Raw genomic sequence first — 72089 nt, 5'->3', positions numbered from 1 at the left:
GTCTTTTAGCCATTTGTTTGACTAATTGTCCTAGTTGTATCTCCAGGTTCTTGATGGAGGCTTTCGTGCTCCTATAGTTGGACATGGACATCTACATGAACTGATTTAGCGTCTCCTCAAGCTTGTTGGTCTTCTCATAAAGATCTACCCCTTGGTTGGAATTCTAGGCCGGTTAACTTCTCTGCTCCTTGTTGAATTGGTTCTTCGGATGATTCCTCCAACTTAAGCCTTGTATGAAATTCCTCCCTTGGTTGAATCCCGACGGTCCTCCTTGGTTGTATCCTTCGAATCCGTGGCGATTCTGAGCTCCCATGTAGTTTACTTCCCTGGAAGAATCTTCTTGTGCTATGCATTGCCCTGGCTCGTGTGCTCCTCCACAGATGTGGCATCCCCCTATTTGCATGGCTGAAGAATAAGAGGGACTTACCGCTTATAGTTGTTGTAGAAGCTTACTGAGTGTCTCCGTTAGGGACTCTATCTGTCGTGCTAATAGCTTGCTTTGGGCCAATGTTGCATCTTGGACTGTGAGTTCTAGAAGAATGGCATGATCATTGGTCACCATGTTCTCTATCAGCTCCATTTCCTCCTCTGGTGTCTTCAGCTTGATTTTTCCTCCTATGGATGCGTCAAGGAGTTGCTTTGACTGCGGTCATAGGCCATCTATGAAGATGTTTAGTTGCACCGACTCATTATACCCATGTGTAGGCGTCTTTTTGAGTAGGCTGTGGAAACGGTCGAGTGTCTCGCTGAGTGATTCATCGGGGAATTGATGGAATTAGGATATTTCCATTTTCCCCTCAGTAGTTTTTGACTCTGGGAAATATTTCTTTAGGAAATTTTCTACAACTTCTTCCTATGTCTGCAAGCTATTACCCTTAAAGGAATGTAGCCACCTTTTTGCTTCCCCTGCCAAAGAAAAAGAAAAGAGATTGAGGCGTATGGCATTCTCAGGGACACCGACTATCTTTACGATGTTACATATTTCTATGTAGGTGGCGAGATGAGTGTAAGGATCCTCATTTGGTAGCCCGTGGAAAAGGTTTCCTTGTATCAGTTTTATGAGAGAGTGAGGGCAAGAGATGTTGGCCTCTTGAACCTCTAGCCTTGCAATACTCGTGAAGAATATTGGGGTAGTTGTACTAGAGTAGTCCTCTAGTGTCACTCGTCGTGCATGCTCCTCTTCCATTTGATAGTAGCTTTGTGGAGAGGATGGTGGTGAGGGTTGATTGCTTCCTTGTATTTCTTGCTCTCTTCTTTTTCTTGCAGCGTTGTTATGCTTGCAAGTGACTTCAATTTCTGGATTAAGTGGAGCTAAATCTTTGGCTACAGTTCTACCTTACATACACAAAAACAAGTACTACAGTGCAAATTATGGAAGAAAAAGAATAGAGAAGAAAAAATAATGAATAAAATTAAAATTGTAAAGAACAAAAGAATAAACAAATTATTACTTACAAATTGAAAATGTATGGCAACCAAGTATGAAGAACAAGGTCTCTGGCAACGGCGCCAAAAACTTGTTAACCGTTTGGCAAGTGTACCAAATGTCCAAGTAGTAAAAATTCGGAAGCCCGAGTGTCGATTTCCACAGGGACTTTGTTTTGTACTTGTGTTGTATAATTTTCAATTTATAAGAGCATAAATAAGATGAGGTAAAGGATAAGTAGCAAGAATAGTAAATAATAACATATATTAGTAGACAAAGAAAATAATAGGAAACAAATGAATTAATAGGGAATTCAATAAAATGAAAATGTTAGGACCTAGCATGTCTTGTTTGCCTAAGATGTATTATTTTTTATTTTTCTATATCAATCAGGTGAATTTATCCTACCCACATCTATTAGATTACTTGCCCCTGATGTCTCATGATGACAAGCCTATTTTACCTATCTATCTTTCAAATGTCTTTGCAAAGATTCATGGGCATAATGCAATCACTCTATGTCTAGCAATGTTTTTTTAAGATATCCCTTCCTTCTCGTTCTATTAGAAATTACCCACTGTCGAGCGATTAATTCCTAAAACTGATGCATGCAAAACCTTCCTTGTATTCCTATTAAGGATTACCCTTTATCGAGCACCTAACCCCACAAATAATGCAAGGATGATTGATGCAAGAAATTGAAAGTAAGAAAGGATAATAAGAAAGAAAACACCTGATGCATTGATAAATATGAAGTATATAATACATCTCTTGGCTTTTTAGGCCTGTCAGGCCCTAACTAAGGGTTTAGCCTCTCATAGCCATAAGGGGCCTTACACTGAAAAAGGGGTATAAGAACTGGTGGAGGAGAAAGGATGGAAGAAGGGAATAGAAAATTATGAGAGAGAAGAAAGAATTCCCTAAGGGAGAGTTCTCAGGCTTTGGGTGTGTATTAGAGTGCTCTGAGACTTGGTATGTCCTTTCTCCTTGGCTTGACTATCTTCTTATAGCTGTTGGAGTGGACTTGGGCCTGCGTGCTCTCGCTTAGAATGCTCTTCTCGCTTAGCGCGGATGCTTGTATTCGCGCTTAGTGTGTTCTGCTTGCTTAGTGTGGGTGCTTGAATTCGCGCTTAGCGCGCCTCTCCTTCGCTTAGCGCCCGTGCTTGTTTTTGCGCTAAGCGCGTCCTGCGCACTGAGCGCGCTGTGGGCTAGGCCTTATTCAATTTTTTGCTCATTTTCTTTAGCTTTTAGGCTTTTAATCCATCCTTTTCATTTCTGCAAGCCATGAATAGGAAGAACATTAGCTCTCAACAATTAAGCTTGAATAACTGCTAAATAATCATTTTAGTGATATTTCCATTATATTTTTATTGTCGAAACCGCTCATATTTAGTAGTTATCAATAAAGATGGGCATGCTCAAGAGAGTTTTTTTTTATCCTATTCATGTTGCTGACACTTCTTCTTTAACATTGAAGAAAGAAATTTCTAGTGTTCTTTCTCGCCATTGTCTTGATATTCAAAATCTTCGTGGCCAAGGGTATGATGGAGCCAGCAACATGCGTGGTGAATGGAATAGGTTACATGCTTTATTCTTGAAGGATGGTCTTTATGTATAATATATCCATTGTCTTTCTCATCGCCTACAACTTGCTCTAGTTGTAGTTGCAAGAGAAGTTAGCCATCATGTTCAAGAATTTTTTTTCAAGTTTATCATTGATTGTGAATGTTGTGATTGCTTCTCCTAAGCAACATGACCAATTGCCAGCTGCACATGCGACAATAATAGCAAATTTGATTGCTAGTGATGATATTGCAATGGGTAGTGGATTAAATCAAATTGGAACATAACAAAGAGCCATAGATACTCGATAGGTATCTCACTTAAATTTTTTTTAAGCCTATTATGCATGTTTGATGCTACTTGTGAAGTTCTTCAAAATGCTATTGAAGATGGTAATTATTCCCTCCGTGATGATGCTAATAGTGCTTATGATATTCTCACATCCTAAGTTTATTCTTTTTGTCTTGTGAGAGATATATTAGTAGTTACACATGATCTTTGCCATGTTTTGCAATGCAAGAATCAATATATTTTGAATGCAATGTATTTGGTTTCCACCACTAAAATTTTGCTCCAAAAAATGAGAGAATCGGGTTGGGATAGATTTTTCAAGGAAGTCACGTCATTTTGTGAGAAGCATGAAATTATTATTCCTAATATGACTACTTTGTATATTCCTAGAAGAGTTTGAGCTCGCCGCAATGTTGATCATATTACAGTTGAACATTATTATCATATAAATTTATTCATTGCTACCCTTGACACCTAATTACATGAACTTAATAATAGATTTTGTGACAATATGGTGGAATTGCTTACTTTGAGTTCAACTTTAGATTCTAAAGATCTTTACAAATCACTTGATGTGGAGAAAATTTGTAATTTGGCAAAAAAGTTTTATCCTGATTATTTTATTGAATAAGAGAAGTTGCATCTTAAGATACAAGCTCAACATTATGAACTTGATGTTCCTTTTCATTCTGAATTAAGAAATCTATCAATAATTTCTGAGTTATGTTAAGGATTGGTGAAAACAAGAAAATATTTGACTTATCCTTTGATTGATTAGTTAATTCGTTTGGTGTTGACTCTTCCTGTTTCAACTGTCACGACTGAGAGATCATTTTCTACTATGAAGATTGTGAAAAACAGACTCAGAAACCAAATAGAGGATGAATTTTTGGCTGATTGTTTGATTACCTACATTGAGAGAAAGATTGATGAAAAGTTTGATACAGATTCTATCATTGATGAATTTTATGATATAAAAGAAGGTCGTGCACGATTTAGATAAAAGGTACCACATATTTTATTTATTATAATTTACTATTTATTTAACATTTAGCATTTGACTTTTTCGCCTCCCTAAGTTAAATCCTGGATCCATCCCTGGTCACCTCATTATTAAATAGTCAATATCTCATTGATTTGTTGATAAGGAAGGGAGGCTCTTCAGGCTTTTTGTTTTTTTTTTAGGAAAAGGCTCTTCAGGTTTTTTGTGTGAAGAAACCAAATTTGAAGGCAATGATGAATTAGTTGTGAAATGTAAACCCAACATAGTCCATCTAATTAACTTCATAACACCCTGAAGTTAGATTCAATTGTCTTGTGAAGTTGTGATTTACATTTTTGACGATGATGAATGACCAAACTAATTGAAAAATAAGGTTGTTTTACTAGCATTGCAATTAACCTCCAATACATTCCTTCCATTTTTATATATAAAATATAATTATCTAATTCATTAAAATTAAGAAAAATAATTAATTTAGTTAATAATAATAAATTTATCTTATATTTATAACTTTTTTTTAAACTATCTTTATGATTAATACTTCTTTCTCTTCTATTGATTTATCAATATATTTTCTTTCTTCTTTTAATGAAGAGTATTTCTAATCTAATATAATTAATACAATGAACATTATAAATTAATTCTTATAAAAATATATAAATATCATTTTAAACTTACATCTTATAAATATAAACCTAGAGAATAAAACTTTTCTCTAATAGTGTAACATATATGTCAAACAATCTTTTTCCACTAATCATGTTGGATAATCAATGGTCCCACGAACAAAATTACTCACCCCATAAAGGATCGTGAGAACACGACAAAAATTATACCATAAGAAAAATAATAACAAATACAAGAATTTAACATGATTTAACACATCTTGCCTACATACACGAAACTATCTCAAAAAGTATTTCACTATCACAAAAATGATTACAAGATTGTAACTCACTCCAAATAGTATATCACTCTACAAACCTGAGTACCTCACTTAATAGTTACAAGAAATGATAACACTTTCACACTAAGATATTTTTCTCTCAACAAATTGACTTTGTTTCAATCTCTCTTCTCACACACTCTCTCTTCATGTGTTGTTTCTCTACTAATTTTCTTCTCTATTTATAGTGAAGATTACCATCAACTATAATAAATAAGTTATCTTGAAAATTAAAACAAAAATAACTTCTAATGCATCCATTCAATTAAGGTTCATATAGTAAAATGTAATCTTTCACTTTGTATTTAAGTCACCTAAATCTTAGTGATGAAAATTCAATTTTCAATACGCATGCACCTTATCTTTTGCCTTAAAACTCTACAATTCTCCCCCTTAAGCCAAAAGAGAAATATTCTTCGATCAATTTGAAAGTGAACAAACTCTCCTTTCAACGGAAGTATCTTCCAACACTTCTACAACATTAGGAAACTTCACTTTCTTCTTCACTTTACTTTCATGATTCTATAAAAATTTATTTGGTTACTGATAGAATCTTTCTAACAACATTTTTTATATCTAGACACACTTTAATTATGTATATTACTAAACTTACAACAAGAATAATAAATTGGTACTATAAGGTCTAAGATCTTTGTTTTAAAAAATAAAATAAAAAAGGGGGTATGTGCTATTGGGTGCAAAATTACTATTTAGTAATGCAAATGATTGTATGATAGATGAATTCTTTGATGACTCGTTGCACAAGGGTGACCCCATTCCTTAGTCACCCCATAGCATGGTAAGATAAGACTAGAGTCACTATACATATGAATATTCTTTGGTGATTTAGACATTCCTACTCAGATACACCTACACCTAATAAGTAATAACTAAATTTGACCTTTAACTAAGAGTATCAGGCTCAACAACATTCACTGGATTCCATCGTCATCGTTATCTCCTTTCATGTCGGTCCAACATCAACATTCATATATGTTCTTTTCACTTTTCTTAGATAATCCTCTAGAAAAAGAAAGAAAAAGGATCTTAGGGGATATACACGACACAACACAAGGCCCCCCCTCCCCATCTTTTACCTTTGTTCAAGTTTGTGGTGAATGGCAATTGAACTATCATTGTATTGTGGCAAAGGCATTAGCATTGCATGTTGACTAATGGAATGGAAACACCCATGATGATGTGGGTACGACAAGATTAGGATTCTGTTTGTGTCAATCTAGGTTCTAAATGCTAAGGTCTATGCTAGGAAGAAAACGAATAAGGAAACAAGAATATTGCACAAGGTGGGAGAGATTCTTGATTGATTCGATTTTCCTTTGCTCTATTCTATAAAGGTGGAGATCCCCCACCACATTATTACTCCTTTGTTGATTAAGAATATGCCTGATTCGCATATTTGCTTACCAATGATGCATTTCATGTTGACTACATGTCCCGTCTAATTACTCGTGCTCATGTAACATATTATTATTAATTACACTATAATACATCACTTTAATTATCAGTACACCATAGATATAATTGACCAAATGATTTAAATAGTAATAAGTGTTAGTAATTTTAGTTGGTTCATTAATTAGTTAACTATCACCATTCCAAAATATTGGTCCTTTAATGTTGTAGTACACAGATTAAGAAATACTCAATTCATATATATTTAGATTAAAATATCCTAATTTTTTCGACCATTCTTGTAATAAATTATTCTACAAACTCTCATAGTTTTTTAACAACCCACAATAATAAATAAGAGTAAGAATTTATTAAAATAATGTTTTCTCTTGTTTCTATTATAAGAAAAAAAATTGATTTACACTTATTAAGAAATTGGTTAATTTCATTAAATTGTGTTAATCTTAAAAGAAAAATAAACTTTTATTATAAACTACCATTCACTGGAATTTGATATTAAATATATATAAAAAAAATCTTTGACCCTATTAAATGAAAGACATTAAAAAGATAGTCTCATTAAATTAAAAAAATTAGTTAATTTTTTCTTATATTTAAGACAAAAAAATAAGTGATTTTTGTTGGTTGTAATAGAGACTTGAGTGAGTACTTCTTCTAAACTCATATATAATATAAACAAAAATAAACTACATTTCTTAAAGTACACTTCATAATATGTAATGGAGATAGTAGTCACATTAAATTATCTTGATGTATACTATCTTCTTCTCATATCTTTTGATGTTTTAACTTTTTATTTTTTCCAAAATAATTGATGTTTTAGTATTTCAAAATCTAATTAATATTTTTCTCTCTCTCAAATATATCCTTATTTAATACCCACTACTACTGGTGGTGCAGGTATCAAAATTAAATTAAAAATATTCAATAAGGACATTTTAGTTCAAATATATCATTTTTTAGTTTTATTAAATATTTCTTAATTTATGTGAAATAAAACATTAAAAGATATGGAAAAGAGGTAATAACTAATAATAGTTCATCTAAGTGACCCTTTCACATCTCATTTAATGACCCTTTCTCATGATTTTATAGTTTTCAATAAATTTCAACTAATAAAAGAGTACTATATATTAAGGTGGTGTATTGGATTAGGATTTTAAAATATTTTTCTTATAAAAATTCTTGTGATATCCAATAAGGATTTTTAAATAGTATAAATAAGTATTACGATATTCAATTAAAACGTTTAAGATATTTTAAGAAAGACAACAAAATCCAGTAGTATTCAATTGAGATTTTTTTATAACTTATAAAAAGTCTTTTGGTATTAAAAAATATACAAATTTCGATGGATTTCATAAGACTTTTTAGAATAAAACTTCTATTAAACAATCTCACCCAAATTCTTGAGATTTTGTTAGACTTTTTTTCTTTTTTTATTAGTTACCAGACTTTATTTTCTTTCATCACACATACCTGATTCTCTCTTTAATATTCTTCAAGATGCATGTGTCATATATATTTATCTTATTCTTTTAGAATAAAACAATATCAAATATACTTCTCCCCTCTACACTTTTTCCTCTGTTTTCTAAATTAAATTAATGTTTGTCTTATGTGCTAAGACTAACCATGTTTTTCTTATAGTGACTATGCCCATCACCTTCTCGTCACAATATTTTTGTAAGTATCACCCTTAATTTTGTCATCACATAACTTAGTAATCCTCCTACCAATTTTTCACCCTCACTACTCCCTTATAATATATGCTTATTATTACATCCCATTTAAACATGTCATTAAATTTATCATGAAATAATTTTAGTACTTAAAAAAAAATTAGAAAACCAACGTTTAATTTTAAATCTATTGTTCAAATCCAAAAGTGAGAATGAGAAGATATTATTGTAAAAAAGGTTAGTATAAGAAGACATAAAGCTAGAATCAATATAGTTATTAAAATATTAAAAAACTTATATTGGTTTTACTTTTTTTTATTCAAACATCATCGTTTCTTATTATTTTTTTCACCAACTCTTATAATTTTGAATGTGTTTTTAAAAATTTACATAATCTTTCCAAATATTATAAATCTATAAAGTCTTTTCAAATTCTTTAAATTCCTATGTTATAAATCCATTAAAATCCAAACTATCTTAAAAGTCTTGTAAAGAAATATGATAAGTCATAATATTTCTACTTAATCTTTAAAATCCCAAGACTTTTTATGCTATAATAGTATTTTAAAATCCTAATCTAATACACCCCTAAGTGGAGTGTGTTATAGATTATATTCCTAAACTCTTCATATTTGTAAACAATTTTTTATTTGAAGTTTGCAGGAGAGGCAAAGAGGCCTTTTATACTATTATCAATATTTTGTTTAGCGTGCCATTCTCCTCAAAATAGGGATGCCAACGGGGCGAATCGGGTATTGAATTGGTTTTCTCTATTTCTGTCCTCACAAAAGACGGGGTGGGTACGGATACAAATATAAAAGAGGAGTTTAAAATTTTAATGTCCGTCCCTATTTTTGTTGGATTTTATCACATTTGGATATACCCACAAATAATCCATTATACTCTTTTTATAATTTTACTTTATTTATATGTTTTAAATAAATTATATATATTAAGTTTTTAATTGTATTTTAATTCATACAATATATAAATATAATGAATAACAAACAAATGAAAGTTAAAAAAAATTAAGAATTCAATTATATTTTTAGTTAAATGTATATTTTTAAGTTTTTTTATTTAATTATTTAACCATTAAGCTAATTTGACACACATCCTCATTTTCATCCGTGCTTAAATAATTTAGATAATACTCATATCCGTACACATATCCGATCAAAACAAGTATTTTGCATCAAAGTTAGGCAAGTTTAAGACAATACTCACGAGTATGAGATTATTTATCATGCTTACCTGGAAACTTGTTTATTGCTAGCATCCATTCTCTTGGAAAATAAAACTTGAATGAATTTTAAAGGTATTTTTGTAATAATAATATTAAATAAAATTAAGTTAGTTAAAATTTATTTATTTTTATCTCAAATATAAGTAAAAAAAATTATATATAAACAAATTTCCAACTACTTATATCTTATTTCAGGTAAGCGATCAATACATCACATCAACACTTTCATTAAAGATAATGAATTTTACTTAAGAGAGGAACTAAATTGATCGACAAATTACAATTTCAGGAACTTTTGTAAACTTTGTTAATTCCACAAACTAAAGTGACGAGTAATAGTTTCAAGAAGAACTATTTGGACTGTTTTTTTTAAAAAAAAATGGAATTGACTATTTACTTCTTTTTAAAAAGAAACATTTATGTAAATTAAAATAATATAAGATATATGTAAATATAAAATTATTTTAATATATATCAATATTCATAACTATTTTAATATATTTTTGAAAAATTCATATATATATATATATATATATATATATATATATATATATATATATACACACACACACACAATTTTAATGCTGTAATATTTTTTTAAAATAATTTAAAAAATATATTAAAAATATAAATTATAAATTTAATATTCATAAGACACTAATTATTATACTGGTTCAGAGTATTATATTATCACTTATATATCAAAACTAACTTCCTTCACAATTAATTTGGTAAGAAAATAAACAGAGTATATTGGAATATACATTTTTTATTTTATTCTCTAAAGTAATAAAACAAAAAAGACAAAAATCATTTGATTGAACCAACAAGTCTTAGTTTAAGTAAAATGGTGGACTTCTTAAGTAAAGCTGTTGCGGTTGGAAAGAAAAACTTGATTAAAAGTGATCGATTATATTTTTCAATAAAGATTAATCATTACTAAAATTTTGTTTCGCATCAATAACAAAGTTGAAAATCTTTCTATTGAAACGACATTTGTTAATAGGCTTCGCCAAGTAGAGCCGGACCAGCCGGTTGAGCAGACCCAGTTCTGAATTCTGATTCTTCAAGGATCAAAATCATTTAACGGAAACGGCAATATTCGTCACTGACCTTCATCTTGTAAAGCCCGTTGTGTAGACTCTGTTTTGATTGTTCTGGTAATATTCCAAGTTTCCAACTAGTCAATTCCACTATTGGTCGATGTTATTGCCGCCTTAAATTTAAACTACCATTTCTTATGTATAGTGGATGTACCAATCCTTGAATGGAACCTTCTTCGTATTTGTGCATTATTCTTGAGTCCTTGGCCTTTTAGGATTGAATGGAACTTTTGCCTTTTGGTCCACTTAAATAGAAACCTCCGCTACCATGTTAATATGTTAATAATATTTGGTCAGAGAAAATCACGATTTTAAGGCTTCTTTGCCCTGATTTTAAGGTTCAAAACTAATAATGTTGAAGAATTTGCATATTTTCTGGGATGCAGAGTTGAAGTGATCAAACATTCCCAGTTAATACATGAGATAACATGTTATGCAGTGTAAAATAATCTTGTATAATTATAAATTATTATATATGAAAAATTTATTGATTTTTATAATAATTATATTAAAAATTATATTAATAATGATTTATTATTGAATATTGATGTAAAATTATTTTATATTTAGTGTATAATTATTAAACTCTTAATACTATAGTAGCTATAAAATATAACTTAGATGCAATTCATTGCATTTTTTAGTGTTATTCTTTCATTAGAATTAGAATTTCACTCTAATAAAGTGGATAATGAAGATTCGAACTAATTAAAGATCAAGATAAGTTATCCTAGGAAAATTTCAATTTTAATTAAAAAATAATACTTAAAAATATCTATAAAAAATTAACGATTTATTTCCTAATGTATATCCATTTTAACGAATGGATTCAATCAACTACCTTTTATATGACTTTTCCAGTTCTTGGATTCATGAGTCTAACCGTTTTCTAAATTACATAATGATAAAAACTTAAAAAAAAAAAGCGAATTAGCTCACTTTTTAAGTTTTAGAATTTAATTCCTTCAAAAAAAGCTTTAGAATTTAATTCATTCAAAATGAAAAAAAAATCATGTATTTTAATTTTAATTTTAATATTTTTTTGCTATGCAATTTTAATTTTAATTTTAATATCTCATCAACTTAAATTAAATATTTGAATAATATTATGTAAATAAAACTTATAATATTTTTTATTTCTCATAATCACATTCACTATTTTTTTATATATATATATATATATATATATATATATATATATATATATATATATATATATATATATATATATATACTTCTCTTAATTATGAAAAAATTATACAAATAATGTAATGGATATAATTTCTTTTTAAGTAATGATATGTGAACATGTATACACTTCAAACTCTTCATTAAAACTCATCATTCTTCTATTTGGTGAAGGAGAAATAATATGAAGAGATAAAAAAAAATTGATAGGTGAAAAATAAAAAAACATGAGTATGTCTGGTAGAAGGAAAATGAGAAATGAAAGAAATAAAAATATGTGAGCTAAAAACCACTAATTTTTTTATTTAATTTCTCACTTATTTTCATTTACAAATTTATCTCTTTCCTATATCTAACTTAAATTAAAATCTTTATATATTTTTACTTTATTTCTCAAATGCTTCATTCACCTTCCTTATTTTTGATCCATCGATCCTACTTCTCATCTATTTTGATCATTTCACCTTTCTTATTTTCATTCACTCTATTTCTTCTCACCAATTTTCTTTGTTTTTACTAAACAATTTTGGTTGTCCACTAATAATCAATTTTGTTTTATCTTTTCACCTAATTAATTTATGACCTTAATTTATTAGGTTGATTATAGTGGGCAAAAGTTTTAATGCTGGACTTTGACAGTTCCACACCAGAGTGGTACCAAGATACAAAAACCCTCCATTCTCCTACGTACCCCACTACTAACAAAGTCACCAACGTAGCGCCATATTCTGGTATCTTTTCGCCTCTTATGTGTTTGTATTTATAGCCCCTCATCACTCTCACTTTCCCTCACCACTAAGGTGTGTTTGGTTTATAACGTAACCAAAACAACGTTTTTTTTTCTCTAAAATGGCTTTCCCTCCCCACGTAGTAGAGGACTGCATGGGCCTCCTCAAACTCCTGAGTGACGGCACCGTTTTGCGCTCCAATATCAACTTCCAAGAACAACCTCAACCTACCCAACACGACAACCTCGTACAATTCAAAGACTTTGTCTTCCTCAAAAAATTCAACCTCCACCTCCGTTTCTACAAACCCAAATTTGAGGACAATGATGATGACGACAACGAAAACAACAACAAGAAGTTGTTGCCCGTGGTGATGTTTCTCCACGGCGGCGGCTTCTGCTTTGGCTCGCGCGCGTGGCCACACATGCATTCGTGCTGTGTGCGTCTTGCCACGAGCCTCCGTGCCGCCGTGGTGGCCCCGGACTACCGTCTCGCCCCAGAACACCGCCTTCCTGCCGCGGTGGACGACGGGGTGGAGGCCGTGCGGTGGCTCCAGCGGCAGAAGGGTCACCACGGCGGGGACGAGTGGGTGACCCGGGGTGTTGACTTTGACCGTGTTTTCATCCTTGGTGACTCCTCTGGCGGGAACATTGCTCACCACTTGGCGGTTCAGCTCGGACCCGGTTCGAGGGAGATGGACCCGGTTCGCGTACGAGGTTACGTTCTGCTGGGCCCCTTTTTCGGTGGGGTGGTTCGGACTAGGTCGGAGGTGGGTCCACCGGAACAAATGCTGACCCTTGAGTTGCTCGACAGGTAAGAGCTGAAAATTCAACTACATTTTTACTAACCCTTTGAGAGAAAAAATTATGCTTATCTCACGACCATATATAGAAGTGTCACTCATTGGTGGCAAGATATTTGTTATTTGATTCTAGTCCACAATTAGAATAGTGAAGTTTTTACTTTTCAACGGTATCTTTTTTCTTTTAAAAGTGTTTTTTTATTCACTATCTTTTTGTAATTAGATAATTACAAAATAACGTATAAAATACATATATAACAAGTAATATACTCTTCATATATTTTTTTATTGGAACTCAAAGATTGTGACTCATTCAGCGATACAGTCGAATTTGTGAAACTGATTTAATAAAACAAACTTAGGAATGAGATTATTTTTTAAGGAAGAAGATATATTATGTATTAAAAAAAATTATCTAAAAAAATAAAAATAAATAATTTTAATAAATTTATGTTTATTATCATTTAGAACATAAAAAATACTCATTTATTTAAGGTAAACTAAAATGATAGTTAAAAAATTATAAAATTTAAAAATGAATTTAAAATATAATTACTTTATAAATTTATTTCATTTTAAGTCTGTTATACTTTCATTTGAAATAATATATATATATATATATATATATATATATATATATATTATTTTATTTAAAAAAGAGTGGTTTTTTTATATATTTAATTTTAATATTTGTGTATATACTATTTAATTTGTTTCAAAATTTATAATAATATCAAATACCTTGATTATGTTAATTGAAATTTTATTAAAAAAAATCTCTTATTTAATATTTAACACTGTATCATATTTTAGTTTTGGGTTAATCTTTTATATGCTTTACAAAATCATATTAGTATATTTATTTTACTAATATATACAACAAATTTAAAATATAATAGTCATACATAAATTTACATTAAATTGTCGATATATTAATCTCTTATATATATATATATATATATATATATATATATATATATATATATATATATATATATATATATATATATATATAATCTCCTATCTTTTTTAAATGTGAACAAGACTAATACTTAATAGGTTTTTCTTTCAACAACAAGAAAAAGACTATAGGCATTCAACGTATGATATATGCATAATGTCTTAGTCTAATCTCTAAAACAATCTGAAATTATATAATGATTTAGTTTGATATAGTTTCTGGAACGTGAGCAAATTAAATCAAAATATTAATCATGGTGCGAAAGGCCAAAATTCAAACATGTCATTCCCAAGCGATAGCAACATTTGCTATAAAGTCCGTGTTGCACTTCTTTATGTCGCATCTTGGTGCCACCGGTTCCACGTTCAACTAATATGCAGAAAGAGAAACGTTACTGTCAAGAACTTTTATTTATATTCTTGACTTTTCATTAAATTTAGTTTTATTTTTTTTGCACCTCAATTATTACATTAACTTTATATTATTTTAGTTTTTTATTTCTTTACTTTCACATCATCACCTGCATCATGTTTTCTTCCAAATATAGTTTCTAACGTGTCGAATGATCATTCATTTAGGATTTTGGCCATTCATTGTTTTCAAATTTCATATGCTGTCGTAATTATATATTATTTCCAGTTTGAATGGGTCATACTAACAGGTACTAATTCACACACACACACAAAAAGAAGACAGAACTTGTACTAATAGGTTGGTTCAGATATTTGTTATTATAATTTTATTTAAGATTAATTAAGTTTTTAATTTTTCAACTTTTTCATATCTCATTTTTTAGTCCTTTAAAAATTTTTTTCATCAAATTTTAATTTCTTGTTAATTTTTATCAATATTTTTAGTTCTTTACCTATTTTTTAGTCCCTCATTTTTCAGTCCCTCATTTATTTTTATTGTTCAAGATTAATTCTTATTTTATCTATTTTTAATCTCTCATTTTTATATATTTTAAACAATAACAATAAATAAAAATGAAGGACTAAAAATGATGAAGAAAATTTTGAGGCACTAAGAATAAAAGTGCCGACAGAATATTAATGAAGAATTAAAAATTATCAAATAAATTCTAAAGAACCTAAAAATTAAAATCTGAAAAAATTAGAGGAATTTAAAACTTAATTAAACCTTTTATTTAATATAGCTAAGTAGAAACTAGAAAGTGGTAAAAACGATATATTCCAATATAGAGATAATAAAAGTTTCAGTTGATAGATTTTGTGTGCAGTGAATATAAACGTTTAACATATAATACAATTGTTTTTTTACGAGAAAAGTTACCTGACTATAATGGTATACATAACTTCACAAGCAGAACAAGAAAAATAATTGATAAATCAAAATATAATATATCATTTTTTAAAAAATTATATTGCTATACATCAAACTTTATTAATTAAAATTAACGTGTGGGGAATATTCGGATAGATACTCCAAAACGTGGAAAATTGATTAAATTTTATTATCATCAAAATAGTATTGAAAAAAAAAGTGAAATGCTTTGTAATCAACTTAATTATTTGAAAGTCAATCAGTTCTCATCCTGAAAGAACAGAGTAATCTGGGAAGTTTTATCTAGTGAAGTAATTAGCTTTTTAGGAGATGCGTAAAACACAGTTAGTCTTTCTATTTTTTTTTATCAGTCGTTAGTCTTTCTGTATTGTATTATAGTAGTATTTGTTTAAATTTAGTTAATTAACGTATTAAAACTATTGATTAAAAATATTAAATATATTTCACTAAATATCTTGAATTACTTAAAAAATATTTATAATTTTATTTTGACAAAATTAATATTTTTAATGAAAAATTTTAATTGCCTTAATTAGCATGCATTCGCAAATAATACACGTGGTATATGTAAAGCCTTTCTTATCAAATATTTGAGTTCAATTTTCTAAAATTAGATCAGCATGCATATTAAATGCAGTACCTATGATAATGACAAATACTTAGAACATCTATGCATAGTTACTTATATTATATTATGAATTACTTATTATAATTTTGTGAATCTTACAATTTAATATAAATTTAAGTATTTTAAATAAAATTTTACTCCAAAGTTAAAATTACTAAAATAAGTGTTTAAATTAATTTTATGGATCATATGATACTTAAAAATATGTTATTTATAGCATAATATTATTAAGCATATATGCGAAGAAAAAAAAATTTAAGCAACGTTACTTAAAATTAAAATTAAACAACTCATGTAAACATTTCTCATGGAATGTTTAGCTCTCTCAAAAGAAAAACTATGCCTGTATGTTATTTAAAGTACACTATTTTAGTTGAATTTACTTGTTTCTAGTTTAGTTACATTTTTAGAATTTTAATTAATTAATATGATATTCCACGTGCAAAGTAAAACTTTTTCTTTTTTGGAAAATACCTAATACAACCTATGAAAGAAGTGGGTACACAATGAGAAAGTGGTGAATATGTGTACTACACCAAAAGCAAAATCATTCAGCATGTGGACAATCACTTAAAATTCAATTCTGTTGTCATATTCTCAAACAACAAAATTATATAGAAACTTTTATCAAGTAAGGCAATCCACTTTTTAGAGAGTTGGCTAATTCAACTAAGCATATCATGTGAGAATTATTCACACTAATTATTATCAGAATAACAAATTTTAATTATATATAAAATTAATTATATAAAAATAAATAAGATTAATTTTATTTATTTTAATTTAACTATTTATATATACTTATATATGGTAAAAAATTATTTTTACAATTACATGTGAAAATAATTCTCAAAATTTTGATTAATATTTGTTCTCAATCAATTATGAAATACAAAAGTATTAGCAACACACTCAATCTCTTCGATATACTTCTTTTATTATTGGTTTAAATTTATTGAAAAACATAAAATTTGATGGGTATCTATTCTCATTTAATCTTACTCATGATTTTATAGTTTGTAATGAATTTCAAACAATAATAAAACAAAATATGCCTGAAAGAGTGTTAGTGATGACTTACTAGCTAGAATCAAGTTAGTAGTGGAGAGTTTGGGTAATATATATTAAGTGTTAGATTTAATTTTCACTATTTTCATTGGACACACACAAAAGTGTGTGTTAAATCTATATTGTTATCAGTCTATCACTCCCTTTATGGAATATACTCAACATACGTTCACATATTCTTCTATTTTCTTTTTCATCTCATGTTTCCTTCTTATCTTGATCTTTCTTACTTTTGCATCCCCACATGCATATCGATCACTTTCTTTCTACCTATTTCTTCTTTCTTTTCATCTCTCTTTTAGTTGAACTTTATTTCACTCCAAAATGTGGAATAACATTTATCATTGTTTGGGTAATATACATGACGTCTTAGATTCAATTTTCACTATTGTCATTGGACACTCACAAAAAAGTGTGCTAGAATCTATATTGCTATGGGCCTATCGATCACTCCTTTTATGGAGTATACTCAACATACATTCACATATTCTTCTATTTCATTTTCCTTTTTATCTTGATCTCTCTTCCTTTTGCATCCCCACTTGCATATCTATCACTTTCTTTCTACCTTTTTCTTCTTTCTTCTCATCTCTCTTTTATTTTAACTTTAATTTACTCCAAAATGTGGAATAACATTATCATTGCTATTTATATATAGCATTATATCACTGTTCTATATGTGTTGATAGGGTTTAACTCTTCCTTCAAGCAGATTTTGGAGGCTGTCAATACCTATTGGAGAGACAAGAGATCACCCATTGGCGAACCCTTTTGGACCTAACAGTCCAAACCTTGGACATGTGAAGCTTGACCCTATCTTAGTAATAGTTGGTGGCAATGAATTGCTGAAGGACAGAGCAGCGGACTATGCAACAAGGTTAAGAGAACAAGGGAAGAACATTGAATACGTTGAGTTTGAGGGGAAGGAACATGGCTTTCTCACTCATGATTCGCACTCAGAGGCTGCAGAAGAGCTCGTGCAAATCATTAAACGATTCATGCTTGAAAATTCTAATTAGAATATATATGTGAAAAAAAAAAATATCATCAAAGGGTGTTAGACTTTTCATATGTAGTGATCTAGAGTTAATCCATGTTTTCTAGTTTGGTAAAAAGGGTAATAAGTGTACGTTGGTTGCAGATGGAGAATGTAGTCAATTGTTAATTTTATATATGTTATTTTTAACTAGAAAATGCTGCATTGCAAAGTTGTAATTGCTATCTTTTTTTTTTTTTTGTGTTAATCCTCTAAAAAAAGAGTTAATTTACAACCGTTTGTCTTTATTTAAGTTTGATTTTGGTATAGAACTTAATAAATTGTTAATATATAAATTATGAATTTTTACTAATAGTATAAGATATTATGCTAATAAATAATTCGATCAGTACAGAAAATTAATATATATGATCCCCGCATCATATATTATTAGTATAATATATTTTATTATATTCTTAATGTAAGTTACAATGACTGCTCTAAAAAAATACTTTTTTGTTAAAATAAATTTATACTAATTAATAATAACAAATCAAATTAACAATAAAACTTAGTCAAAATGATCTAGTTCAAGTTATTAAATAAAGGGCATAAATTATTATAAACTTCAAATTGATTAAGACCATTATATATAAATGACAAAATTTTTTGTTTTAATATTTAACACGTATACCTAAAATTCAAACTTCAAACCATTAATCAAACTTAAAATATATAACTTCTGATATAGCAACAGATGGTTCACATGTTTTTTTTTAAGGGAATTTTGATTCACCTATGTTTTCAGAATTTTTTAAATTAAATTGATTGACGTAATATATTGTTAAAGTAATTCCTGTTATGAAAATTGATTGGATTATATTACATAAATATTTGTATGAGATTATTTATGTAAATTATGTTTGACTCAAAGGAAAATGTAATTTGGCCAAATAATAACATACATGTGATGATAAATATGTGACAATTATGAAGTATTTTCATGTAAACGATCATGGATCCAAAGAAATACTATTATTTGACAAAACAAATTGTCATATTTGATTATTGCGTTGAGAGTATTAATTACAAATTAATTTTTCTGTCCAAAGATTAAGAATTAATGTTGTACTGGATATTTTGTGATGAGTTTGTTATGCAACATGTTTGCACGTCTTGTTATGTATATCTTATATGATTTGTTTTTTTTTTTGTGAGCATGTTATTAATTTTGTGTTCTTTATTTAGTTAATATTGTTAGTGCTCTGCTCAAGTGAATTTTATCCCAATGCTAAATGGGACTAACTTTAAGTCCTCAAAGGAACTCATAGGAATTATTCTTGGTGGTATGGATTTGGACTTGACATGGATGACGGAACGACCCATTTTGACTCCAGAAACCTCTAATGAGGGAAAACTTGAGAAGTGGGATTGGTTCAACTGAATGTGCCTTATGATCATGAAGTGCTCTATTCCAAGGGTGTTTCGAAGCTTTATTTCTAAGGGTCAAAGTGCAAAGAAATTTCTTAAGAAATTTGAGCAGTACTTTTCCAAAAATGAAAAGGAGGAGACGAGTAACCTTTTGGCTAAACTTATCTCCGTGAAGTATAAGGGCGAAGGAAACATCAGGGTGTACATTATGTGAATGTATATCATGCAGGTTTTGATGATGCCAAAAGTTTGCTTGATGAGCACGGATTGAATCAAGTCAAAGAACAAGATCAAGAAAATCTAAGATAAGGACTTAGTAAATTTGTTATTCTTTTATTAAAGTTAAATCAGTTCATAAATCTCTTGAACCGGTAATCGATTACCAGGTTCGTGTAATCTATTACCAGAGAGTTTGTGAAAATGTGTGTGTGTGTGTGTGTGGACGTAGGCACGGGAAGTGGCCGAATCAGTATAAATCGAGCTTGTAATTCTCTCTTCCCTTATCTCATTTATTTTATTGCAATTTACTTTGTCTTCCACATTTAAAGAACATTGTTAAATTGATTGCTACTTCTTCTTCTACATTCTAAATCTATCACATGTCATTTAAAAGAGGTTTAAAACTTGTTAGTCAGAAAATTTGTAAGACTTAATTCATCCCCCTTTTAAGTTATTGAGACCACTTGATCAACACATTATGGAAATGTTCACTCTTGTATCAAAACTCAAGTCACTTAAGTTAGAGCGTGATGAAGATCTACTTGTGTACTTGGTTTTGATCTTACTTCCTGCACACTTTGGGCAATTCAAAGTGAGTTATAATACTTAGAAGAACAAATGGTTCCTCAATGAGATAGAGAGATAAGATTGAGAGTCATTGTCGCAACCTACCATTCGGCGGAAGGGCGACGCGTGACTCGCGGGTGCATCTTCCAAGAAAGGAATATGCGCGGAGTCGCCACCAACGTTTATTTGAGGAAAACGTCGGAAAAACCGGAAAAGACGTGGTCTACGAACTTTAAGGGAAAGGTTCAGGAGTTGTATTTACGCACGGGCAAGGTATTAGCACTCCACACGTCCGTCGCAAGAGACGACAGCCTTTAATCAAATGTGCAAATATGACTTCAATTTATGTTATTTTCCCTTTTTACGTTCTTATGTCTTTTATGCCTTTTTATATTTTTATCTTTTTGTGGTCGACGAGGGTGTTTCCCTTGCTTCTACGTATTCTTCAATTGTGATAAGGAAATCAGACCTACGTAGTTCTTTGAGAACTAAGCGTTTGTTAAGTTGTTTTTATCCTTTTTTGCAAAAATATGTTTTTATTGAATGAAAAGGTCACTTAAGGCGTTTGACCATTAAATAATCTTTCGATTCTTTTGAAAGGAGAGAAAATATTAAGGCATTGGACCATTAATTATCTCTTATTATTTTTGAAAAGAGGTAATAAAGCTACGTATTGATTTTAGGCTTTTTTTTTTAGAAATCTATGTTTAACCAATAAAAGCGGAAAACACCATTTTAAGGCGTTGGACCTTGAAAATGGCTTTTTTTAGGTGATGACAAAAGCTTGATTTATGAATTGATTTTAGCCTTAGTTTCACTTTGGTTATTAGTCAATTCGATTAAGAAAGAAAAATCCTAAAGAAAAACATCCGATTGATTTTTTTTTTTATTATTTTACTAAGAGATATTTTTTGGTTATTATATTATTATTTTGCCCTTTTTTTTTGTTTTAAACGTAGTTACGACATGACCGAACGGTCGGATTTCATTTTAACAGAAATTAAAAGATGTTACAATACGAATGATCGGTGAAAATTTATTTTATTTTTGATTAGGCGAGAAAATGACTTAAATAAATGATTAAAGCACGTCAAAAGGGGGTACGAAAAGTAAATGAAATGAAAATAAAAGCACGTGAAACAAATGAGGACCACTAAGGGTACATAAAATGAATTGAAAAGTTCGATTTCGGGAACTTACCGGTTGAAGACCGAAGAACGACGAAGAACGACGAAGAACGGTTGAAAATCTTCGCGAAATCACCCACGGAAACGTCTCGAAAGTGTTACGGAAGTGCCTCGGCTTGGATTTTCTTCACGGAAACAATTTTTCTCACTAATTTTAAGTGATTCTCAGATATCAGGAGGGTTGAACATTTTTGTTCTTCCCTTCTTCCCCTATTTATAGGAAAATGAGGGAGGACCTTGCCACCTAGCTCTCCCAGGCGAGCTCAGCTCGCCCAGGCGAGCTCAGCTCGCCCAGGCGAGCTAGGTTGCTTCCTCCAGAAGGCACCGCCTTCTGGAGAACTTCTTGGAAGGCCCAAGTGGGTCTGGTTGCTATTTGCACCCATTGTTTACTAAATACACCCCCTTGCCTTTTTTGCTGATTCTTTTTCCGTAACGTTACGGAACTTTACGAATTACGTAACGATACTTGTTTTCTTTCCGTAATGTCATGAAACCTTACGGATTACGTAATCATCCCTTCTTTGGCTTTCGGGATGTTACGGAACTTTACGGATTGCACATTAACACTTCCTTTTGACTTCTGGCATGTCACAGAACTTCTCGGATTGTGCAACAATGCTTTCTTTTGACTTTCGGCATGTCATGGAACTTCACGAATTGCCTAACGATGGGTGCCAAGTACCTCAAAGTGGTCAAACAAGGGTCGCATCCCAACAAACAGATGGTCCCCAGACGAAATTAGGGTATGACAGTTGCCCCTCTTTACTTGTCTTTTATTGGAGATAAAAGAGAAGTAAAGATAAGACACTAATTTCGTTCGAGCGAAAAACCATTCGGCTAGTGAATCTCCCTGTCAGCGGAACCTGCAAAAATTTGTAAGTGATCAGTACCGACACATCATCCTGATACTGTCGAATTCGTTCCTCTCGGTTGACGAAAGGCGCAGATGACCATAATTTGTCTCCGCGCGCTATCGGACTTGATTGTTTCTGGATAGTGAAAAAAGGCGCAGGATCAAATGGTTCCGCGCATGCCATCGGGCCCGCCGCCTCTGGATAACAAAAGGTAAAAAAGTGCAGGACCAAATGGTTCTCGCATGTCATCGGGCTCGCCGCCTCTGGATGACAAAAGTTGAAAAAGTGCGAGACCAAATGGTTCCCGCATGTCATCGGGCCCGCCGCCTCTGGATGACAAAAGCTGAAAAAGTACGGGACCAAATGGTTCCCGCATGTCATCGGGCCCGCCGCCTCTGAATGACAAAAGGTGAAAAAGTGCGGGACCAAGTGGTTCCCGCATGTCATCGGGCCTGCCACCTCTGGATGACAAAAGACGCAGAGTGACCATAATTTGTCTCTGCGTGCCATCGGACATGACTGTGTCTGGATGGCAAAAGGTGAGCGGAATGACTATAATTTGTCTCTGCGTGTCATCGGGTCTGCCGCCTCTGGATGACAAAAGACGCAGAATGACCATAATTTGTCTCTGCGTGCCATCGGACACGACTGTGTCTGGATGGCAAAAGGTGAGTGGAATGACCATAATTTGTCTCCGCGTGTCACATGACCTCAGGGTCAGTATGACAGAGATTGTGGGGCGGCCGACAAAAGCGAGGCTCTTGCTTCTACGTATCCTCAATGAGGAACTCATACCTACGTAGTTCTGGATAACTTGTGAGACTAAAATAGTCTCGGTGTTTTCTTTACTAAAATGCGAACATGCTTTAGTAAAGAGACAAAACTTCCAACTAATCAGAGCAACATATGTTTTTTGGATGAAAAACAAATGTGTCTACCGGGGAAGGAGAGTATGCTGATGAAATCTTCTCATAACCATAAATGAGATTTTGGATGTTAGCATTTCGTTTCTAAATGACCATTTAGAGGAAACACTGGGTTCCACAAAAATAGAAGAAAATCACTCAAAGTGTATCGATCTCACACAGGTAAGTGTTTTGTCCTAATTCTGAACCATAGATATATTATGACTTGATTTTGCAAATCATTTCCTATCAAATCAAAGATTACATGCGTGATCATGGATCAATAGGACTTTTTCTTGGGAATGGTTTGCTTCTTGTGGGAAATTTGGCTTTGAGTGTTCTTGGCCTTTTCCTTTTCCGTTTTTGTTTAGTGTGAGGTGAACAAGCCACCGACGCACAAGATTTTGGTTGGCAATCAGAGGGAGAGGACCACTTTAGGTCGTGATTCCCTTTCTTTTCTTGTTTACTTGGTGACAATTCTGTATTATTCAGATATTGTCTGGTCCAAAGACCTTTCTGCACATTTCTTTTTCTTCCAATGTTTGATCGAGAATTTTCTTTCCTTTTTTGCTTTCTCCCCCTCTTTTGATTGAGAATTTTCTTTTTTGCTTTCTCTCACTCTTTGATTGGAAATTGTCCTTCTTTGTTTTCTTTCAAGGGCAAGGATTGACATTCTCGCCCGGGGTCAAGGTTTATGGTAAGTTGGGATTTTGGCTCAAGGCTTGTAGAACGGCTGGACATGGTATAGGTCAGGGTTTGGCCAGTGGTTCGGGGATAAATGGGATGCCCCACATTATTTCCATGATACACATGCAACAATGATGATTAGGAAATTGTACGCAAAACTGGTCATGCATGCACCCATGTGGACACTCAAGCATCAAGTTTTTATGGTCATGTGACACTAGGGCTCAGGATTCATTTTCCCTATTTATGTTAACCCAGTATTTCCAAAATATGTTCTTTTATCAATTCATGCACTCATCCGAGCCTATTTTGGGTGTTCGGGAAAATTTTCACAGCATTCAACCTTTAGGTGTATACACATTTTTTTTTCAAAAACTGGTTATGATCAGTGAATTTTTTTTAAAGAAAAGTTGGAAGTTATCTCTTTTCAAAAGCATATTGTTTTTTTTTGCTAGACCACTTATTATTATTTTTTCTTTTTCTTTTTTTTTCTTTTTTTAAGTTATTATCATTTGTTCATTTCCTCTCTCCTTTTTTTCTTCTTTTTTTTTCTCTTTTTCTCTCTGAAAAGGTCGTACGGACGAGGGCGCACACTACCTACTTACGTCTAACCACAAGGTAAACGAAAAACACACGAAATGGTAAGTCGCAAAAAAAAAAACGGTGACGAAATAATTGAGAGCCATAACGCCAAAAATTTCTAATAGAAATGAATGATAATAATAGTAATGTTAGTAACCATATGAACAAAAACATAAAATAATAGTGTCAACAGCAATATAGACAATAACAGAAAACGTCAATAACAAACTAACAGAAAAATGTTAATAAAAAAGTGTGGTGACCTCGGTCACGTGGCTCCGCTTCCTCCCAAGAAACCGAGCAAGTCCGTCATCTCCTCATCCATACGGGCCTCCTCTGCATCGCCGGGAGCTCCTGCAGGCGCCTCCCTTGCCTGGGCCTCGGGCTAATCTTTGGGCCATGCGACCTCAGCCCTAAACTGCTCTGGAGTAGGGCACGCAAAAGGAGCAAAACCCTGTCCCTGCTGACTGAGGCTGAGCTGGTAGAGACACTCATGTATCTGCACCTGCCCCCGGTGGTTGGCCGCTTACTGGCGAACCAAATGCTGTAGATACCGCTCCATGCCTAACGACCCAGCAGGATCAGCCTGATGAGGTGGTGGCGGTGCGTCTGCGGCCTGAGGTGCATCACCCTGCGCCTGCCTAGGCGTGCAATACTTCTCAATGAAGGCCCGAGTGATCGGCGGTCGGATCACCTTACTAGGAGTGACGGGAACCCCGAATGACTGGCAGAGGCCCGTGATCAATGCCGGAAACCCCAGGGCCCTGTTAGACTTATCTGGGTCTAGAGGGTGCCTGGTGGGTGGCATACCTGCAAATAAATAGATGGCGTCAGCAATCAACTGAGCCACTTGAACGCTCATTTGTGTAAGGATGGCATACACCAGCTGACACTTCAACAGAGGGAGATCGGAGTTATGATCACTAGGCAAGACATTGCTGAGCAACAACGTCATCCACATCTGGGTGAAGGTGGTCATGCTGGTGCGCATGATCCGCACCCGCCTCCCTGCAGCCGTCCAGGCGAAATCATGACCCGGTGTGCATAATAGCTGGGCAATGGCCTCCTCGTCGAACCCATCGGCCCTATTCCTCCTCTGACTAAACTCGCACTCCTGACCTTCCTCCAACACTAGCGGGTCACCCAAGAACTGGCTGAGGGCATCTGTGTCAAAGGGAATCCACTGACCCCTCACCCATGACCGCATGTCTCGCACTCCCTCTTCTGTGGGCCAAGCATTAGCATAAAACTTCAGGACTATATCAGGGTCAAACTTAGCCATGGGAGTGACCAGCGACGTCCAATGTCGGCGAGCTATCTCCTCCTGAAAATTAGTGTACTCATCGTCCCTGAGTTGGACGCATCTCTCTCTGTGGAACGACCATCCTTTGATGGCCTCGAAGCACTGCTGGTGATCGGCGCTCCTGAAACGATGGCTATCAAACTCGGGGGCAGCATTGGTCCCTTCAGTCGTGGCGTCCCTCCTAGATCTCTTCCCGGAAAGCTTTTTTGGAGCCATTTCCTGCGAGGACAAACATTTGGAAAGTTAATTTACAAGGAAATACCAATCATTACAAACAAAAGCCAAACAACACTTATATGGTGCGAGTGTCAACATGCACTTTACAAAACAATCGTATTGGGGCATGTGCTATTTTATGACACATATGCATTTTAAAAAAAAATTGGTGAAAGGAATTTTATGACACATATCCCTGTATGTTTTTTACAAGCATTTTCATGCTACATCCCACATACGTGCACATTTCTTTTGAAAGGCTCCTTATGTTACCTATTTTGAAAGGCATTTTTACGCTACCTATCCAACATATACACATTTTGAAAGGCATTTTTTTTGCTATATATTCACACACTTTGCAAGGCATTTTCATGCTATATATTCAACATATATACATACTATTGAAAAGGTATTTTTTGCTATATATTCACACATTTTGCAAGGCATTTTCATGCTATATATTCAACATATATACATACCATTGAAAGGTATTTTTCATGCTACCTAGGTGCAAGGTACTCTTCATGAGGCAGCAAATTCAAATTCTAGTCAAAAACCTCACAAACATGTTCTAATATTCATGCATCTTTTACATTCAAAACCAAAAACTTAGATTCCTAGGCGTAAGTCATGCTTTTGGCACTTTGGTCTAACTTTTACAAAACTACCCACACACTCACAATGGCAGCCATATGTGCATAATTCGTTCCACAAGCTAAGTTTCACAAAATTATGCGAAAATGCCATTGAGGCATCTCACCGAACACTTGGTGGGCGCATGTTTGTACATGAATAGCAAGGGAATTGGGGCAATGTGGCATGCCCCATTATCTCAGAATGCACCATAGGCCTAGGGCCATCCCTTACAACCCCCTAACTTAAACCAACAAGCATAAAACAAAGCCAAAATTGCTCCATTGATTTGGGCACATTCACACAATTTAAAGCACTAAAAGAAGACTAAGATACACCAATGGAAAGCTAGAAAGCCCAAGAATGAGATACTTACTTGATAGAGTGAGTAACAACACTAAGAATGGAAGCAAAAGCGCAAAAATGGTGGCCTAGGGGTGAAAATTCGTAATTCCCGTGGTGTTGGCATTTTTTGAGTGAGGGGGGAAAGTTTTGGGTGGAGAAAAACTCCCCCTCCCTTGTTTTTTATATTTCCAAGTGCAGGGGTGCTCGCCCAGGAGAGCTAACCTGTTCTTTTTTTTTTAGGGAAGACATAAGTATGGCTCTCTACGGGTCGGCGTTCGCTTACTCGAACTCACTCAGGGTAGATTAGGCATCCAATATTTACTTTAAAGACACAACAATAATAATTACTGGGAATTTAAAGGATACTAGGCTGTCTCCCAGCGGCACTTTCCGTTTGTCCAAAGCTGGGCAAAGGACGACAATCTATCGATCGTGACCCTAGCCTCTACTTTCGTACGACCCTAAGTACTTGAAAGTAGGAAACGACATCGCGCAGCAAAACTGTGGCCGCGTTACCGTTTTACCTTGATTGGTTTCTGCCTTCAACTTCGTCCCGGCATCTGACCACTGCCTAAGACGATTCTGCCCCTGCCATCACAAAATATGCATGTGTATGCGCATGCATGAGTGTTTTCAAATGCAACAATCTTTTTGGTGAAAGCTGGTCAGGTTCAGTTTTAATTAAGCGCTCGGGGCATCCCATGGACTGAGCGAAAAGGCTCAGGTTATCACAAACTGCACATGGTTTAAAGCACAAAGTGAGGACTGAAGCCTCAAACTCATGTTATCTTCTTTTAAAAGACTGTGACGAGAAATTTACAGTAGACAGGAATCCCTTGGGGAAACCAAGAAGAACATATAAAAAGGAAAGAACATGCAGCGACTTCCTCAATTGCCCCAGATTCTAAGCATAGTATCGCTTGACAACATCAGAGTTCACGGGTAAGGGTAGCTCCTCACCATCCATGTTGGTAAGCACCACGGCCCCTCCGGAAAAATCCTTTTTCACAACGAAAGGCCCTTCGTAGTTCGGGGCCCACTTCCTTCGATTATCTTTAACATCGTGGGACATCTTTTTCAGCACAAGGTCACCCTCATGGAACTTGCGCAAGCGCACCTTCTTGTCGAACGCATTCTTCATTCTTTGTTGATACAGGCGCCCATGGCTCATGGCCATCAAGCGCTTACCTTCAATAAGGTTGAGTTGGTCGTAGTGTGTTTGAGCCCACTCTGATTCTTCTAAACCTGATTCTGCTAGTATCCTCTGGGAAGGGACCTCTACTTCAAATGGGAGTACCGCTTCTGTTCCATAAACCAAGGAATACGGTGTTGCCCTAGTAGAAGTTTGTACCGAAGTTCGGTATCCATGTAGGGCAAAAGGCAACATCTCATGCCAATCTTTGTATGACACTGTCATCTTCTGAATAATTTTCTTAATATTCTCTTTGGCTGCTTCCACGGTTCCGTTCATCTTTGGTCGGTAGGGCGTGGAATTGTGATGCTAGATTTTGAAATCCGCACACATTTCATGCATCATTTTGTTATTCAGATTGGTGCCATTGTTACTAATGATCTTTCTAGGGAGTCTGTACCGACAAATCAGCTCCCTCTTTATAAATCTGACCACTACTCCTCGTGACATTGGTGTAGGAAGCCGCTTCTACCCATTTGGTGAAATAATCTATTGCCACGAGAATGAAGCGATGACCGTTCGAAGTCTTGGATTCGATGGCGCCGATGATGTCTATCCCCCACATGGAAAAAGGCCAAGGGGCGGACATGACATTCAGAGGATGTGGCAGAGCATTGACATTGTCCGCGAACGCTTGACATTTATGGCATTTCCTTACATGGATGCAGCAATCACTTTCCATGGTGAGCCAGTAATAACCTGCTCTCAGGATCTTCCTGGCCATAGCATGCCCATTGGCGTGCGTTCCAAACGAACCCTTGTGGACTTCCTCGATCATGTGGTTCACCTCTTTGGCATCCACGCATCGCAGGAGGGTCATGTCATGGTTTCTTTTATATAGTATGCTCCCGCTCATGAAGAAAACGGCCGCCAATCTCCTCAATGTCCTTTTATCATTGTCGGAAGCCCCCGGTGGGTATTCTTTGCTTTCAACGAATCACTTGATATCGAAATACCAAGGCTTACCGTCCTGTTCCTCTTCCACCTGACAACAATGCGCGGGTCTGCCACGACGCCAGAACTCAATGTATGGTAGGTCCCCATGCGGTGTTAGCTGGAACATGGACGCCAAAGTAGCAAGTGCATCCGCCATTTGATTTTCCTCCCGGGGAACGTGATGGAAGGAGATCTCATCAAAGGAATCAACCAACTCCTTGATATAGGCTTTGTAGGGTATCAGCTTGGGGTCCCTAGTTTCCCATTCCCCTCTCAGCTGGTGAATCACCAGTGCTAAGTCCCCGTATACTTTGAGCAGTTTGACATTTGAGTCAATTGCCGCCTGGACGGCCAGGGCACACGCTTCATACTCAGCCATATTGTTGGTGCAGTCAAACCCTAGCCTGGCTGTGAAAGGTATACATTGATTGTCTGGAGAGACCAATACTGTTCCAATGCCATGGCCTAGAACGTTTGACGCTCCATCAAACCACACGGTCCACTTTTCCCGGTCCTCGTCTAGTTTTTCCGCAAACAAGGTCATGATGTCCTTATCTAGGAATTCGGGATGCATGGGCTGATAGTCGTTGAGAGGCTGCTGAGCCAAATAATCTGCCAAGGCGCTTCCTTTTATCGCCTTTTGGGTGACGTACACTATATCAAACTCGGATAGCAAGACTTGCCACCGGGCGATCCGTCCTGTGAGAGCAGACTTTTCAAAGATGTACTTAACCGGGTCCATCTTGGATATCAACTAGGTGGTATGGCTCAGCATGCATTGTCTTAGACGGTGAGACGCCCAGACTAAAGCATAACACGTTCTTTCGAGCAGGGAGTAATTCATTTCATAGGCCGTGAACTTCTTACACAAGCAGTAGACAACGCGCTCTCTCTTCCTAAACTCGTCATGTTGCCCCAACATACATCTCATCGATTAATCCAAAATTGTCATATACAAGATGAGAGGCCTTCCAGGTATCGACGGCATAAGCACAAGAGGGTTCATGAGACACTATTTGATCCTTCCAAACGCCTCTTGACAATCCTCGTTCCAGCAGACGGTTTGGTTTTTGCGTAAGAGTTTGAACAACGGCTCACAAATAGTGGTGAACTGTGATATCAATCTGGCAATATAATTCAAACGTCCCAGGAAACCTCAGACCTGCCTCTCGGTACGGGGTTCCGTCATCTCAAGGATGGCCTTCACCTTTTCGGGGTCCACCTCTATCCCTTTCTGGCTCACGATGAAACCTAGCAATTTCCTTTATTTGACCCCGAAGGTGCACTTAGCGGGGTTTAACCTCAATTGATACTTCCTAAGCCTTTCGAACAACTTCCGCAGGTTGACAAGGTGTTCCTCCTCGGTCTTAGACTTGGCAATTATGTCGTCCACATAGACTTCGATTTCTCGGTGCATCATATCATGGAACAAAGCCACCATAGCCCGTTGATAAGTTGCCCCGGCGTTCTTGAGTCCAAAGGACATCACCTTATAATAGAACGCCCCCTACAGGGTGACAAAGGTAGTCTTTTCCATATCCTCCGGCGCCATTTTTATTTGATTGTAACCGGAGAACCCATCCATGAAGGAAAACAAAGCAAAATTGGTCGTATTATCCATGAGGATATCGATGTGCGGTAGAGGAAAATTGTCTTTGGGACTAGCTCGATTCATGTCTCGATAATCCACACACATTCACACTTTCCCGTCCTTCTTAGGGATTGGTACAATGTTGGCAACCCATTCTGGGTACCGAGCGACAACCAAAAAACCAGTGTCAAATTGTTTCTTTAACTCTTCTTTTATTTTCAAGGATGTCTCAGGCTTCATCCTCCGCAGTTTCTGTTTTACTGGGGAACACTCAGGATTTAGAGGTAATCTGTGCTGTACAATATCAAAACTTAAACCGGGCATATCTTGGTACGACCAAGCAAAGATGTCTTGGTAGTCTTTTAGCAAGGCTGTCAATTCTTCACGGATGGGGGCGGTCATACCCGTGCCTATCTTTACTTCCCTTTTCCCATTGTCGGTTCCTAAGTCCACTATTTCCGTCTCTTCTTGATGAGGCCCCATTTCATGGTCCTCATGGGCGACTATATTTTCCAACTCCGAGGGAGGTCCTACATCTTCGTTCTCTTCATCCTCCGTCTGATCCGTTTCTTGCTCGAAATCCGTGGTCGGGTCCCAGGTATTAGTACCTTTGAGGGACTCGTCGTCGGATCTGGTGTTTTAAACGTAAAGAAATAAACATGCAAATGGATGAGAATGGGTAGAGACGTAGGAATAGATGAAGAAAGATTTTTGTATTATAAACTTAGGAACAAAAGACATAAAGCCTTAACAAAAAGAAACTCTAAAGCCTAGGCCCAACCGTAGAGTTTAAAAGCCACAAAGGGTTACATTATGCTTGTCGCGTAAATGTCCGGGCGCTCCTCCACTCGCCAATTTCCTAGTCGGAAACCAGGAGGGCATGGTCGTACCAAATCCGACCCACTCGGAGAATCATCTTCGCATATCGCAATGACTTGGCCTTCGTGTCCTAGACCCGCGCTTATAAAGCTCTTATTGATGTGGCAGAGCGGGCCTCCTTTGACTTCTCGTCCCAATTGCGAGCCTTGACCTCCGCTCTTCCTTCCTGCAACACTTTCCCTTATGTCCGCTTGTATGGGTTTATAGCCTAACCCAAACTTCCCACGGTTTCCTTTGGCGCTTATCAGGCTGGTTCTGCCGCCGTTGTCCTTGCCTAAAATCATTCCGGGCTCGTAACCATTCCCCAACATCACCCGGGCTACCATCACCGCCGTATCAGACATGCAAGGTTGCCCAGAGAAGGAATCTATGGAGGCAATGCTTACCACCTCAAAAGACTGGAAGGCTGTTTCTAATGACTCCTCCGCGGCTTCCACATATGGCATAGAGGACGGGCAACTCACCAAGATGTCTTCCTCGCCCGATACGATAACCAAATGTCCCTCTACTATGAATTTCAATTTCTGGTGGAGTGTAGAAGGAACGACTCCCACCGAGTGGATCCATGGGCATCCCAAAAGGCAGCTGTAAGCGGGGTTAATATCCATTATTTGAAAGGTAACCTGATAGGTATGGTGGCCTATCTGTACAGGGAGGTCGATCTCTCCCCTAACCTCTCGGCGGGTGCCGTCGAAGGCACGGACCACCATGGAACTTGGCTTTAGATGGGAAGCATTAAACGGTAATTTCTCCAATGTGCTTTTGGGCATTACGTTTAAACTGGAACCGTTATCGATGAGCATCTTGGCCACGACGTGGTCCATGCATTTGACTGATACATGCAAAGCCCTGTTATGCCCTCTCCTCTCGGCAGGGATTTCTTCTTCGGCGAAGGCGAGATAGTTGTTGGCGGTGATATTATTGACGAGTCCTCCAAAGCCTTCTACAGAGATATCTTGGGCCACATGAGCTTCGTTCAAGACTTTTACTAGCAAAGCCCGATGAGGCTCAGAGCTCATGAGTAGTTCCAAAAGAGAGACCCTGGCCGGGGTTTTGTTGAGCTACTCAATGATCTTGAACTCGCTTTGCTGAATAATGCGGAGAAACTCACTTGCTTCCTCTAGTGACACTTCCTTCTTGCCACAGCCATCCCTTTTCTCCGGAAGACCCTTCACTGTAATATCCTCGTTCGGAGTGAGGGTCGATTTTTCATTTTGTTCTTCCACCACCTTTGCCTTCCCCTTAACGTTTGCGGGTTGTGTCGGCAGGTCGGCGGGTGCAAACACGCGACCGCTGCGGTTCACATCGCTCAGCCCCGTGATATTGGTCACCTTGTCTGACAACGAGCTGATGTCGGTGGCCTATTCTTTCCTTTCACTTGGAGGTGCATACCTCCACGGGACTGCGTGGCTGTTTCGGTATAGGAAAGAAACAGGTTTAGCTACCGAGGGATATCGGGGCTTTTGTGGAGCTGCGTCCTTGGTGAAATATATCACCAAAGGTTTAGGCCTCCCAAAACTTCTTTCATCTATGGACTGCATACATATATGCTGCTCTTCCCTCCCCTCATCGCCGACTTCCAATCGGCCTTGATCTATCATCTGTTGCAACAAGTCCTCCATTGCTGAACATGTTTCCATGTTATGTAGCTCGCCAGGATGCAACAAATAAGAATCCTCTTCATGCGCACCGTGGGGAATTACACCCCCCTTTTGTAGGGCCTCATAGATAAACCTCCTAGGGGTCGCCACGTCCTTTAAAGGCTTAGACCTGCGCGGCCTATTCGACTCAATGGCATTAACTGCTCCCCTCAATGATTGGCGAGCGGGTTTGTTTTTACGTTGGGTCGATCCTTTTGAAACGTCAGCCATCCGACGTCTATCAAATGTTGGACCTTGTATTTAAGGGCCAGGCATTTTTCAGTGGAGTGGCCCAGGGTTTTCCCATGGTACGCGCAAGTTGCGTCAGGGTCATACCACTTTGGGAAAGGATGTTGGTAGATCTTCCCGGGAATTATTACGGCCATTTGGTTGGCGATGAGGGACGGCAAGAAGTCTTCGTACGTCATTGGGATCGGGGTGAATTCTGGAATTGGCCTCGGGGGAAAGTTCCTCATCACGTTGGAACCGACACCAAAGTGGGCATTGCCGGCCGAGCGAGTCGTGGTTGGAGCCGGAGCTTGGGGGGCCTCCCTCTGGATGGGGGTGGGCGCTCTAGGCTGTACGGGTGCTGAATTGGAGGAGTTCCCGGCGCGAGCTGAGAAGCTCGGGTGATGTTGCGCGTACTGATGTGTACCATGAGAGGTCTACGGGGGCTTGACCCATGCGGGCGCCGAAGAGACGGCATGGGTATCTCCTTTCTTCCTTTTTGCCCCAGTTGCTCTGATTCTCTTAGCATTGGCACTTGTGGAGGAGATGTAATCGAACTTCCCTCTTTTCAACCCTACTTCAATTCTTTCCCTGGAAAATACAGCATTGGCACTTGTGGAGGAGATGTAATCGAACTTCCCTCTTTTCAACCCTACTTTGATTCTTTCCCTGGCAAATACCAAGTCCACGAAGCTGGAAGGCATGTAGCCTACCAACTTCTCATAGTAAAACACTGGCAAGGTGTCTACCATCATGGTAATCATCTCCCTTTCGACCATGGGAGGGGCCACTTGTACTGCCAGGTCTCTCCACCACTGTGCGTACTCTTTAAAGGTCTCACTTTCCTTCTTAACCATGTTCTATAACTGAGTGCGATCGAGAGCCATATCAGAATTATACTGATATTGCCTCAAGAAGGCAGTAATCAGGTCCTTCCAAGTACGGATGCAGGAAGCTTCCAGATTAGTGTACCAAATAACCGCGGCTCCAGCCAAGCTATCTTGGAAAAAGTGCATTAACAACTTTTCATCCCTAGAGTGTGCCCTCATCTTGCAACATTACATCTTGAGATGGTTCTTAGGACAAGTCGTCCCTTTATACTTGTCGAAATCAGGTACCTTGAATTTTGGGGGGATGACGACATCCGGTACCAAGCAAAGATCCGTCATGTCCGCGAACGGATAGTCACCAAAGCCTTCAACAGCTCTCAATCTCTCCTCAAGGAGATCGAGTTTCCATCTTTCTTCCGCCGCCGGGGGTGGTCCTTCTGTGGACAAGAATATTGGTTGTGCTGTGAGGTTGTGCTGAGGCAATGTGTTGGGTGTCGGCCCCTCCACGGGGATCGGGGGGTAGAAATCGACATCCCCTTCGATGATCTTCATGGACCTCGTTGGGCTGTCGAGGAGACTCCCCTTCAAGGATGGGGGAAGGGACATGACCCGCGTCATCATGCATGACTGGCAGCGTGTAATTAGGTGGTAATCCATAAGGGTAAGCCACCCGGTTGTATCCCAAATGAGGGTTGCTGATGTGCTCCAGTGTGCTCCTTTCTCGTCCTACCGCGTTTAGGGGAGGATGGTGGGCGGTAGCTAGGAGAGTTGAGTCTGCTTCGGCAGCCGAACTAACAGCGGCAGCGGTGGCCACGTTTTTCTCCATGAGTTGTCTCATTCTTAACATGGCCTCCATCATGGAAGCCATTTGCTCTTTCAAAGTTGACATGTCGGCTTTCATCTGTTCCTGTGTCTCCTCTTGATCACCCATCGTTCTAGATTTGGATCTGGTGCGATAGGGATGCCTTGGGGCGCGTTTAGTTATGGTGTTTTTCCTAAAAAAACCAAACGTAAGGAGTAGGTACAAAAATGAATGCATGCTAGAGATAAAATGCGGGAGTGATTTGATTCGCACCGATCTTTGGAGTAAAAATATGGGATAAACTCATTTATTTAGAAAGTTATAACTAGTCAAGATCTGAGTGACAATACAAGCTTCCTAGTGGTTTCTAATTATATGGGCCATTAAATCTATCATATGCTGACAATAGCTGAGAAGTCAGTGGATCTCCTAGGGGGCAGAGTAGGTTTCCGCCATCACTTTGGCCTTGGCTAGCAATCGGGGAAGTTCTTGACTCCCGTTCAAGGTAAGAGCAAATCGGCCCATTCACATTGTTGCCTCTTGATGTAATGAGTCGATCACCCTTCCTCTAGCCTCCTTTTCAGCGTACACTTGGGCATACTCGTCTGCCACTCTATGCTCGTGGGCCGTGGCTAGATTTAGTTCTTCTTGGTACTTTCTGATGATGGCTAACATGTTGGTCTCTGTCTCGCATAACCGCTGAGACAAGTTTCTTTTGGGCCTTGAGCAAACCTTCAACTCATCTTTCAAGATCAAACTGTCTACTCGTGATTGGTCCTTTTCCTCTCTCCGGAGCTTAAGCTCGCTGTTGCTTCCCCACAGAGCCCCTCGGAACTTGTTCCAGCCGTGCTATTCCCTACGAGCCCTCTTGGTCTCTTGTTTCAAGGCCTTGTTGGTAGCTATACTTATATCTCTTAGTTCGACATTCTCCTTTCGAATCTTAAGAGCTGCTGATTTGAACCTTTCTTTGACTGTTTGGGCTTGCTCGAGTTCTGCCCTAAGGGCCTGCACCTTTTCGTCTTCCTCCAGTGCCTCAACTTCCTCCCTTTTAGCGGTTCTCAAACTCGGGAGCCAATCCAAACCTTGCACGTGCGCTTTCAACCACCTTCGGTAGCCATCGATGGGCCCATTGTTACTGCCCTTGAGTTCTTTGTCCTTCTTTTGCACCACCTCCCATGCCTTGCGGACCTTCTGTAGTGTCTCCACGTTGGTTTTATTGAAACCTCGTGAAATGACAGGCGCGAGCTCTTCCTCTAATGGCGCCCCTCTCATAGGGTAGCCAAGTTGCCTTATAACAAGAACGGGATTGTAACTGATGCAACCCCTTGTCCCCATCAAGGGAACATTCGGAAATCCTCTGCACGAAATAAGAACCCCGGTTCTTCCTTCTTTCCATCGAGGGAACCAGTTGACAGAGACGCTCCTTCTTTGTTTGCTAAGATTCGGTCCCAATTTGCCCCTCCTTTCTCTGTGCATGAACGGTGGCTTTCTAGCGGGCAAGCATGCCTCACCTCTTGGCGAAAAAGGTGCGAAACCAACCATACATAAAGAGCTGGAGTACAACAAACAATCCTCGTACTGCTCTTCTCACATCTTCGGTCGAAGGTGTCATATAGGTCGGCTAGCATAGCGACAACCGAGCTTTCCTTGTGGTCATGATAGGCGAGAAAAGCGTCGATCGCTGCTAGATCCACCAACCCATCCACATTTGGAAAGAGGACTTCTCCGAAGATCAACAATGCGAGAATGTCTTTGAACGGGGCCCATTCGCCTTTACCTACCAAGATTCTTGTTTTTGCCTCCAAACGTTTTCTCGGTATTCCAACCACCTCATTTTCGACTTGCTTTTTGTGGTCTAATTCCTGTGCCGAGATTGGACTATCTTAGAAACTCTAGCTAATGAGGGATAAAACCCTGAGAAGAGGTATGGTCTCCTTCCCCCTAGAGGACATCCTAGGATCTCTTCAAATTCTTCCACCATGGGTGATAACTGGAAGTCCCCAAAGGTGAAGCACCTCAACGGCTGATCATAATACTGGGCGAGGGAGGCAATGGCCTCTATGGAGACTTCTACCATGGCTAGGTCCCAGATTTTACCGTAAGCTTTGCGAAAAGCTTGCCGCTGGAGCTGACCCATCAACTGCCCTAACTCTTTTAAACTGGTGATCCCTAGGCTCTTGACCTTGACTTGATAGAACCTCTTTTTAAGCGAAGGCGTTTGACTTGATCCCATGTTTTACTAAAGTGAAACAAAATCTAGTGCGAATCAAAACTCCGACATCAATCATGGGTGGAATGGATGAATGCATGAAGAAATGCATATGATACATATGCAATTTATGAATACGGGAGCTTGGGAAATTGTCTCCTTCTTAGATACAACGTCTTTGGGTAGCACAGTGCCCGATGTATGTATTTAAGAAGGTGACACGGACCCTCCGTTGGTTTTCCAAGGAGAAGGGATCAAGATAGAACTCGTGCATGATGCACATGCGAAAGGCACAATACGTGGATGTACATAGTACGATAATATTCACAAACAAATATAAGCAAAAGGGTACATGACACTTATGCATGGCAGTGTGAAAAAAATGGCACGCAGCGTGTCTGCTCCGTGCCCTCTATTTTAGGGACCTACATGAGAGAGAGCTAAAGGGGCTTTTTAGTGATAAATCCCAAGGTGGTCATATCTCTCTTGATGGTCTCTAAAGGTATCATCCCCTTCAAAGAACATATTGCAGCAGTAGGGACTACTAGAAACAATATGTTATCAAAGAGAAAAACTCTAGATGAGGGTTCACTATAATCAAGCAACTCGGAGACCTAGCATGATCACAGATTCACCTCCACTCCTTATGCTCTCACGAGCCCGGGTATAGGGCCCTTTTTCTACTCACTGTGTGTGCAAATAGTGTTGGTGTTTGTGTGCATCAAATGAATAAATATTTACCTCATGCATACATTTTAAAACGCACTAAAGCATCAAAGAGTTATATATACAATAACATAAGAAAAATAAAGGGAAACCAACAAAGGAGAAAGTCATGATAAAACATTGCACAAGATTAAATGGCCTACCCATCGGCGAGAGGGCGACGCGTGACTCGCGGGTGCATCTTCCAAGAAAAGAACACGCGCGGAGTCGCCACGAACGTTTATTTGAGGAAAACGTTAGAAAAACCAGAAAAGACGTGGTCTACGAACTTTAAGTGGAAGGTTCGGGAGTTGTATTTACGCACGGGGAAGGTATTAGCACCCCACACGTTCGTAGTAAGAGACGACAGCCTTTAATCAAATGTGCAAATATGACTTCAATTTATGTTATTTTCCCTTTTTACGTTCTTATGTCTTTTATGCCTTTTTATATTTTTATCTTTTTATGGTCGACGAGGGTGTTTCCCTTGCTCCTACGTATTCCTCAATTGTGATAAGGAAATCAAACCTACGCAGTTCTTTGAGAACTAAGCGTTGGTTAAGTTGTTTTTATCCTTTTTTGCAAAATATGTTTTTATTGAATGAAAAGGTCACTTAAGGCGTTGGACCATTAAATAATCTTTCGATTCTTTTGAAAGGAGAGAAAACATTAAGGCATTTGACCATTAATGATCTCTTATTATTTTTGAAAAGAGGTAATAAAGCTATGTATTGATTTTAGGCTTTTTTTTTTTAGAAATCTACGTTTAACCAATAAAAGCGGAAAAGACCATTTTAAGGCGTTGGACCTTGAAAATGGCTTTTTTTATGTGATGAAAAAAGCTTAATTTATGAATTGATTTTAGCCTTAGTTTCACTTTGGTTATTAGTAAATTCGATTAAGAAAGAAAAATCCCAAAGAAAAACATCCAATTGATTTTTTTTTATTATTTTACTAAGAGATATTTTTTGGTTATTATATTATTATTTTGCCTCTTTTTTTGGTTTTAAACGTAGTTACGGCATGACCGAATGGTCGGATTTCATTTTAACAGAAATTAAAGATGTTACAATACGAATGATCGGTGAAATTTTATTTTATTTTTGATTAGGCGAGAAATGACTTAAATAAATGACTAAAGCACGTCAAAAGGGGATACAGAAAGTAAATGAAATAAAAATAAAAGAACGTGAAACAAATGAGGACCACTAAGGGTACATAGAATGAATTGAAAAGTTCGATTTCGGGAACTTACCGGTTGAAGACCGAAGAATGACGAAGAACGAATGAAAAACGACGAAGAACAATTGAAAATCTTCGCGAAATCACCCATGGAAACGTCTCAGAAGTGTTACGAAAGCGCCTCGGCTTGGATTTTCTTCACGGAAACAATTTTTCTCACTAATTTTAAGTGATTCTCAGATACCAGGAGGGTTGAACATTTTTGTTCTTCCCTCCTTCCCCTATTTATAGGAAAATGAGGGAGGACCTTGCCACCCAGCTCGCCCAGGTGAGTTCGGTTGCTTCCTTTAGAAGGCACCGCCTTCTGGAGAACTTCCTGGAAGGCCCAAGTAGGTCTGGTTGCTATTTGCACCCCCCTATTTACTAAATACACCTTTGTCTTTTTTGCTGATTCTTTTTCCGTAACGTTACATAACTTTATGAATTACGTAACGATACTTGTTTTCTTTCCGTAATGTCACGAAACCTTACAGATTACGTAATCATCCATTCTTTGGCTTTCGGGATGTTATGGAACTTTACGGATTGCGCATTAACACTTCCTTTTGACTTCCGGCATGTCACGGAACTTCACGGATTGTGCAACAATGCTTTATTTCGACTTTCGGCATGTCACGGAACTTCATGAATTGCCTAACGATGGGTGCCAAGTACCTCGAAGTGGTCAAACGAGGGTCGCATCCCAACAAACAGATGATCCTTGGACGAAATTAGGGTATGACAGTCACTATTAGAGAAAACACATTCGGCCCAATTCTTAGAGATATTCTAAGACGATTTTGAACCGTCTTTGAAACCAACGTTTTAAAAAGTCTTGACTTTTTACGACGGTTTCTAAAAATTATCTTAGAAGGATATAATTTCAAAGAAGCTTTTGTCTAGGAGTCGTCTTTGAATGTATTTTTTTTAAAAAAATTAAGAATTCTAAAGACAGTTTTTGAAAGAATTGTAGAATCATTTTTAAAAAAAAAAATAAAAATTAATGAGGATTCTAAGATAATTTTTTAAAAAACCATTTAGAAATTAGACTTTCTAAGAAGATTCTTAAAATGTATTTTTTTTTTAAAAAAAATAAAATAATAAAAATATTATTATTAAAATATTATAAAATAAGACTGTTGAAGCCACTAAATAAGTATTAAGATGCCAAATTAACGAATGAAAGATGAACACCAGATAAAGGAAAAATATATTAACAATACGATTTTGGTAATTGAATGAAGTAAGCAAATTGACTACGAAAGATTATTTGAAATCACATCACAAGACTTCGTAACAATAATGACAATTTTCATAAAAGCATGAAGCATTTTTACTTGAGGGAAAATAACTTGAATAAGTGCTAAAACTAGAGGAAGGACCCGGACCACTAATCCCCTTGCATTTGACAACACGTGGAATTGAGGTATAATAATATTCTTTCCTAAAATATGGAATTTTAGACCTGATACGCATAAACCCAAACCCAAGTCAAAGTCATTTTCTAATATTTTTTAACTGTGACAATTATTTTGTAAGTTTTGGACTTACATACATTTAGAAGTAGAAAATTGAATTTCTAAACATAAGCTTATTTTAAAAAACTTAGGTTATATAATTTTGTTTGACAACTTTATAACCAAATAATCTATTCATTCTAAAGTTGAAGATTAAATTTATTGTAAAATTGATAGATTTAAAAATAAATTAATAAAAAATGACAAAGTCACCAGGAAAGTTGACAAATAAAATATATTTTTTAATTTATACCAAATTTAATATACCAATTTGGCCAACTTTGCAATGAAATGACTATTTTATTATATAAATTTTTAATTTTAAAAGATTACGTTGTTTTGGTAATAAGTGCTCGTAATATATTCTATTTTTTTCACTTTAGAATAACAAAATGTTAAGTAATACTAAAAATACTTACTAATATATTAAAAAAAATATTTTTATTAAAACAATATTAATGATTCCATCATGGAATTTTTAAAAAGAAAAGAAAAATATAATTTAAATATTTCTCAAGACAAAAAAGTTATTTACTCTTCTTGAAATGCATTCTTTGCCTCGAATGCATTTTCCCCCTTGAGCAAGAGGCAAGAGCATTCATACTCTAAGAACTCCCATGTACTTTGTCTTAATACATCCAATGTTTTGTTTCCTTAGCAAGCATGTCTAGTTTCCCAATCCTAACCAGGGGGTCTATCACATAGCACCTCACTGAATGTCACATCGAAATGATCAATGTTTGGAGCGGCACAAAATTATCTCCACTACTCTAGTTGCCCCTGCCCTGTATGTTTGAAAGGATATTCAATGTTTTTTTTCTCTCAGGTTCACACAGAAAGTAACAATATCATAGTATGAAAATTATGAATGAACAAAATGTTAAGGCATGAACTACTATGTTATAGAAAAAGTAGAAAACCTTTTATCTTATTCTGTTTCCTGATTATTTTAGTGTCAAAGAAGAATGAAACAGAACAAACATCCAAAATCTTCACAAACAAACCTGAAAATGTGGATCATCAGCTACAACTGCACGATCATCCCAGTTAAGAGGGCCTCCAAATATGTTCCAAATACCATTTTGATTCCGATAATGAGCACAGTGGTGATTTAAAACAGCATCTCCAAGAACTTTGATCCCAATTTCATCAAATCTTTTCACCGAATTTTTTAGTTCATCAATTTTTCTGATCATAAAACAAAATAAGATAACCAAACTTGAAGTTTTCTGTTTGTAAATAAAATTTATGTTTCAAATAAAATAAAATTCGTGTTGCAATGAAGACAGGCTACTACACCTTTTTATTGCTTGCAAATTTTGTTTCTTAAGCATATTATGATGCTTGCAGCTCTATTGTTCAACGCAAAAGTGAAGCAAATCAAAGACACGAGCACCTTAGTTCTGTTACTAACTGAGCAATAATAATTCAGAAAAATTCAAGTTAACTAACCTGAATTAAAGGGAGAGGATGCAGAGAGAAAGGTGAAGGTGGTTGAAACTCTGAAGACTTGTTGAATAGAAAGAATGTTGTTGAAGCTTGTTTGGATTATATTACTTCACAAGTCAAATTCTAAAGTCAAGCTGAAATAGAAAACATATCACTATAAGGTGTGAACCCCAATCTAGCAGCTACTACATATTAGTATGATATTATTAAATTATTTGACAACTTGCAATGGTTGTGCTTATTCAAAAACTAAAGAGTCCAAAAAGTACAAAAATAGAAAGAAGTTGAACTATGGTCCATCACAACTAGGTCCAAGAGATAACAAAAAACACTAAAATATGAAGAACCATATCAAACCTTTTAAAAACACTTAAGTCCTACTAGTAAATTACAATGAATTTACTCTAACCCAATCGATAATACAATACTAGCTGGTCAACACTAGAATTTTCAAACCTCTAGTTTCTATCTGCAAACCATTTAAAGTCTTATCTTAACATTACTTTATAGAAAAATGATGTATATAAAACAATTTCAATTATCAAATACAATGAATTAGGCAGAATGACGGAGGAAGTATCTAAATGTTTATTACCAGAGTAAATGAATCAATTGGAGCCTTTCCATCCTTCCAAGCTGCATCTAAATATGTTAACGACATGCCAACAAATACCTGATAGAATAATCATGAAATTATAGTACTAACACTTGTTTATCAATTAAAATATAAGCTTGGGAGAATGATGAACAGACCAACTTTCTACCAGTTAAATCAGCAGCAGCTTCACACTCTGTTTAATTTTAATTTAATACAAATAAATCCTAAGGTTTCCCAGTTATATTTACTTTTTTTTTTACAGAACCTAGTTATATTTACTTGAAGGAATTCTTTCATGTGCCTAAGATACCAATAAAAGAAATCAAATTCTCGGCATAGGTTCACCATAACAGAACATTGAACATCTAAAACATGTTTATCCGATGCATAGTCCATACAAAGTAAAACAAAAAACAGTACGGAAAAAATTGGTCAATATGAACCTCAAAGCATCACTCCTTGTCAAAACTCAAAACTTAAAGGGCAGAAGCTAAGTCTCTAGTGTGTGGGCACAGGACAATGGCTGAAACTCGAACTCTGAACAAGATGTTATTCATTTGTGTGCTTTTCAAAAAAATATTCATTTGTGGGCACAGGACAATAACTATAAAATATTTGTGTGCTTTTCAAAAAAATATTTAGACAATTATTTTCGTCATTTCTTTTTATAACACACACATATATAAGAAAATAGGATAATATTTCAAAATAAATTGTCAGAATCAAGAAGAATTGCATAAGCATAAAAACCAAGTGGTGTGTTGACAAGAATGTAAGACATGCATACATAAACCAAAATCAGATGAGCTACTTTTGCTACTTCCTAGGAAACAAATCTAACTAGTTTGTTGACAACAAGATAACCTATCAATTTATTTCTAGGTGGTATTGAACAGAACAGGGTGCAACAAGCCACCTTCTCCAAATGTATGCTAGCTATTATCTTCAAACTTGTAGGGCAATAGAAAATATAGCTTTTGGAGATATACCTAGAATAAAGGATAAAATAAATGGAAATTGAAATTGATTTCTACCCTAATCGGAAAGGAAAAATATGGGAGAGAGAGAGACCTATCTGTGACGAAGAAAAGAGCAGAAGAATCGGATCCTAGGGTACCATGCTGGAAGCACAAAGCGTAACAAAACACGTCCTCTATCATGTTGCACAATAGATTGTGGTATTTTCTAGGAGTCGGGAGAAGCGTGAACTCTTCAACGGCCAAAGTCAATGATTCTTGGAAGGGTACGGAGAGCCGGAGCGTCTTTGTAGATAAATGAGACACGACAATGGTTACGCGGCGGTCACATGACTCTGGCATGGCCGAAGGGAGGGGGAAGCGAGAGAATGTGGTGGTGTCGTGGTTAGGGTTTGTGACTATGTGAGTGTAGGAAAGCACTACTAGATTTCACTAGAGCGAAAGGAAAAATGGCTTTAAAGCCTGAAATGACAACCATTCACTTCTAAGGTGGTTTTGTAAAAACTGTCTTAGAACGACAGTCTTCTAAGATGGCTTTTGTAAAACCGTCTTCGTTGAAAAATCCTGTATTTACAAAAATGCCACCGCCTTATATACTAAGACGATTTTTGGGAACCGTCTTTGAAAGCGCATCGTAAAAAATTGGGTTTTTTTTAGTAGTGAGTGCTCACTTGACTTCAACATATCAGAATAAGAAAAGGAAGAAGACTAAGGATGTTGTGGAAGGGTCTTCTCAGCAAAGGACGAAATAAAAGAAGGTTGAGGAATTTACATGCTCCTTTGGCAAGAAGTCGAGGCATATGAAGAAAGAGTGTCCCAAGTATGCCACTTAATGTGTAAAGAAAGGTAAATTTCTTACTTTAATTTTTTCTGAAGTTAATTTGGCTTTTGTACTTAAGGATACTTGGTAGGTGGATTTTGGTGCTACAACTCACATAAGTATGTCTTTATAGGATTGCATGTGGAGTCGGCCGCCAAGTGATGATGAAATATTCATCTTTGTGGATGATGACAAAAAGGTGGTAGTAGAGGCTATTGAAACTTTCAGATTGCAATTGAAGACTGAGTTTTATTTGAGACTTTTGTTGTAGACTTTTGTTGTATCGTCTTTTAGATGAAATTTGATTTTTTTTTCTAGTTTCGACAACTTTGAATTTTCTTGTTCTTTTAGAAATAATAAAGTTAGTCTCTACCAAAATTCAAATATTGTTGGTATCAATTCTTCAATTGATTATCTTTACATGCTTAATGTTGTTAGTTCCTATTATGAAATACTGCAAACAAGTTTACATGGTACAAAATGAAATTTGAATGAGAATCCAACCACCTTATGGCACAAGCGCTTAGGCCATATCTCTAAACAGAGAATTCAGAGACTTTGAAGTTTGTGAATAATGCATAAAAGGAAAACAAAAAAACATAAGAAAATTAGGTGCCAAAAGAATTAAAGACGTCTTAGAACTAATACATATGAATATTTGAGGTCATTTCCCTACAACTTCTTGGAATGGACAACAATATTTCATTCATTTATAGATGACTAATCTAGATATGGCTACTTATATTTGATACATGAGAAGTCTCAATCCTTAGACTTTTAAGACCTTTAAGGCTGAAGTTGAACTTCAACTTGGAAAGAAAATTAAGGCTGTCAAATATGACCATGGTGGTGAGTACTATGGCAGATATGGCAGATCAAGAGAACAACGTTTGTGGCCTTTTGTGCTTTTCCTAAAAAAATGTGTAATTGTTTTGCAATACACTATGTTGGGCAAACCTAGTATGAATGGTGTAGCAGAACGAAGAAACCAAACTCTTAAGGATATGCTTAGGAGTATGATTAGTCATTCTTCTTTGTCAGAGTCACTTTGGTGAAAAGCCTAAAAGACCACAATTTACATCCTTAATAAGGTGCCAAGTAAAGAAGTTAACAAAACCCCTTATAAAATTTGGACTGGCAAAGAGCCAAGAATTAAACACTTGCACATTTGGGGGCCCAATTGAGGCATGACCTTATAGGCCACATGAAAAAAAAAATAGATTCTAGAACAATTAGTTGTTATTCTATTGGTTATGCTGAATGTTCTTGGGGCTATAAGTTTTACAATCCCACTTCAAGATCATTTTCGAGATGGGAAATGCAAGATTTCTTGAAAAAGTTGAGTTTAGAAGAAAAGAGAACATAAGGAATGTTGTTTTTAAGGAAGAACATGCTATTTACAGTTATCAAGTCCTCGTACCTATTACTGCTTAAGAAAAACTCTAGTAATAAAAAACAATGTTCAAACTATTATTAATGGCATTGTTCTAGAACAAGACAACAATGAAGTTCTCCCTCAAATACCTATAGAACAACCTCAAGAAATGTCATTAAGAAGATCCATTAGAGAGAGGAGAAGTGTAATCCAAAATGATTATATTATCTTTATCCAAAAACATGTGGATGACATTGGTTTAATAGGGGAATATCCAATCAAATTCTAAAACTATGTGCAGTTCTAACTCTCAAAATTGGATTGATGTCATGAAGGATGAGATGAAGTCTATGCAAGACAACAACATTTGGGATCTCGTCGAATTTCCTAAAGGTGTGAAACCTATTGGTTGTAAATGGATATTTAAAACCAAAAAGGATTCAAAGGGTAATATTGAGAGATATAAAGCTTGTCTAGTTGTTAAAGGCTTTACTCAAAAGGAAGGCAATGACTATAAAGAAACCTTCTCTCTGGTATCTTCAAAGGATTCTTTTAGAACAATAATGGCACTGGTAACTCATTTTGATCTAGAGCTGTATCAAATGGATGTTAAGACTGTATTTCTAAATGGTGACATTGAAGAAACAATTTATATGGTGTAACCAAAAAACTTTATGTCATATAACTCAAAGTTTATGGTGTGCAAACTAAAGAAATCCATCTATGGTCTCAAACATGCTTCCCGTCAATGGTATTATAAGCTCCGCCAAGTCATTACCTCATACGATTTTAAGGAAAATGTAGTTGATGATTATGTGTATCGTTAGTTCAAATGGAGTAAATACATATTCTTGGTATTATATGTCGATGATATATTGCTCGTTAGCAACGATATAGGTTTCTTGCAGGAAACCAAGAGATTTTTAACGAACAATTTCAAAATGAAAGATCTTGGGGAAGCCTCTTTTATGTTACATATCAAGATACTAAGAGATTGCTCTCAAGATATCCTAAGGTTGTCACAAGAGAACTATATTGATAAGGTCCTAGATAGATTCGACATGAAAGATAGTAAATCAGGAGATACCCCAATAACTAAAGAAGATAAATTCAGTCTCAAACAATGCCCCAATAATGACCTTGAAAAAATTGAGATGCAAAAGATTCTCGATTCATCAACAGTATAAAGTTTGGTGTACGCTCAAGTTTGTACTCGTCCTGACATAGCTTTTGTCTTAGGAGTTCTGGATAGATACTTGAATGATCCTGGAATGTGGCACTGGAAGGCAACAAAACGTGTGATGTGTTACTTGAAGAGAACAAAAGGGTACATGCTCACTTATCAGAAGGCTAAGAATTTAGAGATCATTGGGTACTCAAACTCTGATTTTTTTGGATGTCAGGACAGCAAACGCTCCACATCTGGATACATATATATGTTGGTTGGATGAACTATCTCTTGGAAGTCTGCTAAATAGACTCTCATAACTTCTTTGACCATGGCAGAAAAGTTTGTTGTTTGTTTTGAGGCATCCAACCATGGGATATGACTGTGAAACTTTGTCACTAGTTTGCATGTGGTCGATGGCATTGAAAGACCATTGAGGATTTATTGTAATAATAAGTCAACAGTTCAATACTCCAACAACAATAGGAGTACAACCAAGTCAAAATTCATTGACATCAAATTTCTAGTTGTTAAGGAAAGATTCCAGAAAACACAGATTTGCATAGCACATATAGGGACTGATTCTATGCTAACTGATCCACTTACTAAAGGTTTGATACCTAAAGTTTTTTAAGAGCACACTGCTCATATGGGTGTCTCATTTATGTTCTATATCCTTTTTTTTTTCAGATATTTGTATTGCTTGAATTTTCTGCAAAAATAAAGTTGATGTTTATCATTATATTCTGAGCTTGCTTTGTGTGCAATATTTATATGTTGTATTAGGATTGATCTTTATAAAGAATAAAGTTTAGAATAGTTAGAAATAAACATGATTAAGATCACATTGCATGTAATTTTTATGTTGCTTATCCATATTTGATCTATGTCATTAACTATGAGTGACAATGGTGATCATTGTGGCTTAGTCACGCAAGGTTGTGATGAAAATTGCAGTGATTCCTTGTTATTATATGAGATTGATAAGATTGTTTAAAGAGGAGTGTTAAAGTAAATAACATACGACTGTGGGCCTAAATAATTTTGTGACATAAATGTCTAAAGTTAATATGAAGCCCATGTGGGAGATTGTTAGGAATTTTATAATTCTTAATTAATTAACATGGGGTACATATTATATTATCATTTATATTTGTTATTTACATTTAAATGGGCTTAATATAAGTAATCTAATTTAATAAACCCATTAGACTACCAACAAAAAATTGATATGGACGTAATGAACATAAACCAATTTGGCTCATTAGGAAAAAATGAGAACCATAATAGGTTTAAAACCTAAGGCATGATTATGGTCCCTGACACACCAAATCAAGAAACAATTTCTCTTCTCCTCATTTGTAAAGAAAATGATAGTCCCGTAAGAAAAAATGTGATTTGGTTGAGAAATATCATTAAACTAATTGTTCGTCACCATTGTCAAGATTCCACTACATTTGTTTGATCAATCATTATGGATCTAGATATTTCTAGAATTCTTCTTGATAATCTGATATAATGTGTTTGGTACTTATATGGTATTTTATATGATTTATTATAATTTCAACATGTTCATTGATAATTATCAATTGAATATGCAGCAATGAAAGTTATGGGAATGAATTCACATATATGAAATCAACGTCTTTGGCGTTTCACACACACGTATATGTGTGTAAAATAAATAAATAAATAAATAAATAAATAAATATATATATATATATATATATATATATATATATATATATATATATACTTATAATTTTTCCTGATATATGTATGAATATTTAAATTGTATAAACTTTTATATGCACAATAATAATATTACTCATTTAAAAAGGTAATTTTATTAAATTTGACATCTCGTATATCATTTACATAATTGGTCTAGCCATAATTGAAGGTAGCACGCGTAACATGCCCTCCAATCCACAAAATTGAATATTTGGATAGATCAAAACTTTTGGGTCTTGATATTACATTCGTGTTACACACATTACATGGTTATATTCAATTTCTCAATCATTTTCGTTGGTTTGAGAGGAGTAGAGGGCCTACATTTGTTCTCATCACTTAAAATGAGGGACAATGTTTTTTATGTTAAATATTATAAATAGAAAAATAAGTACATCCATTATGCACGCTAAAGCAAAAATTATGGAAAATATTCCTTTGCTTGGTTCGTGGTGTTAGTCTGATACAAGAATTAATCTAGGCAAAAAGGTGTTCTCAATGGATGAGTCATCACTGTCAAATATATGTTCTCCGAATCTTGAGAGAGAACACTACTCATTTTTCTTCTCTTGGAAATTTGCAATTCAAGTTTGGGACTTCACATATACTACAGGCTTCAACGTTTGTAATGTTCTTGATTAAAGATAATTTTATCAAACACATTACTAAAAGAAAAACGATCACGTAGATTTTGCTAGAGTCTTATGACCTAATAAAAGGATAGGACATGATTGACTAAGAAAATTTGGGAGGTATTTTCCATTTTTCTTTTTCATAGTAGTGTATTAATCCATTACAAGACATGAGGTCTTGCAGCATATCATGAAAGGCATGTAATTTGTACTATGATTGGACTATACCTAGCCTCTGCTCAATTTCTCTTCCTTTTTTAGCAACCAAACTCACCCGAAGTCTTAACTCTTAAGATTGGAGTAGGTTGCATAAAATCCTAGTTGTGAACCTCATTGTTGTTATTATACAATGTTAGAATGGGTCTAAAAAGGCCCAAATATGTTTTTAAACCTAATTGATACAAATGAATGATATTTCAGCATCAAATTATTCAAAGGTAGTTGCTATTTACTCACCCCATATTTGCTAAGTACACCCCCAATCCCCCTTTATGCATCTTAAGTATCCATTATATCCTTTTTCCTTAAAGGAGTGCACCTCTAGGAACCCATTTTCCTTTCCATAAATGTCTTTTTAAAATATCATATATCTATTCTGGAAATGTATTTCCAGAACTATGCATTTTGGAAATACATTTTCAAAATAAGTGTATGTTATTCGAGAAAGATATTTCAGGTATTAATAAATTTAAGATTGTTGAAATTGTAAACATTTATCTTATACTCTATGTTTGTTAGTCTTATTTTTGTCCAATCATTAATGTTCTTTAAACCATATCTAAATTCTTATTTTTCTTCTATCTTTATTATTTTTTAAATCTTAATTTTGAACCACATCTTCACCTCGTGGTATAGAAAAAAATGCCATTTTGGCAATGTTATGCTAAAAGCTATACCAAAATTTATCAAGAGTCCTTAAATCATTGGAGATGGAGGGTTTGGATCCATTAAGAAGCTCATTCTTGCTTATGGAAAATTAAGTTAAACTTTGAAATTAAATTTATAGTATGTTTCTTATATTTTAGCTATCATGCTTTTAAATTAAATAATATTTTAATTAGAATATATATTGACAATGTATATTTTTTATACTGCCATCCAATAATAAATTGTAATATAATTGAAAATGATTAACTTTTGTAATAATTATTTTAATAGTTACATCTAAATGATTTCTAATATCTATATTAATTCACAATGTAAATTTTTTGCTAATAGTTAGTATATAAAAATTAAATTTTATGAAGCAATTATATAACAAGTGAAGTAAGTTTTTCTTTTTTAAAAAAATACGATTTGTTCTTGGTGTTTATTTTTTATAATTCATTTTATATATCTACCTTTTATGAATCATTGATTTGGAATAGGATATGTAAACCAAAAGGTAAATGAGGTGGACAAAGAAAACTACATGTACCAATACACAGTAGATGAAGACAACGTATTGTTGGACACATTGGAGAAGGTGTGTTATGAGTCCAAATTGGTGGCAAGCCCTCATGAAGGATGCATCACCAAGTTCACAATTAAATATTACACCAAAGGCAATGCACAACTCACATAAGAGTTTTTGAAGGATAACTAAAATTTATACAATGAAGTTGAGGTTTAAAATTAAGGTTTAAATAACAATAAAGATAGAATAAAAATATGTTTTTAGATAGGATTTAAAAAACACTGATGATTATTAAACATGAAGGTGTAAGATAAGCGCTTACAATGTTAATGATCTTAAGTTTATTACTAAAAAAAAATGTCTTTTCATAATAACATACACCTATTTCAAAAATTATTTTTAGAACTATAATACATAGTTCCAAAAATATATTTTTGAAAAGGAAACTCGAGAGTGCAGTCCTTTAAGAAAAAATGGTATAATATGTCACCAAGGTGAAAACGGGGATTGGGTGTACTTAGCAAAAAAGGAGGATGTAAATATCAATTGTCTTATTCTTATCTGGGTATTATTTTATTTTGGGATTAAAATTTTTATTTTACTTATTTATGTTCTTTAAAAGTTTTATTGTGTTTTCCATTTAAGAGATTCATTAATTTTTTTTAATTTCGAATTAACTAGTTTAAAATAGTGGCAGTTTTTAAAATGATAGTTTTAAAAATTGTCAATATCTTCATTTTAGTGGAAAAATATATATTAAAACACAACACCAAACCCATGAACCCCTCTATGAACCAAGAACCCCAATGAAATTTGGCTTATTCAACCTATCTTTCAAACTCAAACCCCTAAAGAGAAACACTCTCCTCAAGAAGTAGAATAACAACCTCAATGTAACGACCCACCTTGTCGCTATGATATCATTATTCTAAACTACAAAAATTTCAATTTTTAAATGAAAAACTCCGTTAATTTGCTTATGAAAAATGAAAGTAAATTTTTCGCGATATACATTCACCAAACAACGCATAATTACTTAAATGAATATATATATATATATATATATATAGTAACTCAAAGAAAAGAATTATGGAACCAGCTACGGAGGAGTTGATTAACAAAACACAACTCTCTCCCAAAATAATCCCAACGTCATCACGTCGGCTTGGCGACTTCACAAAAGAATCTCAATTCACGTACTCTACTGATATTATTATGCTCCCACGAACAAAGGTTCACGATCATCACAGGTACCAACCACACGGTTCAAAAATTGCGAGGGGTGAGTTTGTTATAAAAGAAATTAATACAAAATCAAATAACCATAATTAGTAAGAAAACATTAACAAATACCATAATCATACACAAACATCCATTAGTCCAACATACACTCAACAAGTAGTCATCATCCATCCATAATTTCAATCAATCATGATCAGTATGATGCATGCACCTGACCTCAACTCTCAAATGCAATGTGGTACCATTTATCAAGGAAATAGCCTAAGCGTGTCCACACGACACTCTCACTAAGGAAAACTAGGCAGGAAGTGTCGAGGTCACCCTGTCGTGCACAGGCAACTCCCCCCCCCCCCCATGGTGATTATCCTGAGTCTCAAGGGAGTTCCAAACTGAATGACATGCCCCCAAGTACAAGTATTCCCCCTCATGAGAAACTACAAGTACTTACTGACAAAGTTTATACTATTTCCATGCAATATGAAGTATGAAACATAGGTGCCATCAATGCACTGACCGTGAATAATTAAAAATTCTAAGTCATCCCCCTCCAGAGATACTCAAAACTCTTTAACCACTATATTTCCCCCACTAGGGATATCCAACATGGTCACTGCACCCCCCATGTACATACACATCACACATCATCACAATGACATTTTCAACATCAACAACATCTCATCTCAATGTCATTATCAACATCAACATCATCTCATCTCAATGACATTATCAACAATCAAATACATCATCTCATATCAACATAATCATCAATAACAACATCTTCTTATATCAATATTATCATAAACACCAACATCGTCTCGTATCAATTATTATCAATATCATCTTCAATAACAACATCATTCTCTATTAAGTGTATCATAAACATCAACGTCACCTCATATAAATTAATATCATCAATGACAATATCATCAATAAATCAATTTCTGCATATACACACGTATATAGTTCATGTCTGAGATTTACACTCCCCAGGTCTTCAGACAACGCAAGTCTAATAAAAACCATAATGTCATTTATCAATAACAAATGAATCACATCCCATTAGTCAAAACCATTGTTTTTCTTGAAAACCAACATGTAATGGGGAAATGTATACATCCCCATAGTTAGGTTCCCTGACCCCCAACTATGGTATCAAAAGCCATAAATTATAATAAACTCCCCTCACCTATCGTGAGTTCTCCGTCAGTTCCTCTTTGCGTCACTCAGAGACCTCTCTTGTTCACGTCTTTCAGTCCAAATGCAAGGTTCTATATACAATATTGAAGAAAATCTAGTATAGATTTCAAAAACAAGGTTAATCACAACATTCGGGGTCAATTACCTCTATCAAAACATACAAGGCTAAGGGGTGTTTTGGATTCTACTAAAAGGAGACGTCATTTTGAAATTTTGATCACACCAATGTGACCAGGGTTCAGTGAAGGTCATGAAAATAACATCAATTTTATAAAAAGATAACTTTTATAACGTCTCATTTTAAGGGTTTTTCAAAGAAAGTGTAAAAACACCCTATTATAGTACCCAAAACACAAGAGACACTAAGATAAACTCAAACTAACTAAGAGAATGACTTAGAAGTCAAGATTACCTCAAAAAAGCTACGAAAGAAAGGATTGAGGGATTTTTTCTCCATCGAATCCCTGAGGTGGATTCTAAGGATTCCGCTCCAATTAAAATGTTCATCTTGGTGTGGTGGTTCGGTGGAAAGCAACGACGATTCATGGTGACCACCGGTGGTCGTGGATGGTGGAGAAGAAGGTGTTAGGGTTTGGGTGGGCATTTAGATAGGAGGAGAGTAAAAAATCGTGTTTTCACCCTGAAGAACGTATTTATAGTCTGCAGATCTCGCTTAGCGAGCTCTTCTCGCTAAGCGGGAGTCCACTTTTGGCGCTAAGTGCAACTTTTCACACTTAGCACAATTCCTCTCGGTTTTGGATTTTCACTGAACGCAAAAATTCGCTCTGAGCGCAACTCCTCTTGCGCTAAGCGCAACAATTCTCGCTCAACGCAATTCCCTCTCGGGTTGGAATTGCGCTTAGCGAGCTTCTCATGCTAAGTGAGAGGTCAAAATATGCTATTTTCAAAATCTTACTGGTGAAACTGTGGGGACATGTGTTAGGAACCTATAGTAAAAATTTGAAGATGATCCAATGGTTAACGAATCCAGGATCGCGATTTTACTGGAATAGGTTTAGGTAAAATTTGAAATCTCATAATTTCAACTTAGGTCAATAAAACTCCACATAACTCAACATCCACATCAAGCAAATCACACATGACTAATTCACACCATACCTCAACTCATTCAAGTCAATCATATAATCAAATAACATGATAAATACAATTAAACATCGATTTATAATTAGCGATATTTCAGGGTGTTACAACTTTCCCACCCTTTTAGAAATTTCGTCCTCGAAATTTACCTGACTCAAAAAAGGTTGGATAGGCTTCTCACATCTGGCTCTCTAGTTCCCACGTGACGTCTTCTCCTTATGCACCTCCCCAGATCACCTTGACCAATGGAATCTCCTTCCATCTCAGGTGCTTTGTTCGCCTATCCTCGATCCTCAAATGCAATGTTTCATATGTCAAGTTCTCCTTCACTTGTATGTCATCCAATTCGATCAAATGAGATGGATCATGGATATACTTGTGGAGTTGAGACACATAAAAGACATTGTGAAGATTAGAAAGAGGCGGGGGTAATGCAATTTGGTATGCCACAAGACCAACTCTTTTGAAAATTTGGAAAGGACCGATAAAACGAGGTGTGAGTGTTCGGGATTTCAATGCTCGACCAACCCCATTCCACGAAGTGACTCTCAAGAATACATGATCACCAACTTTGAATTCCAGGTCTTTCCTCCTCTTGTCTTGATAACTTTTCTACCTACTCTGAGCAATTCTCATCCTCTCTTGGATCAACTTGACCTTCTCAATGGTTTGTTGTACCATTTTAGGTCCTAAGTAAGGTCTTCTCCGGGCTCTAGCCAACATAGGGGTGTCCTACACCTTCTACCATACAAAGCTTCATAGGGAGTCAAACCAATGGTAGAGTGAAAACTATTGTTATAAGTGAACTCTATCAACGACAGAAAACTCTCCCAACTCCCTTTTTGTTCTAAAACACACACCCTCAAAAAGTCCTCCAGCGACTGAATGGTCCATTCAGTTTGGCCATCAGTCTGAGGGTGGTAGGATGAAGTTAGTCTAAGCTTGGTTCCCATCGCTCTGTTCAGACTCTCCCAAAATCTAGAGGTAAACCTAGGATCTATCAAACACTATGCTAGATGGCGTACCATGTAATCTGACAATCTCACTAATATACAGGGAGGTCAACTTCTCCAAGGAAAATTTGATATTAATGGGAATAAAGTGATCAGACTTGGTCAGTCTGTCAATAATAACCCAGATAGAATCTAAACCTCTGGGGGTCCTAGGTAGTCCTACAACAAAATCCATGGAAATACTATCCCACTTCCACTGGGGTATCTCTAAGGGTTATAATTTTCCTGAAGACCTCTGATGTTCTATCTTAGCCTTTTCAAAGACTAAACATGCATCTTAAAATCCATCATAAAACTACTAAACTAAACTCCATGGTTGTTTATCTTGACACTAACCTTACTAGTTGGATGCGTCTGATGCATCTTGAATTGTTACCTATTAATCCATTTAATTTAACAAAAAAAAGAGTTTAGTAATAATAATAATAATAATGCATTTTTACTTTATCATTCAATTACAAATAACCATTTACATATTTTTTTATTACTTTTAAGGTAGTTTTATAAAAGTCAATACACTTGTTCTTACCAAAGTCCAGAACTGTGACACGTCAGGGTGGACGTGGCTTAATGGGGTCCTGAACTTCACACGTAAACTTGGAGAGATACCTTTGACAGGAGGGGGGGACCTGCAAAACAAAGGACTCCAACACTCAAGTAAGAATATGAGTGAGGAAAGTAAAGCAAGTATATGTTGTAATGAGACTCGTATGAGTGAAAAAGAGAGGGGCACATGCTTGTTGCCGTGTGCTGAGTGTGAGAGCAAGTTGTGTAGAGGGGTTCGATGAAACCTGTATTTATATTAGTTGAGCGAGGGCAATGGAACCTATTTGTTGAGGAGCCCGAGGGTCAGATGTCGACGCTCATGTAGCAGGACTGACGTGCAGGGTTGACACTTGAATCTAAGTGCCAAGTAGGGTGCCACGTAGATTTTGTGGGTCTTGGACAGTACTTAAGCCCCCAAAGCTCTGAGCCGGCTTGCGAGCGAAAAAGGTTGTCCATGTTGAAAGAGTTTGTCCCATGTTGAAGGAGTCTGTCTGATGTCTAGGATAGTAGTCTTGAAGAGCAGAGGGTGACGGGTTTGTCAAGCCCCCAAAGTGTGGACGAGAGTTGTCCTGTGTCAAGTGTGACAACCTTGACGAGGGTAAGAGAATTGTAGGTCGATGTGGCTTGTCAAGCCCCCGAGCCTAGACAAGTGTTGTACGGGCTTCTTTTGTCAAGTTGTTTGTGATGGACGTGTCTTTGGCATGTTAGGTAAGGTAAGTCGTCCGATTTGAAAACTCTGCCCTTTTCTGATTGTTGAAGAGTGCATTGAAGACAAACGTTACTTCTATCTTCTACAACAGGCATATGCGGCACACGCTCTGTACTCTTCCGTATGTGTCCCTCATAGAGTTGGCACGTATTGGAATGGTGGTTCGTGCATAAGTGGGGAAGCGTTATGGTGCAAAATTTTAGGGCACCTCTTTAGCTCCCGCTAGTTACCGAAGAGTCTGCCTCCCCTTTAAATGGAGTGGATGTTTGATTTTGGGTCACTGTTTATTGTCTTCTTGCTTCCTTATTTTCTTGCTTGCTCTTGTGCTTTCTGGCTTTCGGTTTCCTTTTCTTCTTCCTCCAACTTCCAAAGGTACTTCCATCCACCATTATGTCTTCCTTTTTGTCTGATTTTGCCATTGGTCTGGGTGGCGCTAATTCTTGGGGCTCGTTTAAGAAACCCATCATGGATCGGAAGGTCATCTCGATAGGCGATTCCTCATCTGAGGATACTCACTGAAGTGCTTCCAACAGCGAGTCCTCCTCGTGTGAGAGGGTGAGGGCTTTGCGTTAAACAAGTGAAGGCGCTTCTTGCCCTCGTGGAGGGGTGCGGCCTTCCGCTGATATCAGGGAGCCTGTCTCGGTTACTATGATCCTCCCCCTGTTTGAATTGTGTATGTCTTGTGTGTGTGTATGTATGTTGCCTTTGCCTTTGCAACGCTCTGTACATGTGGTCGTATGAATAGGTCGTCGTGATGTAGACAACGTAGGAAGCAAGACCTTGTTGATGTAGAGGTAGGATTGCGATGATCTTGTAAATAGTAGAATGACACAAAGTCATCTCAAATTTGATTTTAACCTGATTAAAGGTCTTGTCACCCATCTGATGAGGCTTTCTTCAGTTATTTGGAGCTTTTCCCCTGATGGCTGTGAGGAGTTATGTTTAACTTGCCCCTGGTTGAAGGTCTTGCCTAACCAATGTGGGGATTGGTCGCTTGACTTGCTTAGTTTCTCCTTTGATGGTTATGAGGAGTAAGTGTGAACTGCACCCGATTAAAGGTCTTGTCATGCAATTGGGTGGTGGGTCATCTTGACCTGCAAAGGTACTCCTCTAATGGTTGTGAGGAGTGAGTATAGGCTTTTACCTGATTAAAGGTCTTGCCAAATAGTGGGGTAGCAGTTCGCCTTGTGGAACTTGGACCCTTAACGATGGTCGTCGTAGCTGCTGCATGTGAGCGAACCAAGAGGGTGCCTTGGGCTTTGTAGAAGTATGTACCAAGGGCGGACCTTGGGTTTTGTCAAAATGTGTACCATGGGCAGACCTTGGGTTTTGGAGATGTGAGTACTAAGGGTGGACTTTGGGTTTTTGATAAGCCTGTATTCCTGCACAGATAAAAGTTAGGAATAGGAAAGATTATCAAGGGCAAACCTTGTGTACCTTAAGTTCACGTAGGGATGGGACTTAGTAATGGAAAGGGCTTCACCAAGGGTGAACCTTGGGTTTGTCGAGCCTTGGACCAGGGACGTGTTTGTCTTGGGTTTTGTCAAGCCTATGGAGATGTGTCAAGGCTTACCAAGGATGGGCCTTGGATTTTGTAGACGTATAAGGATCGGCAAGCGCAGAGCTTGGGTTTGACGAGTCTTGCATGTAGTGTAAGTGTTGAGCTCTTGCATGCGTGCCTCTTACAAAGTGGCTAGTATTGGAGGCATGATGATGTGAATTAGTGGGACTCACCAAGGGCGGACCTTGGGTTTTGTGAGCCCTTTGGAGGATTGACCAAGGAATTGTCCAACTTAGGTTTTGGGCACCGTGCTCTTGCATACATGCCACTTTTCATGGTGGAACGCACTAGAGACGTGGTGATATGCTCATGCATATATGTCACTCGACATGGGTGGCACATACTGGAGTCATGATGGCAATGTGCTATTGCCTGTATGTCACTAGCTGTGGGTGTCATACACTAGAGACTTGGTAGGATGTTCGTGCGCACATGTCGTGGGGGCACGTACTGGAGACTTAGTGGTATGCTCTAGTGCACATGCCATGGGTGGCACATACTGGAGACTTGTTTTTGTGCTCTTGGATGTATGTCACTCACCGTGAGTGGCACACACTGGAGGCTTGATAGTATGCTCTTGCATACATGTCACTCGTCGTGGGTGACATGTACTGGAGTCACAGTGATGATATGTTCTTTCATGTGTGTCACTCACCATGGGTGACACATACTAGAGTCGTGATAGTAATATGTTCTTGCATGTATGTCACTCGCATGGGTGGCACACACTAGAGGCTTATTAGGGTGCTCGTGTGTGCATGTCAATCGCCATGGGTGGCACACACTGGAGGCTTATTAGGGTGCTTGTGTATGCATGTCACTCGCCATGGTGGCATGTACTAGAGTTAGCATAGTGATACGCACTTGCATGTGTGTCACTTGTCGTGGGTGGCACACACTGCAGTCATGATAGTAATATGCTCTTGCATGTATGCCATTCATCGGGGGTGGTTTACACTGGAGGCTTAGCTTGTGCACAAATGTCATCGGTGGCACATACTGGAAGCTTAGTAGAATGCTCGTGCGTATATATCGTGGGTGGCATGTACTAGAGGCTTCATAGGATGCTCGTACGCACATGCCATGGGTGGCATGTACTAGAGGCTTAGCAGGGTGCTTGTGCGCACATGTCACTCATCTAGGGTGGCATGTACTGGAGTCACAGTGATATGCTATTGCATATATGCCTCTTACAAAGTGGCATGCACTAGATCTTGGTAGCTTCTTCCCTTATCCTCGCTATTTCTCAGACTTCTTCACTAGTTTCAAGTTCCACCCTCATATTTTCTTCATTTTGTTGTTGTTGGAATAATAGTCTCCTTGTCAATGGTTCCTCGGTTTCTACGGGGATCATGGCATTTGTGCCATATGTGAGTCGGTAAGGAGTTTCATTGGTGGTTGTTTGGGGTGTACAGTGGTACGCCCAGAGTATGTTGTAGAGTTCTTCTCTCCATAGGCCCTTAGACTTGTCGAGTCTAGTTCGCAGGGCCCTGAGGATGACTCCATTAACTGCCTTTGCCTATCCGTTAGTCTGGGATGTTCGATAGAGGTGACTAGGTGTTTGATGCCTAGCCTTGTCAAGAAGTCTTTGTAAGTATGAACTTTGAATTAAGTGTCGTTGTCGATAACAATGACGTATGGAAGGACATACCTGCAGATGAGGTGTTTCCAGGTGAATTTTTCCACCTCGTTTTCTGTAATTTCCTGAAGTGGTCTTATTTCTATCCACTTAGTGAAGTAGTCAATGTCGAATAGTAAGTATTTGATGTTGGATCGAGTGGCCTCAAAATAATTAAGAAGGGGGGGGGTTGAATTAATTATTCCTAAACCTTTACCAATTAAAAAATTACTTTTTTAAGGCTTTTACTAAATTGTTAAGAGAATGAGGAGTAGAAGAGAATCTTAACAGAAAGTAAAAGCGAAAATTAAATGCACAGCGGAAAGTAAAAGAGTAGGGAAGAAGGAAACAAACACACAAGAGTTTTTATACTGGTTTGGCAACAACCCGTGCCTACATCCAGTCCCCAAGCGACCTGCGGTCCTTGAGATTTCTTTCAACCTTGTAAAAATCCTTTTACAAGCAAAGATCCACAAGGGATGTACCCTCCCTTGTTCTCTTTGAACCTAGTGGATGTACCCTCCACTAGAACTGATCCACAAGAGATGTACCCTCTCTTGTTCTCAGTCAAACCCAAGTAGATGTACCCTCTACTTGTATCACAAAGGATGTACCCTCCAATGTGTTGAGACAAAGATCTCAAGCTGTTAAACCTTTGATAATTTGTGAATGGGGATACAAAAGAATTCTCAGGCGGTTAGTCCTTTGAACACTTTTGTATTAGGGAAAGGGAAGAATCAAAAGAATTCTCAGACAGTGTCATTTTGAATTCTTTGACAAGGGAGAAGGGAGACTCAAAAGAATTCAGGCGGTTAGTCCTTTGTTCTTTTGGAAAAGGGAGAAGAGAGACACAAAAAGAATTCAGGCGGTTAGTCCTTGGCGAATTCTTTTTGGTAAAGGGAGAAGAGATGAAAAGAAAGAATAGCACAAGTTTTCAAGGTTTAGAAAACCAGAAAACTTTGGAAAGCTTTTTGGCAAAAGGAAGAAGAAGAAGAAGTTCAAAGAGTTTTAAGGCTTGTAAAGGATTGTATAAGATTGATTGGAAAATTATTCAAGATCATTTGAAATGCAAAACAAAGCCTAGCTTTTATAGACTCTTCATGTCTGGTCAAGAAGACCATTTAGAAGAGTTATAACTTTTAGAAAAACTTAAAACCAATTTGAAAAAGTCAAAAACCTTTTTGAGGAGTTACATCTTTTGATTTATCAGAAACAGTCACTGGTAATCGATTACCAAATTAGTGTAATCGATTACACAAAGTTTTCAAGTGAAAGGATGTGACTCTTCACATTTGAATTTGAATTTCAACGTTCCAGGGCACTGGTAATCGATTACCAAAACATTGTAATCGATTACAGCTTTTTGAAAATAATTGGAACATTGTAAATTCAGTTTGAAAACTTTTTCAAACTCATTTTGCTACTGGTAATCGATTACAACAATATGGTAATCGATTACCAGAGAGTAAAAACTCTTTGGTAAAAGGTTTTGTCAAAAATTCATGTGCTATTCAAAGTTTTGAAAAAACTTTTTAATACTTATCTTGATTGAGTCTTCTCTTTATTCTTGAATCTTGATCTTGATTCTTGAGATCTTGAACCTTGAATCTTGATTCTTGTCTCTAGACTTTCTTATTGAGTTCTTGAATTCTTCTTGATTCTTATCTTGAACTCTTGAATTGTTCTTGATTCACTTTAGTTGTTCTTTGATTGATCTTTGAGCTTTTTGTCATCATCATTGTTATCATCAAAACTCCTTTGAATCACCTTTGATTCACCATAAAGCTTTACTTATACATTTGATAGCTCCTGGGGCCTTTGGCAGTGGTCCCAGTAGTAGCTAGCTTCCACCGCTTTGGTGACTTGGGAGCGTCCTCCAGTATGGAGATCGCAGATCCTTTCGTGAAGTTCTCTCATGACGTAGTATTCCTATTGACTGTTTAGGCATTTTAGTAGAGGTGTTATCAACCTTCTTTCGAATAGCTCGCCATCAAGGATGACATAGTAGTTGGTCTTCCGTTTGAGGTGCCAGGCTTCGTCCTTGTTTAGTGGCAGGACCCCCCGAATTAGGAAGTTCTTGTAGGGGATCATCCAGTTTGGTTCCTCTTTTTCTCCGACCATAATTTTGTCAGCATCTATAGTGGGAGTTTGGAGCATCTCCTAGATGATGGTCTTGAGGTGCCTAGCCTTCTTGCTGCTTGCCACCTTGGAAAGTAAGTCTGCTCGGGTGTTGCTTTCCCTGGGAATGTAGTACATTTCGAAACATTCAAAATTTTCGATGAGAGACTTCGCTATGTGATAGTACTTGAGCAACATTGTTTCCTTGATCTGGTATGTGTTGGCAACCTGTCCTTGGACAAGCTGCAAGTCTGTGTAGCATTATAGCCTCTTGGCTCTGACTTCTCTTGCTAGCTTCAGACCTGCAATGAGCGCCTCATACTCTACCTGGTTGTTTGAGGCTCTGAAGTTGATCTTAAGGGCTTCCTCTAGAGTGACAATGTCAAGGCCTTCGAGGATGATACCTACCCCGTTCCCTTTTATGTTGGATGCATTGTCAACATAGAGGGTCCACCAGTCTGGGGTGGTTGTGTCGTTTCCACTGAATTCTGCCAGAAAGTCTGCATGAATTGTGTCTTCATGGGGCCGCATGGTTTGTAGTGAATGTCAAACTCTGAAAGTTCAGGCTTTCTCAAAACCTGTTTGATGGGGTAGTTCATCTTGACTACCACTTGATGACTCTGGAAGTAGGGCTTGTGTCGTCGGGATGAGGTAATGAGTGCTAGCGCTACCTTTTCAGTCATTTGGTAGCACTTCTTGGTGTCATGGAGCATGCGGCTGGTGAAGTAGATAGGGAACTGGTGCTTCCCTTTCTCTTGTATGAGGGTTGAGCTGACAGTTTCGTCAACTATTGAGAGAAACAGGAGCAGGGGTGCTCTTGGCTTGAGTCAACTCAAAACTAGCAGTATGGTAATGGTCTTCTTGAAAGCCAGGAAGGCTTTTTCACGAGTCTCATCCCATGAGAAGGGCTTAGTCTTTTTGAGTAGTTTGTAAAATGGCTTTGCCTTTTCGGCGAGCTTTGGCAGGAACCTGGATAAGGATGCTAGCCTACCATTGAGCTTCTGAACTTCTTGTATGTTAGAGGGGTTGCGCATCTCTAGTATAGTAGTGCATTTGTCAGGATTGGCTTTAATCCCTTGGTGCGTGATCATGAAGCTGAGGAACTTGTCGCCACCTACCCTGAAAATACATTTTTTAGGGTTGAGGCGCATGTCATATTTGTGTAGTTGCTAGAAGACTTCTTCTAAGTCTGTGACATGTTGGAGTATGCTTTGGACTTGACAACCATGTCGTCCACATATACCTTGACGTTTCATCCGATCTGTTGTTTGAAAACTCAGTCCATTAGTCCTTGGTATGTCGCGCCTACGCTTTTGAGGCCGAATGGCATGACCTTGTAGCAAAAGTTGGCATCTTCAGTGTTGAATGTTTTTTTCTCCTCATCTGGATGATGCATTCTGATCTGATTGTATTCGGAGTAGGCATCCAGGAAGCTTAGCACCTAGAATCTGGACGCTCCACTGACCAACCTATCGATACTGGGGAGAAGGTACGCTTCTTTGGGGCATGCCTTGTTCATATCAGTGTAATTGGTGCACATTGACCATTTGTCATTGGCCTTTTTGACTATAACGATGTTGGCGAGCCAAGTGGAAAACCCGACCTCTCTTATGAAGTTTGCATGGAAAATCTTTTCGACTTCTTTTTTGACGACTTTATGCCACTCTTCTCCCATCTTTCTTTTCTTCTGTGATATAGGTTTGACCTTGGGACAGATAGCCAGTTTGTGGCAAATTATGTATGGATGGATCCCCGGCATGTCAGATGGCTGCTAGACAATTAAATCCACTTTTCTATGTAGCACGTCGGCGATGTGATGTGATCCTGACTAGGAGTGGATCACTTGATACAGGCTACGGAGATTTGGATGACGCCACTTCCAGTGAAGGAAGATAAGTCAGGATAGACGCCACAAGGATTACCTTGATAAGTCTAAGATTGGTTCAACAAGGAACCCAGAGAGAAGCTCTCACCAAATTTTATGAAAATGTCAAAATTTCTTTTATTGAAAAACAAAAACCAATACTTATAGTGTATCTGAACAAAAAGATAAAAATAGACATGGGTCTTCTAAACAGTTTGAGCCAAAATTACAATAAATAAAAATTATAACTAAAAACCATATTTAACTTGGGCCTTCAAATTAGTTTGGGCCTTCAGCAACAATTAATAGTCTTGGTAGTGCCTCTGCCTCTGGGTCTTCATCTTTCTCCACTTGGACCTTCAATCATCATCAATGGCAGCTATAATAATGACCAGCCTTGTCTCTATCACGTGTTGGGCCTGTTTATGTCTGCCTTTGATCATGGGCCCTTCAAGTGCTTCATAGTCCATGCCCTTAGTTGTGTCCTCATCACTGTGTTGGGCCTGTTTAAGTCTGCCTCTGGTCATGGGCCCTTCAAGTGCTTCATGGTCCTTTCCCTTAGTTGTGTCCTCATCACCATGCGTCGATGCTCATGATTGGAGTGAGCTGCATGCACGACCCCGGTTTAGGTTCGAGTTGTAGCACTGTCGTGCTTGCTTTTGGTCTACCTTGACAGTTACAATCTCCCCTGTCAGTGTAAGGAATTTCATTGTGGAGATTATGGCTTCAATCTCGTTGAGTGTATTTCTGCCAATTAAGGCAAAGTATGATGTGTTTGCGTCAACCAATAGATATTTGATTGTGAAGCTCCTAGAGAGCTTGCCCTAACCAAAGGTGGTCATCAAGTCCATGTAGCTTCTGGTCTCGACTCTCTCACCTACAAAGCTGAGGAATGGACTTGAGTGGGGGTGGATGGTATTGGGTGAGACCTCAAGTCTCTGGAAAGTTTTCTAGTACAAGATATCAGTGAAACTGCCCTAGTCGATAAGGACCCTGTACACCATGAAGTTCGCTATGATGATGGAGACAACCATAGGGTCATCTTGGTTGACGGGGTTGATGCCCTTGAAGTCCTTGTCCATAAAGGTGATAGGAGAGAAACTTTGATGTAAGGGTGCATCAACAAAATTAATGTTGATGTCCTGGATGGCATGCAGGTGCCATTTTTGGGATTGATTGGACTATCCTCCATAGGAAAAGCCGCCAGTGATGGTCTTGATTACACCTCTGATGTGCTGGGCAGGTTCTTGCTCTGGTGGAGGTTGTCACTTACATTGTTGTGGTTGTTGTCTTTGTCTGCCTCAGTCTTCTTCTCTTCTTTTGTCTGCTTCCTAGTTTCTGTGCTGCTCCTCTTGATGTCCTCTGGGTCTTGGTCTTACTTGGTGGTTGTCTGGTCTCTTAACAAACTGGGCTAAGTACCCAGCCTGTATAAGTTCTTCTATCTTGTCCTTCAAGACCCAGCAGTCTTCAGTGTTGTGACTAATACAATGGTGGTATCTACAATATTTGGTTGCCTCTGACCCCGGCTTGAAAGGTTTTGCTTGGGGTAGTCGAATGGGTACCTCCAAGTTGAATGCTTCCTCGAGAATTGTGGTATGATTGACCGTTAGGGGTGTGTAATGCTCGTACCTGGGCCCTTTGGAGAGAAGTTGATGCTTGTCTGGCCTGTGCCTCTTGTCCAACTTGTGCAAGTCGATCTTGGTGTTTACTTCTCGCTGGTCGCACTTCTATCCGGCTTGGCGGACTTCATTCTGGAATCTGAACATTTCTTCCATCTGGATGTAGCCCTTGGCTCGTTCGCACAGTTCGTGCGTGAACTTGCCCGGGTGTAAGGCGAGGAGCATGGAATGCAATGCTACCTTGGGATTGAGATTTCAGATCAGGACAATCGTGCGCCCAATCTGTGCGTGAACTTTCTGAGGGACTCCTCGTCTACTTGTCACAGACTGGCCAAGGCGGCCAAGGTCATGCGGTGAGACCTACTAGTGGCGTATTGCGCACTGAATCGTTTGACAAGGGTGTCAAAGTTGTCTATGGATCTAGGTGGAAGTCTGTTGTACCAAGTCAATGTTTCCCCTTGAGGGACATAGGGAAGACACGACATAAAATTGTGTCATCGTTGGTGTAGAGGTTTGCCTGTGTCAGGAAGGCATCCAGATGCTCGTCTGGATCTGTTGTCCCATCGTACCGCTCGAGGCTAAGTGGTTTTCACCCCAAAGGTATGTCTACCTCTATAATGCGGTCAACAAAAGGATGCCGATGGACATTCGATGCTACTAGATGGTGCATGTGGGAGAGACTCGGATCATATGTAGTATTGCATGTGTGTCGGGGGTGTGATTCCCCTTGGGTGCATTCAGGCAAGGTGTGGGTGGATTTCTCATCGCCCTGGGGACATCTGACATAGGCCTCTAGCTGGTCATGGTTAGTCTTTAGCTTTGTCAACTCTTTCTCATGACATTGTTCCATCTCTGCAATGCGGTTTTTGAGTTGTTGTAAAGTGTTTGTGTCTGTCATAACTGTCGAATGAGGATGGGAGTTTGTGAGGGGGGTCTCGTATCTGAGGCCAAACCGAGTGCTAACCATGGATGGATGTGAGAGGATTGACGAGAGTACACGGGGTATGTTTTACCGCAGCCCCACAGTGGGCGCCAAATCTTGTTACCAAAATCTGGAATCGTGACACGTTAAGGTGGATGTGGCTAAATGGGGTCTCGAAATTCACACTTCAGCTTGGAGAGATACCTTTGATAGGAGAGGGGACCTACAAAACAAAGGACTCTGACACTCAAGTAAGAATATGAATGCGAAAAGTAAAGCCAGTATATGCTGTAATAAGGCTCATATGAGTGAAATAGAGATAGGGGCACAGGCTTGTTGTAGTGTGCTGAGTATGTGAGCAAGTCGTGTAGATGGGTTCGATGGAACCTATATTTATATTAGTTGAGCGATGGTGTTGGTCCTTGTTTGTAGGGGTTGTTGTAGCCTTGTAGATAATTCCCAACTTGTAGATAATAGCCTGGTGCTTATAGATAATTTTAGATATAAACATTTGCTTATAGATGAAAGGTAGAAGATAACCATACCATGTAGATAATGTGTGACATTATAGATAATTTAATACTTACTAATAGATAATATATTCAAATGCATTTGAATATTAGTTAGGTTCAAGATAACCTGTTTGTTGGGGAGCCTGGCTGTTAAGGGACTGGCGTCCGCGCTTCTGTAGAAGGGCTGACGTGAGGGTTGACACATGTCTCTAAGTGCCAAGTAGGATACCACGTAGATTTTGTGGGTCCTGGACAATACAACACTTAACATAAATAATGATGTGTGATCGAATGAAAGTATAAAATAGTTTCACATTATTAATGCATAATTTTTTTGTTAAAATTTATATTTTATCCATATATATTCCTTACCCAAAAAGTTGTAATGAATATGAATGTTATTTATTGTTCTTCTTTTTGTTTAGGGACTTTCTTCCTCCACCCAGCATTTCTCTTGTGCATCAACATTTTAAGTGAAGTGGTGAAATTGTCATTCACTTAAAATTTTAAAAGTAGTCTCCCTCTTCCTCTCCCTACACTCGACCCGTTGTGATGATGCTTCCTTCTTCTTCATTTTTCGTCTGTTCGTGCGTCGTCAAGTCACCGTCGTTCATCACTCCATTTGTATGTTGCCGCCAGTCCCTGCCACCATTGCTGCCTTGAGTCCCCTTGTCTAACTGTATTTTGTTGTGTTGATTGAAAATGGGAATCCGTATAATGCATACGGATTGGAAATCCGTATAATGCATCCGTATGGATTATATGGATTTGCAATCCGTATAATTTTTTTATTATGTTTGCTTAATAATAAATTATTATTTGAATTAATTTATTTATTTGAATATAAATTTAAAATTTTGTTGTTATTAGTTTTATTTGATAATTTATTTATTTAATTATTTGTATTTGTTTAATTAAGTTGTTTTTTAGTAAATAATCTATTTAATAAATAAATTATTTACTAATTTTGTTTATTTAAAAATCAATGTATAAATTTTATTGTTATTTAATTATTTTGAAGATAAAAAATTAAATTTAATTTTAGATTTAAAATAGTTGTTTATAAAATTGTGGGATAACAAAAATTTCAATTTAATTATAACAATATATTGTAGAATTTAGTTAAACAAGATAATATTCTATATGACAAATGTTTTTTATTGAGATACTCGCATCTTATTACACTAAAAGTATTAAATATTTATAAAAATAGTGTTTGAAAGTATAAAGATAAAGAATTTTTTATTTATTTATAAATATTTAAAAGTATTAAAATACTTATTTTTAAAATAATGAAGTTGTCATTTATTAAAAATAAAAAAACAAAATTGTACTTAGATTTTGATGATTTATTCTAGTTTACTAGAATTTGTCATGTTAAGTATAAAAATTTAAAAAAAATAATTTCTATATTGATTTATGAATATATAAAAATATTAAAATAGTTATTAAAAAATAATTAAATATTTATTTATAAATTATTAAATAGTAATTTATAAAATATTTTAAACTAAATTGTAGTTTGATTTTCATGATATATTTTAGTTTGTGTCGCAACCTATCCTTCGCCGGGAGGGCGACGCGTGACTCGCGGGTGCGTGTTCCAAGAAAGGAATACGCACGGAGTCGCCACCAACGTTTATTTGAGGAAAACGTCGGAAAAATTGGAAAAGACGTGATCTACGAACTTTAAAGTGAAAGGTTTGGGAGTTGTATTTACGCACGGGGAAGGTATTAGAACCCCACGCGTTCATCATAAGAGACGGCAGCCTTAAATCAAATGTGCAAACATGACTTCGATTTTTATGTTCCCTTTTATGTCTTTATTTCTTTTTGTATTTTTTATCTTTTTGTGGTTGACGAGGGTGTTTCCCTTGCTCCTATGTATTCCTTAATTGCGATAAGGAAATCAGACCTACGTAGTTCTTTGTGAACAAAGTGTTTGGTTAAGTTGTTTTTATCTTTTGTTTGCAAAATATGTTTTTATTGAATGAAAGGTCATTTAAGGCATTGGACCATTTAAACGATCTTTCGATTCTTTTGAAAAGAGAGAAGACATTGAGGCATTGGACCATTAATGATCTCTTTATTTTTTGAAAGAGGTAATAAGGTTACATGTTGATTTTAGGCTTTTTTAGGAATCTATATTTAACCAATAAAAGCGGAAAAGACCATTTCAAGGCGTTGGACCTTTGAAAATGGATTTTTTAGGTATTCTCATGGTACGTGCAAGTCGCGTTAGGATCATACCACTTTGGGAAAGGGGGTTGGAAGATCTTCCCGGAAGTTATTACGGCCAGTTGGTTGGCGATGAGAGACGGCAAGAGGTCCTCATACGTCATTGAGACTGGGGCGAATTTTGGAATTGGCCTCGGGGGAAAGTTCCTCATTGCGTTAGGATTGCCGGCCGGGCAAGTCGTGTTTGGAGTTGGAACTTGGGGGGCCTCCCTCTGAACGGGTGCCTTAGGTTGCATGGGTGCTGAATTAGAGGAGTTCCCGGCGTGAGCTGAGAAGCTCGGATGATGTTGCGCGTACTGATGTGTACCATGAGATGTCTGTGGGGGCTTGACCCACGCGGGCACCGAAGTGACGGCGTGGGCATCTCCCTCCTTCCTTTTTGCCCTAGTTACTCTGATTCTTTTAGCATTGGCACTTGTGGAAGAAACATAATCGAACTTCCCTCTTTTTAACCCTACTTCGATTCTTTCCCTGGCGAATACTAGGTCCGCGAAGCTGGACGGCATGTAGCCTACCAATTTATCAAAGTAAAACACTGGCAAGGTGTCTACCATCATGGTGATCATCTCCCTTTCGACCATGGGAGGGGCCATTTGTGTTGCTAGGTCTCTCCACCGTTGTGCGTATTCTTTAAAGGTCTCACCTTCCTTTTTGAACATATTCTGTAGCTGAGTGCGATCGGGAGCCATATCGGAATTATACTCATATTGCCTTAGGAAAGCAGTAATCAGGTCCTTCCAAGTACGGATGCGGGAAGCTTCCAGATTAGTGTACCAAACAACCGCGGCTCCGGCCAAGCTATCTTGGAAAAAGTGTATCAATAGCTTCTCATCCCTAGAGTGCGCGCCCATCTTGCGACAATACATCTTGAGATGGTTCTTGGGACAAGTCGTCCCTTTATACTTGTCGAAGTCCGGCACCTTGAATTTTGGGGGGATAACAACATTCGGTACCAAGCAAAGATCCGTCATGTCCGCGAATGGATAGTCACCAAAGCCTTCAACAGCCCTCAATCTCTCCTCAAGCAGATCGAGTTTCCTTCTTTCTTCGGTCGTCGGGGGTGGTCCTTCTGTGGACAAGATTATTGGTTGTGCTGTGAGGTTAGGCTGAGGCAAAGTGTTGGGTGCCGGCCCCTCGACGGGGATCGGAGGGTAGAACTCGACATCCCTTTGGGCATACTCTTGATGATCATCGTGGACCTCGTCGGGCTGTCGAGGAGGCTCCCCTTCAAGGATGGGAGAAGGGATATGACCCGCATCATCTTGCATGATTGGCGGCGTGTAATTAGACGGCAATCCATAAGGGTAAGCCGCTCGGTTGTATCCCAAATGGGGGTTGCTGTTGTGCCCCAGTGTGTTCCTTCCTCGTCCTACCGTATTTGAGGGAGGATGGTGCGCGGTAGCTAGGAGAGTCGGGTCTGCTTCGGCAGCCGAACTGACAGTGGCAGCAGTGGCCACATTTTTCTCCATGAGTTGCCTCATTCCTAGCATGGCCTCCAGCATAGAAGCCATTTGTTCTTTCAAAGTCGACATGTCGGCTTTCATCTGTTCCTGTGTCTCCTCTTGGTCACCCATCGTTCTAGATTTGGATCTAGTGCGATAGGGATGCCTTGTGGCGCGTTTAGTTATGGTGTTTTTCCTAGAAAAACCAAACGTGAGGAGTAGGTAAAATTTATGAATGCATGCTAGGGATAGAATGCAGGAGTGATTTGATTCGCACTGACTTTTGGAGTAAAAACACGGGATAAACTCATTTTATACAAAAAGTTTATGACTAGTCAAGATCCGAGTGACAATACAAGTTTCCTAGCGGTTTCTAATTATATGGGCCATTAAATCTATCATATGCTGACAATAGTCGAGAAGTCCGTGGATCTCCTCGGGGGCGGAGTAGGTGTCCGCCATTGCTTTGGCCTTGGCTAGCAATCGGGGAAGTTCTTGACTCCCATTCAAGGTAAGAGCAAATCGGTCCATCCACATGGTTGCCTCTTGGTGTAACGAGTCGATCACCCTTCCCCTAGCCTCCTTTTCCGCGTAGACTTGGGCATACTCGTCCGCCACCCTATGCTCGTGGGCCGTGGCTAGACTTAGTTCCTCTTGGTACTTGCTGATGATGGCTAACATGTTGGTCTCTGTCTCGCATAAATGCTGAGACAAACTTCTCTTGGACCTCGAGCAAGCTTTCAACTCATCCTTCAAGATCAAACTGTCTACCCGCGATTGGTCCCTTTCCTCCCTCTGGAGTTTAAGCTCGTTGTTACTACCCCACAACGCCCCTCGGAACTTGTTCCGGCCGTGCTCTTCCCTACGAGCCCTCTTGGTCTCTTGTTCCAAGGCCTTGGTGGTAGCTACATTTTCTTCTCGTAACCCGGCACACTCTTTCCGGACGTCTGTAGCAACCAACCTGAATTTTTCTTTGGCAAGTCTCGCTTTTCCTAGTTCATTTTTCAGAGCTCGGACTTCTTCATCCTCTTCCAGAGCTTCGAAGTTCTCTTCGTTGATAATCTTTAACTTGGCGAGCCAATCTAAACCTCGTGTATGAACTTTCAGCCATTCATGATAACCACCAATGACGCCATTATGAATGCCCCTAAGTTCTTTCTCTTTCCTTAACGGTCTTTCCCACGCCTTATGTACTCTTTGTGTAACCTT

General features: G+C 37.2%; 2 protein-coding genes across 2 annotated transcripts; one reads left to right on the top strand and one right to left on the bottom strand.

Annotated features, from left to right (window-relative positions):
• The first annotated feature begins 12376 nt into the window (after positions 1 to 12376).
• Positions 12377 to 18568, top strand: LOC100801473 (probable carboxylesterase 15). Its single transcript, XM_003535786.5, has 2 exons — positions 12377 to 13423; positions 18087 to 18568. Exons 1-2 carry the CDS (start codon positions 12732 to 12734, stop codon positions 18391 to 18393), a joined length of 999 nt encoding a protein of 332 aa, XP_003535834.1. The 5' UTR covers positions 12377 to 12731; the 3' UTR covers positions 18394 to 18568.
• Positions 18569 to 22607: 4039 nt separating this feature from the next.
• Positions 22608 to 42605, bottom strand: LOC121172948 (alpha-amylase 3, chloroplastic). The gene is made up of 5 exons (XM_041006170.1): positions 42482 to 42605; positions 42329 to 42381; positions 42034 to 42217; positions 26081 to 26304; positions 22608 to 22617 (listed from the first exon to the last, which is right to left on the bottom strand). The coding sequence occupies exons 2-5, from the start codon at positions 42361 to 42363 to the stop codon at positions 22608 to 22610; spliced, it is 453 nt and encodes a 150-aa protein (XP_040862104.1). The 5' UTR covers positions 42364 to 42381; positions 42482 to 42605.
• Between the last annotated feature and the right edge of the window lie 29484 nt (positions 42606 to 72089).

Source organism: Glycine max, chromosome 10 (genome assembly GCF_000004515.6).
Source record: "Glycine max cultivar Williams 82 chromosome 10, Glycine_max_v4.0, whole genome shotgun sequence".
NCBI classification, from domain to species: domain Eukaryota; kingdom Viridiplantae; phylum Streptophyta; class Magnoliopsida; order Fabales; family Fabaceae; genus Glycine; species Glycine max.
Note: the sequence above shows the minus strand (reverse complement) of the source record. Positions and strands in the feature narration are given on the sequence as shown.

Excerpts from the sequence above, each read along its gene's own strand:
- LOC100801473 (XM_003535786.5), top strand. The coding sequence starts at position 12,732 with ATGGCTTTCCCTCCCCACGTAGTAGAGGACTGCATGGGCCTCCTCAAA. Across the intron at positions 13,424-18,086 it reads ACCCTTGAGTTGCTCGACAG|ATTTTGGAGGCTGTCAATAC; the intron begins GTAAGAGCTGAA and ends TCCTTCAAGCAG.
- LOC121172948 (XM_041006170.1), bottom strand. The coding sequence starts at position 42,363 with ATGCTTAAGAAACAAAATTTGCAAGCAATAAAAAG. Across the intron at positions 42,218-42,328 it reads AATTTGCAAGCAATAAAAAG|AAAAATTGATGAACTAAAAA; the intron begins GTGTAGTAGCCT and ends TTTTATGATCAG. Across the intron at positions 26,305-42,033 it reads CTGATGATCCACATTTTCAG|GAAATGGCTCCAAAAAAGCT; the intron begins GTTTGTTTGTGA and ends TTGTCCTCGCAG.